The following is a 72089-nucleotide window of genomic DNA, read 5'->3' as shown; positions in this document are numbered from 1 at the left end:
AGAGTTCTTAAGTTGTTCTTGGCAGGTGGTAAATATGTATTTGCTTTGATTTGAGCAGTGGAAAAATGACAGGGAAAGGTTGCAATCTGTAGGATACCCTATAAAAGAAGGAGAGGAATTATCAGCATCTTCTCTTCTGTTTGAGTTTTGTTTCGAAAGTAAGTCTTATTGAATTCCTTGTGGGGGGAAAAAACCCAAAATCAGATAACCATCTATCTCCAAGGAAGGCAAGAGGCACAGACTGCAAAAGGATGAGAGTATCTCCCCAGTGTAGAAATAGAAAAGGGTTTAAGTCTTAGTCTTCTCCTTAATGATTCCTTCTGGGGTGACTAAATAGCTGAACATTCATGGAGCTGGTTCTTTGTGCTGACTGGAATGAATCCCATTTGCAGCACCTGACCTTCACAAAGAATTATGTAATGATCATAACTGCTTTCATTCCACATGGGGAAGGATGAATTAAGCAACACATATCCTGCTTTTAAGCCCAACAGCTATTCTGGGATCTGTCCTTAGTTTTGCTAAGATTGTTTCTGAATATTAATATCATAAAACTGTTTCTAAAATAGATAACTTATTTTTCATTCTTAGGAAGGACAGTCTATCATAACAAAGTACTTTGAAACTGTCTCCTGTGGGATTGGGTTAGTTCATGACATGGTGAAGTGTATGACAAGAGGAAATACTCCGTGCCTCAGTTCCATCCCTCTCAGCTTGATTCTTGTGCAAACCTACAAATACATCGGTGATTTCTGATTACCAGAAACATTTTTTTTATTGTATGTTATCATTTGCTTTTCTAAAAGACACTGCAGCATTCCTTGTCATAGCATTTATGTTTGTCTTTTAAGTAAATAGCTGTGAAAGGGAAGATGTAGATAACACGGAGGGCTGAGTGGTGACAGTGGAAATACAGGGCATTTCAGGGTTCTCAAAATGAAGAGTGAAGGCACCTCTGCCTAAGATAAATCTCACAGTAAGTGAATCATTTTATCCAGATCACCCCAGGTTACTTGTTTAAACAATGGCATTTACAATTAGAAATTGGGGATTTAAAAATAATCATATAATTCTATTATGTTTTCTTGGGAAAATCAGGGTCTCTTCTGAAACATTCATATAACAAGATCCGTATAATACTTTTTTTTCCCTGAAGTCTGAAAGTTTTGCTGTTTTTTTGTAGTATTCAACAAACTTGATAAAACAAGTGGACTTAAAACAGTCATCTCAAAACAAAAGTTTGTGCCCGTTTTCCTACTTTGTGTTTGAAAATGTATCCTTGATGTGTTCCTGGTTTATGTTTCTGTTAAGCTGGGCGATTGCCACGAGGTGGCAGGAACAGCCACAAGTTCAGCGGGATGCTTGGAAATACACTTGTGTTCATTCCGTAGAAGGAAGGAGCACAGAAGTGATCAATTCAGGGTGTTCCACAATGAAGTAAGAGGGTGCATGTGCTGGACAGTTTCACCAGAAGGGTCATCACATTTATCACACGGTCTGAAGCTACTTTCACTGTTTCCAGGTAACCTCTTGAAGTATTTTCAGTCTATTTACAGCACTTATTTATTCAATACACAGTCAGAATTTCATTTCAGATAGTTTATTAAATCACAGGTCAATTTTACCACCTCCACATCTTTTAAACTATGTTAATATCAACACTTATATGAAATTGGTCAGTAATTCAGCAGCTTACATATAAGAAAGCAGAGGGTAGAAACAGCTTTTACAAAATACTTTCAGTAGCAGATAACTGAATCATAGAATGGTTTGGGTTGGAAGGGAACTTATCATCACCATCCTGTCATGGGCAGGGACACCTTCCACTAGTTATTGTTGCTTTTTAAAATACACATTGCACGTTTCAGTGACAATAGGTGTCAGAAGATTTGTCCATTTTACAGATGAGAGAACAAACTGAGAGTTGTTAAATAGTGGGACAAAGCAAAAGGTAGAATTTCTGTTAGTAGGCGCCTCCCAAAATAGATGAGTTTTGCCATACAGGTTACACCACACCAGTACAGCTGTGGAGATACAGACCCATATTAGTGGTGAGATTGAGTTTCTCTGCTGTGCAATTTGTATGGATGGGGCTGTGGGGTAATTTCACATCACTCTCTAGCCTAAAGCATCATTTAGCCCCACAGTGCAGAGGTGTGCTTAAGAAAACCCTCCACTACAGTTTTCCCTGGTACCTGTACCTGCTGTGCAGGAAGAGAGACTCCTCTACATCAACAATTCCTGTGGCACAATCAGAGCAGATCTGCAAAGTTAAATGAGTGGTGCTGGTGACCCAATATCGAAGTCAACAGGTTTGAAGGGAAGGAGGATTATTTAAGACTAGCTCTAATGTAGTCACATGGCCTGGATGTCTGCTAGCATTTGAGATAGTTTCATTCCAAAGAATTTGTGTGCCGCAGAATAGCAGTGCTGACCAAAGCAGGTGTCTTGGGGTGATATCGTAGGGAGATTCACTTCCTGTTCTAAACTAAAACTAATGTAAAAGCACCTCAGAGGGAAGTTTAGAGTTAGGCATTCCATGGGTAAATTCCCATTTTTTCAGCTTGGCAGGGCAGGAGTAGGGCTAATAGAGCAATAGAATGACCATACAGGAAAAGCACTACCATCTTCAGACTAGAACTGTAGTAATTTCAGTTTTTTGAATCTGTATAGTTCCATTTTGTATAGCAAATACTATATTTCTGAATATCTATAGATCCAAAAGTTTGGTTGTTTAGTAGGAGCTGAGAGATGGAAACAAAGCCTGTTAAATCTAGTTGTCTCTGAAGAGACAAACTGAACGATCTTACTGGTTTTTAACATGATTCCTTTCTATGGCTCATATCATTTAAATAAGTTCTGGCCCCAACCCTACAAGCTATATATGAAGAAAAAGCCACAGCCTCTTGCAGACTTTAATGAACTGTGGGTGTCTGTGTAGGTACACATTTTGGATTATGCAGATCTGACAGCACTTGAGAGTCTTAATGCATACTCCCTTAAAATCTTATTAAATCCATTTGTGAATTTTAGACATTCAAGTACAAATCAAATTTCCCACCCTCTCAAGAAAAGAATATTTTTTTGCTCAGGACACTGTCTATGCATCTGTGCACTGGACACATAGTGTGTAAGGAATGTAGTCTTACCTGGAATCTCTATGCACAGTTTTCATTTAGACATAAAAACATGCATCAAAAAAGAAAAAGGCTCTGGTATCTAAAGTTTTTCCATCTCATAGTGCAGGTCTATAATCTGTAAAAGGCCTTTCTGTTTAGGAGTGTTGAACATCTCCATTTCCTACTGTAGCAGGGGTCAGAATCTTTTATAAGCTGATGTCCATGGTTTAAGCTAGTCCAGTATTTGCTTTTTGTCAAAAGCCTTACAATGTTAGACTGCAATGTTAATCATTATATCCAGCTTGTTAAATATTTTACATCTTGTCTCTGTTTACAAACACAATGAATTCTCTAAAACTTTTTTCTGATTTTTTCATTGGCCGTTAGTGTGAAATCTGAAATCATCGTGCAAAAAATAATATCATGGAATGGTTTGTGTTAGAAGAGACCTTAAATATCGCAGAATCGTAGCATAGTTTGGGTTGGAAGGGACCTTTAGAGGTCAGCTAGTCCAACCCCCTTGCAATGAATAGGGACATCTTCATCTAGATCAGGTTGCTCAGAGGCCTGTCCATTATGACCTTGATTGTTTACAGGGGTAGGGCATCCACAACTTATCTGGGCAACCTGTTCCAGTGCCTCACCACCCTCATAGTAATTAGTTTCTTCTTTATATCTAATCTAAACTTTCTGTCTTTCAGTTTAAAGCTGTTAACCCTTGTTCTGTCACAACAAGCCCTGCTGAAAAGTTTGTCCTCCTCATTCTCATAGGCCGTGTTCAAGTACTGGAAGGCCACAATAAGGTTTCCCCAGTGCTTTCTCTTCTCCAAAGGGAATAACCTCAACTCTCCCAGCCTGTCTCCATAGCAGAGGTTCTCCATCCCTGTGATCATCTTTGTGGCCTCGTCTGGACTCACTCCAACAGTTCCACATCCTCCTTATGTTGAGGGTGCCAGAACTAAATGCAGGACTCCAGGTGGGGTCTGATGAGAGTGGATCAGATCCCTGAAGAGACCAAAGTCTGCTCTCCTAAAATCCAGGGTACTGAGTTTGCTGAGCACTCTCTTCACTGCTCTAAGAGGCTTGAATTCCACCATTTCTTGGTCACTGCGGCTCTGCTGCCCTTGAGCTTCACATTCCTCACCAGTCTCTCCTTGTTGGTGAGAATGAGGTCTGACACAGCACCTCTCCTTGTTGGCTCCTCTGTGACATGGAGAAGAAAGTTATTATCAATGAATTTCAGGAACCTTCTGGATTGCTTAAGCCCTGCTGGTTGTCCTTGCAATAAATATTTCAGTGCCTGAAGTCCTCCATGAGGACCAAGGTTTGTGAATGTGAAGCTGCTTCTGTCTGTAGAGTACCTTATGCCCTCACTCTTCCTGGTCAGGTGGCCTGTAGCAGACCCCCACTACAATGTCACCTGTCCCTGCCTTCCCTTTAATCCTGACCCTTGAGTTCTTGGCTGGCTCCTCATCTGAAGCTCCTGACTGAGCTCTGTGCACTCCAACTGGTCATTGGCATAGGGGGTGAGAGTCCCTCCTCACGTCCCCTGCCTGTCCTTCGTAAAGAGCCTGTATCCTTCCATTCCAGCGCTCCAGTCCCAGGAGCCATCCCACCATGTCTCCATGATGCTGACAAGATCACAGGCCTGCAGTTGTGTGTATATCTCTAACTCCTCCTGTTTATTCCCAGTCCTACGTGCATTTTCATACAAGCCTTTAAACTGAGCCCATGGTGAAGCAGATTTACTGGCTGGAGTGGCAGGAATTCCTTTGCGCTGCTTTTCAGCTGCTCTTCTGCTGACCTGTGATCCCTCTCCAACCTCTTGGCATCTCTTGTTGGCACTGGCATTGACTGATAGGAATGGAATGGATTGAGGTTCCCTTTTCCCAGCAGATCTCAGCAATGGTCATGGCAACATACACTTGCTTTTCATACTTCCAGCACAGCCTGCTCTTTTATATTAGCACATGAGATGTTCATATATGTGTGTGTGTGGACTTTAGCACTAGTTCTCTTTTTAATGAACAATCAAATCCTACCTTCAGATAGGCAGAGGAAGTGTGCTGTGTACTTAGATATCTGCATACGTATTTTCATCCACTTAGAGGTTAGTTTATAAGTAGATTTTAAGTTAAAATATCTTAAAACTGATTGGTTGGTTGGTTGGTTGGTTGTTTTTTCTGGTAAATTTTAGCTATTTATACAGAATAAAGCAAAAAATGTTTCTCCACTATGGTCTTTCAGACAATATACTGGATAAATATGATATACTACAGCAATTTTAATTACTGTGGGGTGCTGATCTATCCTTGGAATTGAAATACAGGATTTTGTCATCACATGTATTAAAGGGAAAAAGGCTGAAAATCACACCAGCCCTGGGAGAAAATTTTGTCCTTATTGAAGTCCATGGCAAAACTCCCACTGAATTCATTGGGGCAAGGATTTCACTCCATATATTTAAACAATAAGAAAAGTATTACATGTGTTACTAATACTGCATGGATAGTAAAAAGCAGACAGATTTTCCATGTCTATCTGGCTCTTCATTGTTTGTGCTGCAGATTGGTTTTGATTCTCAAGTCCCCAGAGCAAAAAAGTTTTCACTTTGGGTATCTGCTTGCACAGATAGACTTACAGAAGGGCATCCATGTGCCTGTCAGCATTTCATTGAAATTTTCAGCTGTGAATTTGTTTGTAGGATCAACACTCCAAAGAAGCTAGTGCCACAGTTGAAAGATAGAATGTATTCAGTAGCATGATTTTTCTTTGGAAACTCACTCCCTCTTGACCCAGGGCTTGGCCACATCCAAAAGATTATGTAAGTTGCATCTCCTGAGCCAGGCTTTGTGCTAAGCTCTTTTCCCGGCATTCAGTCTACTCTTAAGTTTTCCCTTCCCTGTCATGTAAAGTAGTGTTTCTGGGCAGGTGGAGATTTCTGCTTCAAATACTTTACTTTTCTTTGCATTCTAAGCCATGTAAAACACATTCAGACCTTGTACACAAGTTTCTGTTATCAGCTCAACTGCCTCAGTGCAAAACCAATTCCCCTTATGTTCTACATAGATATGTTGCAAGGATTGCCTAAAACAGGCAGAACAAATATGGTTCCAAATATTACCCCATGGATTTCCATATAAATTCTTATAAGAATACTTTTATATATATATGTGTATATATATATATATATATTTCTTTATACAGTAACAGGGAATGTTCTAAATAAGAAGCCGTAAGGAATTACTGGGTGTTGTTAATGAAGTGTTCCACTTGTAGGTTAAGAACAGATTCCAAGTACTGAGGCAGCCACTCATCTTCAAAATGAGTACAATTCCAAGGTAAAGTTATGCACAGCTCATGTACAACCCCTGTGTGCACAAAATTCCCACACACTGCTGAACATATCTATCAGCTGGAAATACTTCATGTGCTGAGACCAGTATTTAATATGCTCAATATGGTCTTGAGTAGTAAATGATGATGTGCTAAGATTGCTACTGTGGTATCTATAGCATATGGAGGTAAATATGAGCTCAGTAAAAGAAACCTCATCTAAAAACTACATCTATACTCTATAGAGCTTTTTCATTCTTCCTCTATGAAGAAAATACAGTACTGATAATGAATGCTTCTGAAATTAAAGGCATGGCATGGAAAGGAACCTCCTGATCTATCAAATCCAGTCTGTTCCTTTCACCAGCTGTCTTACACATGACTCAGTTCTTACTTGACAGGCTCCCTATGAAATTTGTTTGGTTTGAAGGGGTTTTTTTTTCTTCTGCTGTTTTTCTTGAAATGTTCAGATACAAATGGTTTTTTGGTTTGAAATAAAATATCTTTACTCTGCTTGAGAGTTGCGTGTATGGAACAATTAAATTCTACTTTGTTTAAAACACAGCAAACAAAGTCAAATTAAATTTATCGAAGTCAAATTAAATTTTATCATTTCAATTATTTATTAATTAAAGGAAATTCACACTTTATATTACAAAACCTACCATTACACCATTACAAAACCTACCTCCATCAGAGAGAAAATATAATAATATTTATAATTTTCATATACCTTTTCTGTCTGGATTTTAGGTGAGGTTTGTGAGAAGGAAGTTATCCTCTCCTATGTTTGATTGCAATATATCATCAGCTTTATTAAGAGTTTCCAGGTAATAGAAGCTACATTGTATTGTCCTCTTGATCAATGTATTAGTAAATTAGCACGCAAATTAATAGTACTTAATCTGTGTAGGAAAAGCAGGTCTGTGTTTATTACAAGTGGAGATTTTCAGGTCTAACTACTTCAAATTATTGTTGACACCTGCTGTGTCATCTTCTGTTTCTGAGAATGGATAGAGTAGTGCAATGCTCTTATGCATACTTTAAGAACACAGATTACAAATATTTTATATTAAATGAGAATCTTATTCATATGTACATCTTAATCAGTACAATAATACTGATAATTATAAATAATGCTGTTGTGAAACTCTAAAAACCTGCCTTCACTTCCGCTGGAAATGGTACATAGTGATTTTTCTACATATTTCATCGGACAAACTACATTGTTACTTCCCTAATGTAAAAGGAGGGTTATTGAAAGTAGGAATTACTCATTCTCCTTGCCATTTTCTTTGTTCCATGGGATAATGGAACTGGAAAAGGTAGGAGGAGCTTGAGGGTTGCATTCATTCAAATGGTCATAGCAGTTCATGGAAGTGAATCGTTTTCTTTCATGTGGTCTGTGTCAGGGTGATCTTTCAGCTGAACAGGTCAGTGTGGTCTGAAATTGAGCAGTATCTGTTGATCTGAGCCCTGCAGTGTTTGCTTTACCTAATTCTTATCATTCTCCATGTGTGTCCATCTCTGCCCTCCTCCACGGAAAGAACTGCACAATGTGCAAAACCCCCAAAGGTGTTATCAGGAATCTTTCATAAAAAAATAGTTAAGTCCTATAAGGCAGAAAAATAAGTAATTGACAAAATACAGCATTATCGAATAACTATATGTCACTAGGAGCACATATCCAGCAAAATAAAAATCAGAATATAAATATATATTGAATATAAGAAAGTTTATAAGCACAGTAGCTTTGAGCTGGCTGCCATGGGTAAACAGGAAAGACGTGATTGCACAGTCTTCACTATGGATTGTGCTGCTGCATGGGACTCCTTACACACATGCTTCAGTTCCTCCTCTACTCTGACATCATCTTCTAGTAATGTATTTTGTGCTTCCTTAGACCATTCTCCCCCGCAGTCACACCTTCAGTTGCAGTGTCAACAGACACAGAGAAAAGCTGCTATGAATTCTCAAAATATAGCTAAACTGAAAGTCAAGCTATGTACCAGTTCCTTTCAGTATTCAAAAAAAATGTGAGAAAAGAAAAAAAAAAAAAATGGAACCAGGTTGTTTCAGTGAGAAATATTCTTCTGAAGATGTATGTTTTTCTTAACAGTCTTGGCACTTTGGGGACTTCCCCACCCCCCAGAAAAAAAAAAAAAAAAAAAAAAAAACACATAACAAAACAAAACATAAATTGGACCAATTTGGGAGCAAGTAATATATTAAATTAATTAATGTATTAAATCTGAAAATCAAACACAAGTATAAAAATAATTTTTCTTTAAAATCTAGAAACTTTCCAGGAACTTCAACAGACTGGAGATATTTTGTGCTAAATAAAATAAAAATATCTGTAGTAGGATTTTTGTTCCAGCTTTAATTTTCAATTAATAGTAATTAATAGCTATGAACTTCTGAGACTCTTTCAGAACTCTGTCCTGATCTGGCTTTGTCCTTGGCTTTGATGCTTAGAGTGAGACACAGAAATTTTTGGGCCGAAATGACCATAATGTAGGTAATACACTCATAGGGGTTTTGAAGCCACATAAAACTTCACATCTTAATGGGTTTTGAGGTTGCACAGACTTTCCAGATTTTGCCCTTAAGCAAATAAGTCCTGACTATTTTGCACTTTACATGCCCACCTGTCTTTATGATATCTTTTTTCAGTTCTTGTTAAGCAGACTAATGTTTGGTCTCTTTACCGGTGCCACATCAAACTCAACATTTATTTATCGAATTATTTGCCTTAAAATAAGAACGTTCACATAGATGCCATTGAAATCACAGAGCTGGAGACAGCCTAGTTCTGATAAATTTATTTTCAATCTCACTTAGTTGCTCAATAAGGAGTAGCTCAGCACTGTGATACCAATGCTTCTCTTAAGTTCATCTCACAAGGCTTCCACCTTCATGAACTGAGCTGAAATTGTGTTTCGAAACCTTTATTTCCTCCTAAATAGAAAAAAAATCCTATAGAACTAAAATCAAGTGATACTTAGCACCATGTAAAGCAGTGCCTGTTTCTATCAAACTAAAATAATTTTGGGATGAGCAGATCCAATTTCTATGTCTTTGTTTCCAGATACTTCAGAATTCAGGAAGACTTGATAATGGGCATCTCTTAAGTGTGCCTGCTCTAGGAAAGTCTTACTGTATAAAAAATTCATAGCTGCTTGTGAAGTACATATCTATTTGATCATTTTATTCTTCCCTCATAGGAGATGGTACTGATCTATGCCACTTAAGTGTGTTTGCCCAGATGGACTGAGGCCATATTTCAAGAGTATTCAAAAAACCAGTAAAACAGTGGCTTGAGAAAAGGGTCCTTGCAAACAAATGAATGGTAAAGATGTATTGGTAATTTTCAAGGGAAAAAAAAAACCAAACTTTTGCAGGCAAGCTTCACCAACAGGACTACACAAAATAGACTAAAGAGTAATGGTGCTAATCCATGTGACTTCTGACATCAAGCTTTCCTTGGAGTCAATAAAATAAGTCACAGTCATGGTAATTGCAGGAAGTAAATCACTGAAGATAAGCAGTATAACTGATCCAGTGGTAAAGCAGAACAAATGAAGATAGCTCAATCTGCAAAACAGCACCTTAAAACTTGGGAGACTGTCCCTTGAATGTGGTAAACACACTGTAACCATTTGCTAAGTCATACTAGAAATTGCGCATATCTAGAAATTTAAAATCCTGGATTTGTCTTGAAGATAGCTGTGCTGCTAATGATTGTACATTACTACCACTCAATGCTGTTAATTGCATTCATTACCTTCCTGTGCCTTTTTAACCACTAACTTACATTTTTCTTTTCTGATCCAGGCGTATAGATACTGGTTTTTATCATTACTTTAATTTGATGATATTTTTTTGCTTTGCTTACACAGAGTGCTGGTCCATGTCTGCTAAAGAATTTCAATTAATTACAATACAATATTTATCTTTTGTCACAATTGGGTATTATGGAGCTAAAAACATATATGTTACCCTAAAAAATTTACACATCGATATCATGACCCTGACCTTATATATGTGGGCACTCTTTGTTCACACAATTTATTCTACAAGTACTAGATTTCTTGGTCTGTATTAATTCCAGGACTGATGAAAATAACTAAATTTAATCACATCAGGTCTAGGGAAGTTATTATTCCTTTTTACGGAGCATTCTTCAAACTAAATCTGAGATATGCTGTCCAGTCCTGAGGCTCTGAAGGAGAAGAGAGGAACTGACAAACTGAAGAGAGTCTGGAGGAAAGTTGATAACAGGGTTGGGACTGTGGAGTATGTGACATGTGATGTGGGACAGCTGCGTTTGTCCAGCCTTAGAAAAAGAGAACTCTAGAGTAGTCATGTTGCTGCCTCCAACTACCTTGGATCCATCTTTGAGAAAGTGGAGCTGCACATTCCCGAGGGGTGAACAGTGGAAGACTGAGAAAGTGCAACAAGGGAAATTCCACTTGCATGCAGAAAAGAAAGTTCATTGGGAGCATGATCATATGGAAGCCCAGGTTTCTCAGAGAGATTGTGAAATCTCCATCCTTAGAGATTATTCAAAAGTCATCTGGATATGGCCCTAAGGAACCTGATCTGACTTTGAATTCAGCTGCGTTTTGAGACCGGATGGCATCCTGAGTTCTCTGCCAGCCTAATTTCCTGTGCAGTTCTATGATCAAGCCAGTAAAGGGGATCAACCTTTCAATGATTACCCCCCATAATTTATGAACTTTCCTGTACAAAGTTTGGATTAGAGTATTGTTTCTACCACAAATGAAGACAAAAGATATATAATATAGCCTTAATTTTTAAACTAATTTACTTTCTATGTAAGAAAATAGGAAAACTAAAGATTCAGCTGCATAAATAGCACAGAATCCCTCAAATTTTAAAGGATATGTAAGGTAATGGCACAAATTTACATAACGTTTAATCTAAGTTGATATCAAATATAAGAAGGACATGTATTTTGGGTGGTCCAGATTCAAAAGATGCAGCTTTTGAAAACATTCTTCAGCTGTGTCAATTGGATGCTTTTAAATCCCTATAATGCTGCAGAAATATCTCTGTATTCTGAAACCATTTTTAAAACATTTCCTGCCAGAACACAGGGATACAGTTCAGACTTGAAAATACCTTTTAACCTTAATTAGCAGTAACTCCAATATTGCTAACAGCATTGTCATTCATGTTGGTGCTTTTTAACCAAAATATCCAGTGTAGCATATTTATAGTGTATCTACTAAAATCCTAAATCCTTCAGGGATTAAATGCTCTTAACTGCCAGGTCTATGTAGTCATGATAAGTAACTGACTGCGATAGGAATGGATTCTGGAAGAGAAGATAATTTTCTTTTGGCCTTTTCCAGTTGGCTGACCTTTTGGAAGAGCGTAGCCAAGGTGTTGTTACTCTCTTTTTATTTCCTTCCCACCTGAGATGAAAGGAATGAACATGCACTGAACCTACCTGTGTGTAATGCCAAGAAATTGTCACTGGGAAAGAAACAAGACTGAAATCCAGTTAGGCCTGTCATGGTCTTACACATCAGCATGTGTCTGAGCCATAAAACAGGACTGGGCAGAGCCACCACTGTGTCACCAGCTGTCACAAGAAATTAAAGGGAATTTGTTCTTTGGAAGTAGAAAGACTTGAGCACCAGTTTGTATAGAGTATGGTGGTCTTGCAGTTAATTACCAGCCATCACAGTAGCAGCTCTGACAACTGAGAAATGGGCACCAAAATAATGAGATTTTAATAAATTTGTACTGTTTCCTGGTGACACTAAGACCATTATCTGGGAGTGGAACATGAGTTCTTTTCTGTACTTAGTCAGGAGTACATTTAAACACCTGACATATACCTGATACCTGTTGATGACTGTGTACTTGCTCACTTGTTTATCTCACTTTTCTGGCTAGAGTTTATCATTCCCACTGGGATTTCCCCCCCAACCCCCTTCTTAGTTTTATCATCCAGTGGAGAATGAGGTGAGATAAGTACTTGTGATGTCTGTTTCATAGTAGACAACGGAACTGTCCTGGATATAATGGTTCAGATCCAGTTTTATTGGAAACACTCCCAGAACTATCTCCTGGTACTTCCTCTCTTATATGGATGTGGAGGTGCTCAGGCAGGGTAGGCTCAGGTATGCTGCAAGTGCTGCATAGTAGGTTTTTAGCCGAAAATAACTTTGACAGATAGCTTTGTGGTTTTTCTCAGCTGCAAGGCCTGTGAAGTATTTGTGCAGGGAGCGTGAGCCTTATCAGTAGTGCTGACTCTACTGCCGTTTATCAGTATTGCGCATGTAGGTTAAAACTGTTGTCCATGAGTGAACGAACTCAAGCCTGAAACCAGTGACTGCCTGTACCTCCTGTTTACCCCAGTCCTTATCAGAGAAGTTATAAAGAAGCTGTTATACCTGAACTCATTCAGATTATAAAGAAGCAGCAAGAAATACCACTTACCTTTAATTGCTAAGATGCCAGATACCTGGACTTTGCACATAGCAAATCTCTTTTGGCTGCAACCTTTGCACGGCTCAATAAATATGTCTGCTGCATGGCACTGAGCTCATGGAGTTAGTGACAGAAAAACAAATAAATTACTTGAAGTTAATCATGTAAAATTAGCAGAAGGAAACACTCCTCTACAGCAAATGTATGCTCTAATTTGTTGAATAAAGAAATTACTTTAAAAAAGGAAAACAGTCTTTGTCTTTCATTACTGTTAATAGCAGCTTTATATAGCAATGTTTGAATTTTACTCAGACATGAAAATAAGATATAAATAAACAAAAAAGTAGCTTTGGCTAGAAAAAAAATTTAATACGTGCCAATGTAATGCCAGATGCACACTGATACACCTTTTGGAAAATTAAGACCAGATAAGTAATTCAAATTTTATTGTATTTGTTTCCACCTGAACTTTTTTTTAAATGTTTTTTTCTGGGAAGAGCAAAGAAAATTCATGTGATATTTCAATAAATGTCACCTTTGCATTTTTCAATCAAGTAAACAGACCTATTGTTACAGTTTTAATAGTTGGAATTTTAAAGAGACTTGCTCCTGGAAGAGAATTCCTTAAAAGCATCCAGGCAGCATAGTACAAGTGACATAAATGGGATTGCTTGAAGTAGCAGCATAAGTGAAAAACATAAACTGGTATTTCCATTAGGTGCCTTTATGTATCACAAGATTCTTAAATGCTTTTGTAAACTGGCTGTAGCCATTATTCTCGTTTCTTTGTGTTTAATTGTTTTAGATTAGAAAACCAATGCAAGCTATTAGCAAATCACTATTTTTAAAAAAATAATAATCCAGTTGTAAATTTCAGAAATAAAATCCAGGTGTCAATTTCATTAATTCCCAGTGTTCAAACTTACCTGGTTATTTTTAACATTCATGTTTTACAGGGAGATCATGAAGAATACTGTTGATGGAAGTGCTCTGGATTAGCCCAAAGCCAGAATTTCATCAATTTACTTTCAAAGGGCAAGGAAAAAACACCTTTGGGTACATGATATTGAATGCAGTTAGGATTTTAAGCAACTGAGCTCATTAGAGCATAAAAAGAGCTCTATTAGAGCTATAAATCTTATCTGGACACTTACAGTTTTGTGGGTGCTTGTTATTTTAGTGAAAAACCTAATTTAGTGCCAAAATGTTTTATGTTCCCTGAAGCATCACTGTCTTGGCTTCTCAGTGCTGCTGTCTCCCTTCAGGCTGTTTATGATTTACAAACAAGGCATTTCAGCCTCAGCTCCTCAGGGAGGTCAGTTCAACCAGTGGTCTCTCGGCACCTCTAACACACATGGACAGCATTTATTTCAGTGCAAAGTACAGCAGTCACAGACAGTTTCATCCAAGAGTACAGCTGGAGGAAGCATCAGACTTGTGTATAACAGTCTAGAGAGTTAAACCAACTGTCCAGGAAATGGAAGTTAGGATTTCCAGACTCTCCTCAGTCCATACATGTTCTATTTGACTTTGCTTAGCTTCCAGGTGACTGCTCAGCCCCTTATCTGATAGGCAAAGATGTAATGCAAACCAGTTACCACTCCTCTTACTCAATAATTTAGAAAATTAATTTGAAGAACATTTTATTTTTACTTTTATTCAGCTATTAGGTCTGTGTTGCATAGCCCAGCATTGCATGCTGTGTCAAGATTCCTACCTATATAAGGAGTCCTGGGCAAGCAAAGAATACAAGGCTGAGATTTGTTTCTTACAAAGGTAGCATTGACAAAAGAAGGCTAACACCATCTTTTCAATTTCTGGGGAGATGGCAATAATAGTGATAATATACTGATGCCTTGAATTAACCCTAGCTTAAAACATCACTTTCTGATAAGTGATTCTTAATCTTACTTGTTCTTTAGTGGAAGAGACACTGTAGCCCTTTTACTTTCCCAATTACACAAAATAAAAGCAAAGAAATTAAAAAGAAGCAACCAAAAGAAATAGGAAAAAAAAGGAAAAACAAAACTGCCATACCACAAATAGCTAAAGATCCCCAGTGACAGCTGGTGGTCTTTCGGGGTAAAGGGAGACACAAGACACTCCTTTTGGTTATTATTCTGCCTGTCTCTATTATGAGGAAGAGACAGGGGAGTGAGAAGTGGGTTGTGATGCAGGTAGGTACTTTAAAAAGAAGTAAATCACTTCAGATGATCTGAAGATGCAACTACATTCACTTTTTAATCTGGAGCAGTACGTGCTCCTAAAGAAAATCCCCCCTTTATTCTGCTTTGGTTCACATCACAGAGCTGTATTGCAGTGCACAAACTGTATTCCTTTGAAATGAGATTAAAGCAGGAGTGCACCTTAAGATCTCCAGTCCTTTCACTGTCTGTGGGACCAGATCAAAACCAGTCTGAAGTCTACAAAACATGCCTGCTATGGCTACTGGGTCCTCAACATGGGGAGGTCTGCTCCATATGTTCACTCCTTTGGATATGCAGCACTTGCAGGTGAAGGAGTAGAATGATAAATGCTCAGGAAGAAAGTACATCTTTCTAATGTCTATAGGTGAATCTCGAAAGATTAGCCAGATCAGTGCCCAAGAGCAGGAGGCTGAATAAGAACAGTGAATCTCGCAGGGTTTTTCCTCATTTGTGTTAGGCACTGTATAAGCCTGCACCTCCTTATTGTCAATGTGTGGCAGAGCAAAGCTTTAGTTCCAAAAGAGTACCATTTGTAAGATTAATATGAAATTCTTTGTTTCTTCACCATTTGTTGTGCCCTCACATAATTGTTTTTCCTGGCAGGAATGTGTTGACTATTTGTTACTGCTTATGCAGCTTTTAGGAGGAGTAGATGTAAAGTTCAGATAGATCACAAGGATTGTAATCAAATTGTGGTCCACTTCAGAAATCCATGACCAAAATACTGTATTTATTAAAATAAAACCACTAAATATTAGTGTTCATATTCTAGCTCAGATAAAAGCTCAATATATTTTGGCTTCAGAAGTTATTTCATGTCTGCTAAGCTGATCTAGCTGTTGGCATACATATGCTTAACCCTATGGAGATGTGAACTTAGCCTGACACTGAGTTGCATTTACTGCAAGCTGGGAGTGAGCACATGGAGAATTACTCTGGTAAGTTGGCTTTTCAACTAAACCTTCATTCTATTCCTAGTGGATAAGCATTCAGTCATATGAAAAAACCCTACAGCCATGTACCTTACATATTATTTCTTTTCTTTGAGGTAATAGGGATTTATATGCTTTATGATTCACTATAGAGCAGTGGGAATGGTTCATGACCTAAACTATATTAAGCTGCAAACTCCAAGATTTAGAACCATGAAAACTAGTTCTGCAATTTATGTTTAACAGACAATACTTCCTTACACCTCTTTGTAGATGGAATGGTGTGGCACTCACTGGCACTCAGAGAAACAAATGGTTAATGATGAGGATAGCAAAATAAGCTTTGTAGAAACAGTGGCCACCAAATAAATGTTTAACTAAAATAAATTTGCCCTAGATTTCTTTGGCAAAATAACGTGGACACTGAAAAACACACAGAAGTTTTTCCAGCACTTTTCATTCCCTTTTCATGGAAAACAATGGTTTAAAATTAAAAAAAGAGGCTCTGGTCTCAATACACTTTGCTTTCTATTAGTATTTGTTCATGAGAAATTATTCTTAAATCTGTAGAGGGTTTTCTAGGAAGAGTCTTCTGTCTTTAGAAAGTATTTAAAACCTCATTAAAAAACATGGTGAATCTCAGTTTAAAGATTGATTTGCTTTGGCTTTTTGGGTGGGGGTTTTTTGTTTCAGTTTGATTTTGAATTTTTGCTTTTATAATGCATCTTTAACTATAAATATTTGTGGCTTCTGCATAGTGTTGTAAGGGAGCAGAAATGCAAGCCCACCGCTGGGACGGTCCATGGCAACATGGCACATAACTGCTTTTAGCCAGAGGATTCTAGGAGAGCTGTAATCTCAATAGACCCTGACTGTAACTTTGGGCCAAAGACTTTGTATTTCAGTAGCCTTTACCTACTGTCACCTGTTTGGTTGGAGAGCCTCAATCTGAGCATGTTCTGTGCCAGCCCTTGTCCAAGTCAGAGATCTATGAGTGTGCTGATAACACAAAGACAGAGCAACTGGGATTTTTTGGCTTAATCTCTTCCCTTAGCAGATTTTTTTAATGGATTAGTAATGAAATCTTACAGGCCTGAAAGGTTCTTGAAGGCCCTTCCTAAGGCAAGCTCTACTGCTCTCTGTGAACAAAAACTGAAGGATGAAATCCTGGCTCTCTTGTAGTTGATGGCAAAACTCCCATTGACTTCAATGGGGATAGGATTTCTTCCAAAGTGCACAGAGTATTCCCAAGTCAAAATGTAAGCACACCGGCTTATTAATAAATGCACAATAACACAGCAAGCCAAAGGCAGTATAAATACTTACACAGAGTGTGACTCGGTTTAAATGCCAATAACAGACTTACTTTTGGAATCTGTGAAGGATCCAGATGCCACAGCTAAGATCTCTCACGTTCAAACATCTGGATTCACTGATTGCTATTCAAAAGGAAATAATTAATAAAGAAAAAGTGGCAGAGTGGTGCTATATATCTAATGGCACAGGACTTTATAGTGATTATGAGCTATTTTCTAATGTTTAAGTAAGTGAGAGCTGGATTCTTTTTCTACAGTCCTTATTCTACCTTTTTCCAAGAGAACGTGAAAAATAACAACTGGAGTTAACAGAGTACAAATGAAAATGTCAGGAAGTTTTAAAATTGCAGTTTAAAAATATGAGGCAACATGAGCATTTTGATTAATACGTTTTCCATTGTGTAGCTATCTCTACAAATTATTTGGCATTTATGTCTATGTTTGGGTTAGAGATGAGTATCCCACTATTTACTTCTTTCTGCAAAAAAAACCCCAAATCATACATGTTCTGGAGACAACTTTCCTGTATGGAGTTAACTGAGACTTAGTGCAGTGGTCTGATCATTTTCTCTCTGCTTCAAAGGAACACATCTGCAAATTACCTTGATGCAAATGAGAAAATTGTCTTATACAAGTGTTGAATTTGTATGTTAATTCTCAATGTCTCTTATCAAAGAGGAGTCTTGAAATCATTCTTCCTGCCTGTAAGGGCCACAGAAAACATATTTCGTGCCTTAGAGAGAGAGAGGGAGAGGAAGAAGACTTTTACATAAGCTGGTTTTTCTGGATTTTTTTAATCCTGTCTTTAGAGGACTGGTGACCCTAACCAGGGGCTGCAGCAAGAATCTTTAACAGTGGTCTGATAAGAGTGAGAAGTAATCACCTTTAGTCTAATCATTTCCACTGCCATCCTATAATGAAAGCATTTGCAAGTCAGGGAGCTACTCAATAAAACAATTTTCTTTGCACTCATTGCCATGTGATTTTTAGTTTAGAAAAACTATTTTTACCAGCTTGTACAAACATATGAAATGTATCATACTTAGACTGCACTTGAAATTCCTACGTGTTCTTGTGAGACAGAGCTTCAAGCAGTGCTCATTTTTATACTGCACATATCAAACACGAGAAAATGCTGACTTCCTCTCATTTGTAATTAATGTTGAGTGGGGAGCATCACACATGAACTCTATAGTTGTTTACAGTGAATTTTATATTTAGTTTCTTCTTTTTAAATGCCTTTGTTATCTGTTAGGTTAACAAGTTTATGCTGAGTGTCTTTACTTTGATCTTTTTTCATTTTATCCCGTGTACTTTGCTCCTTGACCTCTTCCTCAGACTGAGCTCAGCTTGGCATGTATCTGTGTAGCAATGGCTGCAGGGCATGGAGGTGATCTTGAACTCAGTAATTGTGGTTCTGTTCTCAGGCAGAGCCAGCGCAGGGCAGAGCTCAGAGCACCTTTGGTGCCAGTCAGTCACCCAACTTCTAAGGCGGGCTTTGCTGCTTTGTTGTCATGACTGATAACAATCTAAAATTGCCCCTCCCTCTATTTTACTCTTAAAAGCCAGAATTGATACTTGGATTGTAGCAAGACACTAGGAAATTAAAATCTTAGCAGATTTACTGATGCAGAAGTAATTGATGCTGTGTATTTCTTTAATGTCTGTAATTGCAGAAATACATTGAGCTAAATTGAATGCAGATTCAAAAACAAAGTATTTTTGATGACACTGCTTGCTTTCTCAGAGAAATTCCATGGAAGCAGCTGCTGCTCTGTCCAAGAAGCAATTGTTCTAAGCCTGTGCCTCTCTCCAGGGTTTCACATGAATTCCCAGTCAACACTTGACACACATTTCAGATGCAATGAGTATGTCAGGAGTAAGCAAATAACATTTAAGCAATTTTAGATACTTGAGAAATTTTCACGGTTGTGGCTAAGAACTCTGAAAACTATCTTACTCCACAGTTTTTCAAATACATTAGTGAACAAAAAACATTTCACTAGTGCCTTTTTAAATGCACCCCAAAAATGAATGAAAGGTACCACTGGACATCAGTAAGTCATTTTTAAAAATCTTTTTGTTTGGGTTTGGTTTTTTTTTTTAATTTTTAAAATACTTTCAAAAAGTTAGGCTCCCAAGTCTGTATTTAGTAGTGGAAACTGATTTTCATTCAGTCAACTTTTTAACCAATTTTTAAAATTTAATGGAGTCTACTTGATTTTGAAAAAAGTCTCTGTGGTGCTTATTTTAATTGGTTAACAATGCCCTCATATTTAGTGCACTTAGCAGCCTCATTTTAATTATTGTCATTTTTCAAAATCCTTTCTATCATTAACTTTTATGAGTTTACCTATATCTCTATCAAATATATAACTTAAGAATGTCTGTCTTTCAGCTATTTTCACAACATAATGAGTTTTTCACAGTTGAATTTATTCCTCTGCTAGTGAAGCACAATATACAAGTTTTCCCCCCACATCACCTGAATATCATTCCTTGTTTGATATAAGCAGCCAGCTATATGCCAATGGAAAATAAATCTTTACAATATTAATAGGAATTGTCATGAATAATGACAGCATAATAGCATAATAAACACACACACACACACACACACAACCCTAAAAATGTGAGAATAGTCACTACTTTCTACCAGTAAAGTGCCAACATTCATTTACAACATTTAGTGCTTTATTAAGTTGTTTGCAGGGCCATCACATTTCCCAAATTATACCAGAAAGACAAATTAAAGTTCAGAGATTTTTGTGAATTCTGCTGTCATTGAACAATTCATTGAAGTGCCTTCTATTCCTTGTAATTCTTTTCTTCCCACAAAATGGTGTAAATTGTCACATATATTCTAATAAGCAGCAATCTAGAAAGTTGGTTTTCTCAATAAAATTTCTTAATAAAAATAACCACTGAAGGGAAAAAAAATTATGAGCATTCTGGGAGAAAAGCCAGGAAAGGGCAAAATGGGATGTAGCAAGGTGACTGACAGTAGAGGTGGTTAACCCTCCTGCTGAAGGGAGCTGGGATAATCCATGGGAATGAATCTCCTTAAATCTTGCCCACCACTTGCTCCAGATCTTATTAAATAGTTCAGAAGATATTTTTAACATTATTCCTCTACATTAATTAATAATATGAAATGTTTAATAAATGCAGTGTCTTATGCAGGCATAGTTTTTGGGAGCAGGCTGACTGACTTGGGTTTATCAGATAGTTTAGAAGAATAACATTGTCACATTAAACTAGATACCTCATTGAAAACTGCTGTTTTCTACCAATTCCAGTCATTGTAGTAGAACACGTCTGTTATAATATTGTTTTGCATTATAAAAGCATTTCTTTTTGCTGGAGGTGCAATGAAGCCAGTTTCTGTGGTCAAGGCAAAATTTGACTAAAGATTTTAAGGGAAAGAATTTCTCAGAGAAAAAAACATATCCAGTTGTAGAGCAGTTGCTCTGACAGAAGTCTCAGATTTATTGCTATGATTGCATGGATTTTTTCTATATAAATGGTAGCCCTATGTACATCATTAATTGCAGAAATTATGAAATCTATATGCAAAAGGGGAATAGCACTTAGGCACCCCTTCCATTGATTAATGGTTCTTGGTGCATTTGAAAATCTTTCTTCTTGTCTTCCTCTGTCTTTAGGAATGCCTCTGCATTCCCTGACATAATTATGCATCTAATAATGAAACATGAAAAGTGCAATGGACCAGAGTATTTTAATGTCATAGGACTTTAATACTGTGTGTTTTTCTGCATAGTTGTCAGCTATAGACACAATTTTATTTTAGAAACATTCATTAAATCTTTGATATAGGTGGTTAGTAGGATTATTTTCTTTTTGTTTTTCTAAAAACCCATTAGCGTTTGAGGAAAAATACCATCTGATGTTGCAATGAGTGGCTTCACCTTTCAGGGTAATGTTTAACCTTAGGTGTAAATGTATGCAAACAAAAAGTTTTTCTGTAAGAACTCTGTATCTTTGGTCTAAGAAGCAGAGAATGCATATTTTCATCATTCTCATAATTATTTCTGCTTAGCTAAGTTCTGCAGCATTTCTGAAGCAAAAAAGATGGAAAGGATTATGAAAATCCTTAGGATCATAGGACTACCTCCTATCACAAGCAACTGTTTTATGATGCTGGTCATAAATGTTTTAAACTAGGCTCTAAAAATATTTAGGTTTGGTTCCTTAAATGCCACTGTTTTTCTGCAAAGGCTCATAGACTAATGCATAATTTCCAGTCTTCAGCCTTGATGTACCATTGTCTGCTTTATTTTGTGCCTGTAACAACACCATCCTTAAGCTCATATGGCTCTTCTCTCTTTCGGTGGGTTTACAGGGATCAGTAATCACCCTCTCAGACTTTTCTAGATAGAAGTGTCAGGCTGCTTTCTCTCTTCTTGAAAAAAGACTTTTTGCTTCCATGTTGGATAGTCCTTCCATTCCCATCTAGTCTGAATTCATGTTTGCTGAATATAAAGAACAAGAAGTGCTTAGATTGTTCTACATGAAATCCCAGCAGTACCAGTGAAAATAAACAGTAATTACTGTTATATTCTAGTGTGTAATAGTACCACCAGTACAATACTTTCAGTTCCTCCTATCTGTTCCTAAATGAATGAACTTTCCCTTTGTACTACAGAAATTGATGTTATTCCTAGTATTTGAATTCTTAAGATAATTTAGTTCCCTTCTGGGTCACTTTCTGATCTTCTCCATGTTGACTATAGCCTAGATCCACATAGAGGTATGATAGGATCCAGTCTAATTTTTAGGTTTGCTCTTTGTGCTGGGTTGCTCCCCATCTCTGATGGCAGTGTCATTGTGAAGTACCTCTCTTTATCACTAGAAAGCGTCACAGCAATTCTGCTACTGAGTGCCACAAACTTTGATAGAGAATTGAGTTTGATGCCAATTCAATTTTCAAACCAAGATTAACAGTATCTTTCTGTCAACTACTTTCTTCTTACACTTCCTTTGCTTTGTTTTTTTCTTGCAGCATTCATACATTTCCTCTGGAGTTTTGACAGGTCTCCCTCAACCTTCCAAGATATAAAATTTTGCTACTTCTTTTCTTAGTCATTGTTACTATTCTGTTTATTTTAAGTGTTTTCTGACATGCTGATTTATTCAGTTAGGCTGGGAGTTCTTCATTTCAAGTTTTGTCCACTTGTTTAATATGGAAATTTTGAAAAAGAAGTTACATTCTTCTTCCATGTGCTGCAGATCAGTCTCTTAATCTGACTTTTTTCCCCTGAAAATGTTCTCTTTTCATAAATGCTTATTTTTGGCTGAACATTTCTCTGATTTATTAATCAATAATCTACCTGTTTTCCTTCTCTTGTAAAGTCTTCATTCTTCTCCTTTGAAATTAAAAGTCTATTAAATTGCACTAGGAGAATCACTGGAAATAACACTTTCTTGACTGTTTTCCCTAAACTAAACTAAATAGACCTGCTTTAGTATGAAACCAGCAGAATAATTTCTTTCCACTTCCTCACCTAAAAATTAATAGAAAGTTTTCCAGGTTTTCTCAGATTTGTATCTCATATCCTTACTTTTGTCTAGCATTGCACACTTTTGTTCACTGCCCACACTTTGGGGACAAAATATGATGACTTTGATGGCTAATTGAATAATTCTAGGTAAGGTGCTTCCCAGGTTTTTAGATCTGACCTCTCTTGGATTTTAGAGGAATCCCAGCATTTTTCCTCTCTGCTTTTCTTTGGTCCTGAGGTCATGGCATTCCACTGCAGGTCTCTGTGTATTATCTTCATGTCTCCTTGGACTCTACTCTTCCAGGCTACACCTACTCTAGGAAACTAAACAGAACTATGGCAATTGAGCCTTACTTTTTCTCACAGTTAAATAGCAGAGTCAATAGCAGGGTTTAGTGAACAGCCACCATTTCAGACTTCTCTCCAGTCAGGAATCATTCCCAGCACACATTTTGCATGTGAGCACCTCATGTCAATAAGAGGGTTTAACTTGATGGACATGGACTGTGCTATGACCCTTCGACTCTGACCCGGAAAATTATCCTTGGCCCGTTTTATGTGTGAGCCCTTTTTAAGTACAAACAAACCCAATTGTTCTCATCACCCTTTTCCCCTGGAAAAAGTTTAATTTCTGTTCTTTGCCAGACATTTTCTGTTTGTGTCTTTCATATTCTCCACTACAGCAAATCTGTTGGTCAAAGAAGTCTTTCTGTAGCAAGGGGTGTCTGAATTTCTCTTCATGAAAGTTCCTAACTATCTGCATTTCTGGGCATCTTTAGGAGTGTGAATATTTGAGCATCACATTCACTCTCCTAAATTCTCTGTTCCATCCCTATTTGAACACCATCTTTCCACTCCTCAGACATTTTTTCCCCTTATATTCTACTTTTTCAAATACGTACTTTCATCCAGGTAGTCATCCAAAGATAATACACATTCTAGCTTTCTGGACCTTCTCTCTCCTAGCCATCATCACCTTCTCTCTGTGGACCCTAACTTTAATGAAATAGGGGGGAAATCCCATCCAAAGTAACCTGTTTGTAGACTATTTGACTGCTGACCATTTGGTCTTTCAATCTAATCCTACTTCTGTGCTTTGACTGAGTTGGATGTCTATCAGCAGTGATTAAAGGCTGAAAATTTCCAGCACTAATTGGGCTAAGAACTGGTAAGCCCATGTGTAACTTCACTTCAGAATAATTTTTTACCAAAGTGTAAAGTCATGGGAAAATTTCAAACACTTCCCCAACATAAATCTCAGGTAGCTGAAATTCAACATTAGGCTTGATATTAATCCCATGAAACTGAATAATAAAAATGCTAACTGGAAATTCTAAGCACAACTTCCATTTCAAAGACTTGGAGATGTTTTACATTCTCATATATACCTCTTTAAAACTCTACTATCTGTCAACAAGTAACTTCATTCTACCCTCCACATCCTCTCTTAATCTACATTCTACAATTTTGGGTGCATCAAGAATTATTCCACATAAGGTAGAAAAAAGAGATGTCTATCTATGTAAGCCTGTTGAGAGAAAATTCTCTGTGAGAGCATACTTGAATCTTTTATTTTCCAGCCCCACTAGAATCAGGCCTTATGAATTAGTATTTAGACTGAAAGATGAATTTTTATAGAATATAAAGTTGAGTTACAGAAACAGCTACATTCTTTCCCTACCAATGTCAGGTGATTCAGAGAGATATGCTGGTAACTATCAAGAGGAGCTATAGAATTATCTTGCTCTGAAGGGAAATTCTTAGTTCACATGTTTAAGCATGACAATTTGGACCATTTCAAAACTATTATCTGTAATGTAGGTGTCTGCAGGAAAACTAAATGTCTATATTTGCATTATACTCTGTGGAGATTGAAATATTTAATCAGATGAGTGCCTAGTGCTATCTGAATTTCCTTGTGTTCCTCAGGTAATGGCAGCTATTTTGTCAACAAGTGGTTGGTAACCTTTTGATGTGGCAGCTGGAAACAAGACAAGATCCTCTAGAATATGAAATTACTTAAGATGTTCAAGTTTGCAAATACATAAATTGTATCCTTTCTGTATTCTTGTATTGTTGTATCTGACTGCTTCAGTATCTGCGTTCAGATCACCAGCTCAGTCAAGGAAAGAAGTCTTCTTTTATGTCTTTATAAAACACTACTTCACAGTCCAACCAGAATAGGACTTCCAGGAGATAAACAAAACCAGAGGGTACATAAATAAATATATTTAAACCAGAGATCTAAAAACCTACCTGTGGGTCATATTTATTCTTTGGCTTTGTTCAGTTAGATTAGGTTTTGCATTCAGATATATTGCCAACTCTCAAGTTCACTGAATGCAAGATTAACTAGGCCTGTGCATCTAGTATAATTTCATCCATGGTAGATTGTCTTATTTGAGCATCAATTGCTAGCTGAGATGGCTGCAAATCTCCTGTAAAATCCATATATTATTTCCAGCCACAAGTGTCCTAGATATCCAAGGAATTAAAAATACATTTGGCTGGCACTGTATCAGGAATGGATTTCACACACAGGCACCTTCTAAATGTCTTCTAGTAGTGCAAGAAGAGTAGACCCTCCGTTCTTTTCAGCCATTTCTAATTGGTTTGTGTGCCTTTATCTTAGCTCTTCTTATCTCCTCTTCAAAGCACACAATTAGAGCCTCTTCAGTCTCTCTCAGATAAGAGATGGTGTGGCTCTGAGCTGTGTTTCTCTGATCCTTCTTAGCTTCCACTACAGGTTCACTGAACTGGAACCACGGGAACTGAATAATAGCCCTGTTTGCTTCTATTATTTTTATTGTTGCTTTTGAGGACATATCATTGCTAGCATTACCACAGTACTGATAAAATATTTTAACACTGTTCTCCATTCTCTTCCTTCATTATGTTACCTCTTTGCTTTTTTGCCCACCTCTCCACATTGACCCCAATCCTGATTTGCTCACAACTATGTGCACGTTCTCTGCCCACCAAATCCTTACTGTTACAGTGGAATTCATCTTACCTGAATTTAATATCCAAACCCTGTAGGCCTGAAGTCTACACTAGACTAGGAAACAAGGCAAAAATGTTGCACCATGAGCTTAGGAAATGGGCAGAGGGATATTTCAGGAAGCCCCACAGCAAAGCACTCTGAGGTTATGCATGGTTTAATGCCACAAAAGTGGGCAATTTAAGGAGCTGAAGTAGTGTATGATAAGAATCTGCTAGGTTGTCCTAGGAGAGGAATTCCAGAGAGGATAATGGATTACAAGGGCTTAGTGAACAGGAAAATGAGGAGACTTCAGCAGTATAGCACTAAAGCAAGACTTAGCAAAATGCTAACCATGAGGAAGAAGTAAAGATAACAATGAGATAGTGTGGGATATGGGTGATGTGCTGAGGAAGAAGAAATGAAAGAACAACATTAGAAAATAAAATTCTTTAGGTGCAATTGTGGCAAAGAAAAATTAAACAGAGATACTGGATACAAGGGGAAAGATGGCAAAAGGTCAAGGAATAGAAAGCAAAATGTGGAGCACTCAACAGAGAAATAGCTGCTGAGAACATCAAATGACAACAAAAAGGCAGCTTCATAATAGAGCCAAGTCCTCATATCAGGACAGGATAGATTACCATAACTTCATCACAGTCAACCAATTCATTTTGCAGATAAAGTGACTCTTAGTGTTACATGTCTCTCCTTTTTCATTAAAATATGCCATAATTGGCATCCTGATATGTTGGAAGTGTATGCCAATTCACAAATCTTCATTCTTGCCAACTAAATAAATAGTTAGATGTTTTATTTACTTTGATTAAGCATGTTTGCAAAGAACTTTAAAAAAAATTAACTTCTGAGAGTTTTTTTTCTGTTACTAAATAACATCTGAACTAAATACTATTTGAACAACAGGATGTTCCCTTTTTTTTTTTCCTGAGCCCCAGCTGCTATTGAAAGATTAACCGTAACCTATTTTCACAGTTTATACCTTATCTTAGTGTTAAATGAGGTTTGGTTTCGAGTGATCAGTGTAATGAATCACTACATTGTTGATAGCAGAGACAGTTGGACAGTCATGCACAAACATAAAACAAAATGCTCTATCTTCACTGAACTCTTTAAATAAAGGAGTTTTAGCTTAAGTGGCAACTGTCTGCAACTCATTATTGTCCAGAGAGGCATGTTTTCCAGAGATGTCATGGACTGATTTTCAAACCCTCAGACCGCAAAACAGAAGCTCTATAAAGAAGGAATTCTGTGCCCAGTGTGAGACTATAACCACATAATTTGATACTTAAAATTGGAATTCTGTTACAATGTCAGTCTAGCCCCTGGGACATCATCAAATGTGTAGGCAGGGCCAGCAAAGGGTAGCATGCTTATTTCCAGCACCATTCTTTCTGGCTGTGTGCTGGAGTTTTAAAACGTAACAGATTTTACTAAGAAAAATGTAGTAATATTGGAAATAAGTTTTGACCAAAACTTCAGATTTGGAACCCCCTTGATTTTGTCAGAAGTCTGTATTAATCAATGCATGGAAGTGTGTCTCTATAGACAAGTGAGTAAATAGCCATTCCACATGTAAGATATTTACAGTAGAGCTCGCATTTGCTGTGTGAAATAATAGAGAAAACTTAGTATTCTGAATAAATACACCTCTCTCATGCTGACTTATATTCCATCAAGGTTATAATTCACCAAAACTGAACTTCATTTGCAAACCTGTAAATCTTACTAATACAGATTTTAGGAGACACATTTCCTTCTTTGGCAATACAATAACAACAAAAAAAAGTCTCATCCTAGTTAGAAGAGTGATTTTTTTTTTTTTTTTAATCCAAACTGATAGTATCAGACTCATAGAAACAGAGAATCAAAGAAGTAAAACATAATGAAATAAATAAAAATTCATGAAGTACAGCAAATGCTTTACTTACAAAAATACATTAAAATACATTGAAAAAGCTTTAAATTTGACCTCATAATTTAGATTACTTGTTCCTGTGATAGGGAAGTTTGTAGTATTTTTATGTACCACAATATTGTCCCATATATTGTCCGATATAAGTAAGGATACAAGTATTTAATGCAATTATTATAATAACGTGGCATTAATATATGTTAAAAGATATTTAAAATATTAATTTCATTCCTGTTAGTTGTATGTTAATCTAGGCTCGTATATTGAGTTTAGAAAGGAACTCAGAGGATAAAAAGTCCTTTCTTCTCAGATGCCTTTTAAAAATGAAGAATTTTGCATATCATCAGTAGAATTGTGCTGTTAAATCAGCAAAATACTCAGGTGTATGGGTAAGCTGAAGACATTTGGATGATACAATCCATGTTTAGAGATAAAAGGCAGAGGTTTTCCTCAAATCTCTGTGACTCTTGGTCTGTCCTAGAATTTAAAATCACAACCACTACAGTAATGTTTCTAATTTTGAAAACATTTTTACCCAGGGAAGGGAATTGAACCCACTGCTCATTAAGGTTACATTTCCAAAGGTGACCAGAAAGTGAAAAACCTTTGATGTTGGTACCAATAAGATGAAGAATATGTCCCCCTTCTTTCTAACTTTTCAGAGCCTTAAGCCCAACAGGTGCAGTTCATCATCCAGTAATGAGAATTATAACCTGGTCAATATAGAGTTTAAAGTTCAGTCCCCACCTGACAGTCATATCTACTGTCATCACTCTTGTGGCTTCATGTCTTTCGTTTTCGTTTCTGGTAACATCATGCAAAAGCACTGACTCATGGCTTTTCTGCCTTGTATGGTATCTGCACCTTAGTAAAGGGGAAATTATGTGTAGGTATCTCTTTCTCCTCCTCAGATGAGACACTGGGTTAACCTATTTCCTTAACTGTCATGTGTGAGTTCAGTCCATGAGACTTCATTGTGGCCTTCAAGCACCTGGTGTGTCACAGGGGGCATCTTCTGCAGTATTAATTATCTAACATTAGGAGAAAGCTGGTGGTAAGGGCTTCCTGTGCTCTGTAAAGAAAGTTAGTCCAATTGTGGTTTTATTCCCTATTACTAATATGAAGATGGATTTTTTTTTCCCTGTCCAAGGAGAACAGTGCCCTAAAAAGACTCAGGACTTATCTAGTAAAAGTCTATATAATATTCTGTAGAAATCTGTGTTGCACAATATCCATCAGTTAAAACTGATGGATCAAATTGATGGATCAGCTCAGAGAGAGTGAAAGAAACCTGTCAGACTCTTTGACTTTGAATGATTATTGAACAGTTCTCAAAAGCAGAAAGAAAAATTAACTGCTCAGAGTGGTGGAAAAAATGAGCCTCCCAAAACAACTGGAAAATATTTAAACATTACTCCTCAGTGTATTTGTGAGCAGCAGAAGCCAGCAAAAAGAAAAACATCAAGGCACTATTACTATAAATGATAATTCTTACATTCAGAGCTTCCATTTAATTGAAGTGCAGCAGGCTCGGTATTTTACTAGAGTGTGCTTCTTTGAGGAACACGGTATTCTGTAGAAAATTGACATGTGGCAGATAAATATTTGAAAAGAAATAACAATAATAATTTTCAAAAAACCCCAGAACCTAAAGAAAGAAACTATTTCTGTTTTGGTGAATTCAACCTGTGAGTCTGGAAAACAAATTGAGTCTCTGAGAATTGGCCAGATGAGGAGATGAGGAAAAGGATCACAGAAAGCACAGTGGTGGTGTGAAGTAATTTTGGGAAAGCAGTTAGAATTTTGCAGGCAGGGATGGCATCCTGTGTACATGAAAGCCTATGGAGACAGCATGAGCTCCAGCAGTATGAAAATGATGGAGGATTGAAACCATGGGAGAGACGAATGAAAAGGTGCACAGAGTTGCAAGTTGGAATTCTCCAAAACCATGGCTCACTGACCCACTTATGTCATGAGTACAATATTTTGGCAAGGCAGGCAATACTAAAACATTACAACCCGGACAGAAAGGATGACAAAATGCCACTGGTTCAATGGAACTTACTAGAACAGCAGCATGTAATTTTACTACAGGAAATCCCCAGATTGTCCTTGTGAGAGTAAATGGGTTATTTCTTAGTCTTACCTTTTTTGCAGATGCACTGAACATCTGTACCAGACACAGTATTATTAATACTAAAAGAGACTATACATGATTAGTCTTCCAGTGGTGAGATTAAAAGCAAGCATTTGAATGGAAATATGGACAAATAAGAAAGAAACGGGGAAAAAATGCTGGTTTAGAAATACATCAAGCACTTCATGATGTCACCTTGTTGATGAGAGAGAATAAATTACAGGTGTGCAACGTCTTTGTAGGAATCTCTTGGCAAAATTCAAAACTGAATTTAGAGATCCCACCTACCACAGTTTTGAAAAGTAAATTTATTTGCCTAATGACAAAACAAAATGAAGGAACTGAGGAGGTTTAATACTTTGAAAGGAGAGTATGAATAAAATGTTCAAAGGATTCAGTACATTTTCTTGTTAGTGCTAAGAGAAGTCAGACCCTTTGCCCAAGAATATGCTCAAAAGAACTAAATAAATATGTAAAGAGGAAACATTTTCCACTACCTACAAGGAGAGAAATTCTGGAGGAGATGGCTTATGGCAAATATTTTTCTACTCTTGATGCCTCAGCAGGCTTCTGGCAGCAGTTCTTAGACAAACAGAGGGTATGTTTATGCACCTCCAACACCTCCTTTGGGAGACACAGTTTCCCCCAATTGCCACTGGGTTATAGTTAACACCATAGGTGTTTCACCAGAAAATACAACCATTTTTCTCTGATGAGGGACATGCTAAGACCTAAACAGATGACACTGTGAGCTGGGAAACAGCAGAAGACTGAGACCAATGTTTCCTAAATAACAGAAGTGCTGGGCCTTGACCTGAATGAGATAAAAATAAATTTGAACACCATGTAGTGGGTATATTTCTTAGAAGAGAAAAGAAGAAGGAAGAAAAAGGAGAGAAAAGAAGGAAGGAGGGAAAAAAGAAAAAGAGAAGAGAGAGGGACAGAAGCAAAGACAAAAGGATTCCTTAGAATATAAGTAGGAAGGAATAGAAGTCATTTAGTACCAACCATAAGGCTTCTAAAAACTGTATATTTTGTTTTCTTGCAAAAGTCATTGAATGAAAATGAGATGCAAAACTTAATAAAGTGTTTCAATGAGTTGAAGAAGTCTTATCCTAAGAGTATGCAACAACCTCTCCTAACAGTACTGTCAAAGCATCTGACCAATCTCCAGTGAGAGACAAAAAAGTTCTCGGTATCACCAAGCAGATGAAAAGACTATGTTCTATGATATATCATGTATATAATAAATACATATACGTAATATATATTATATATTATATATTATATATTATATATTATATATTATATATTATATATTATATATTATATATTATATATTATATATATATATATAATATATATAAACTATAGAAGATATAATTAAAGGTTAATGGATTTTCTTTAATTATATTAATGTTAAGAAAACCATTGTTGGCATTGCCAAAACAGGCACGACAAAAGTAGCTTCTTTACTGAAAGACACAAGTGTAGGAAGGAGTGAATTCAGTTTCAGATGAGTGATTTGATGCAGATTTCTTTGTGCAGTTGCAGAAAAAGCTGAAGTCTGAAGACAGAGTTTCATAAAATAAGTTGTTCTTTTTAGAAACAAATCTAGATTCGGAATGTCAGGAGAACTACAACTAAGAGTTTTCAAAAATAAAGTGTTAATGTACAATGTAGTTTAGAAACAACATTTAAACCCAAATCAGTTTAATAGGCTCAGTTAAAGTTTGAGTGTTAGATGGGCTTTTTGTTTAACTGTATACATTTAATAATTCCACAATTGCTAAGGCTTCCACACCACATCAGAGATTTTGCACATCCATAATATACACACACAAATTGTCTCTCTGTATAAAATTAATTCAGCATATCAGAAGTGTTGTCCTAGTTCCTACATTTCATGAGACCATTGATTTAGTCCATACACAGGATGTCTGATGGATGCTCAGAGCAATGGGTTTTGTGGCACTGCACCAGCTACTAAGAAGAAAATTAACTCTCTGCCAGCCAAAACCAGGACACTAGGTAATGCAGCAGTATAAACCTGTCACAGTGCACTCATGTTACCTGCATGCTTATGCGCTGAGTCATAACTTTTGTAATCTTTTTGTAGCCATGCAGCATTATATTAGTACAGTCAGGTTCAACTTCAGCCCGAATAACCACCTGAAGGCAGTGAGGAGATGCAGGCAAAATAGGGAAATAGCTAACTCTGAGTGCTGGGCACTCCAGAGCTCTATTTATCTGCAGTGCTACAGTGAACAAGTAAATAGATTTTAAGAAATAGTCAAAACCTTTATGTTTGAATCAAATGCTATCTTTGTGCAGTCTCTTTGGTACAATCATACTATAAGGTAAAATTATTTTTACGTTATTAAAGCACATATTGGGGCAGCTGTGGACACAAAAGTAAACAAAAAATGGTTGCTTTTTGGAAGTGAAAAATAAAAATCTGTTATTGATTTATTGTATCTGTGTTTGGTAGAAGCCAAGGACAGAAACCAAAATGGTAAAATCAAAGAAATTCTTTTTTCTGGTGCCTCCAACACTGATGAATCCACAAAAGGAATTTCTGCAACAAATGTCTATGAAATGGTATACTTTTGTTAATGTCATCAGACAAAATCCTGATTACAAGACAGATGCCTCCCTTATTGGAAAATAAACGCCATCATACATCAGTGGTTACCATTTGGCTGAGCTCCATCTGATGTTAGGAGTTACATGATCTCAGTGCACCCTGGGAAATGTAATCCATCTATTAAGTCCAAGAGAGAAAGGGTAGGAAGAAATATGAGACTTTAAAGATAACTACCATGATGTATGGTAAAATACTAACATTGCAGGGTTATAGAAATTACTGCTTAGCTAAGCCAAAATTTGATTTTTGATTCAACAAGCTAAGGAAAAATATTTAAATATGTGAATGTCAAAACATTTCCATTTGATCAGATATATGAAAATTAAATTTACTGAACAAAATGTTCTTAAATATTTCCACAGTCAATTTTTTCACTGCAGTTAGCTTTGATAAATATGAATAGAGAAAGAATTCAAACTACTAGAATTTCTCATGACATAAGCCCTGTCTTTTTTGCCAATATACATAACCCTTAAAAGGGGGTTTTGTTTGCATTTTCGTCAAGTTTATCTTCTTCATTGGTTTATCTTCTTCATTCAGATAAAATTTATCATCTTGTTTTCATATTTTTGCTGTTATTAGCAAACAAAAAATTGAATCTAAAAATAAGGAAACAAAAGAATTGTACCGAGCTTACTTCCAACATAGGCATGACCTGGTTTACCTGAATATTGCAAGTCAAAGTAAAATATTTTTTAAAAGGCATATGGCGAATTTTGTTCCAAAGGAAAAAAAAACTTTCAATCTCCTGCCAGTAGTTGCACAATATTCTCATTTTTTCAAGTACTTATATTCTTGAGCCTCTCAACGTCTATACTAAAGTATGATGCAGTGATAATTTCTTCCATCTCTAACTTATGCATTGTAATCATTTTTATGTAGATGTGGTACATTTATTTGAATACATTATTAGAGTCTGTAGCTGGGGAATTTTGCCCTTAAAACTCTGCTTAAGGAAAAGACCAGTGAACTGGAAGAGTGACTTATCTCCTGCTCAGTCTTCTGCCTTCAGATAAGCCTGGGGGCAGCATGCCAGTGTTTGAGGGACCGTATCCTACCACAGGCCTTTGATCTGCCGTCTCAGTGGAGTTAGGGCGTAGAGATCCGCTTTTGTGGCAGCGAAGACACAACAGTTGTTGATGCATTAGAAACAGTGGATGCACCTGAGAATGATCACATAGGAATTAGAGCTTGTCCCCTCAGGACCAGAAGCACAAGTCAGGCGCATCTACACCAATGCACACAGCATGGATAACAACCAGGAGAAGCTGGAAGCTGTTGTGCAGCCGGGAATCCATGATATAGTGGCCATCATGGGAACATGTTGGGATGACTTCAGTTGCTAGACCTCCATAATGGAGGGTTCTAAACTCTTCAGAAGGGGAAGCAAGGAAGGAAAGGCATTTAGATAGCCCTGTGTTTTAGGAGTGTTTGGATTCATCAGGAAATCATGGAGTTCACAAAAGATAGTTTTCGATTCTCAGAGGAGGAAGGATGGGGAGCTAGCAGGAATGCTCACTGAGCCACTGTCAATCATTTATGAGCAGTCCTGGCTAACTGGAGAATCCCCAGTTTACTGGAGGTTAGCTTGATGATCTTAGAGGTTTTTTCCAACCTAAATGTTTCTGTGACTATCAGTAACCAAAGCAGGGCATGGTGTGGAGCACAGTGAGGATCTGGGACTCTCACCTTTGGACCTTTGGCAATTTGCTCTGAGCTTTCTAAACTGTTTGACTCAGCTGCTTGCTACAGACTATATAAATGGAGGTCCAAGTCAGAAGGCTCACTCTCCCTCTGGGGCAGCAGGGAAGACTTGAAGAGGAAAGAAAAAAGAGGAAAAGAAAGAGCAGCAAGAGGGATCGGGGCACACCATGGGCCCTGTGCAGCTCTTGCTGCTCTCCCTGCTGCTCAGCAGTGGTGTTCTCACACGTAAGTACTCTCTTTTATGTCAGTGCTCTGTGCTGCTTTATTTATGAGCCCATTAAAACAAAAATATTTTAAAAAATTGAAAGGACAATGGCTTATAGAATTAGAAAGGTTCAGTGTGGCAAAGATATCATCTCTTCCCTTCATAGGAATGGGCAGTCAAAGGAGGATCCCAGTGTAGAAAAGTCATGGATGTTGCCTGCTGGCTTTTGAACAGATTTAATTTATTTTGCAATTTGTAAGGCATCCACTGTTTTTCTGTAGCATTGTCCTCTTAAATCCTCATGGAGCTACTGTAGCTTGGAGATACCATGCAGACTTAGCCCAGCTGTTGCTAACCTATTTTCCAGCAAATGTGAAAAGAGAGAGCAGTAAAGCAAATTATATTTGGCAGGCTATTTGAAATACAATATTTTGTATTGAAGGGACACACTCATTGGTAAAAGGGGTAGGCCAGTAGAGGGTTTTTTTCCTAAGATCAGAAAAGACAACTGAGAGCAATATGATGCTATGGATTGTGAGCTATCCTTGCTTCCCAAGAAGTGGCTTTTTCGAATACAGCACTGTAGTGTTAATTAAAGCTTCAGGGGGCTTAAAGAGAAAAGCAATTCCAGAGCTAATTATGCAGATCTGGTTTTATATTCAGATCTAATTCATCATAAATTCATCTTTGTTAAACTAATATTCTCTTGCTGACTGACATTACACAAATTTATTGCTAGACAAATATGGTTATTTATAATATTATTAATTTTATTTTAAGAGCAATAGTAGTATTTCTGATGCTATTGTTACTATGACTAATGTTACAGTCTATTTCTATAGAGTGGTCTACTTAGAATTTCCAGAATGAAAACTTGGAAAGTGTGCAGAGAACATTGTGAAAATGCTGGTCTTCATGTGTGATATCCCAAAGAATGACATAGCATCCAATAAATGCAAAAAAATTACTAGATTATGTTTAATTTAATTATATTATATTTTATTTTATTTTAATACAGTCATATGGAACATATCTAAGACTGATTGGAGCAAATGATTCTTTTTAACTTGAATAGGCTTCCAACCAGCATTCTTTTCCTCCAAAGAATGAGCTCTCAATATTCAGAAAAAATTTATTGGCAGAGAATTTTAGTATTAACCTTCAAAGTTATCTTTTTTAAATATACAAAAACCAAAGTATAGCCATTTGTCCATTTTGCAGTATTTTTGTGTGGTCAAATAGACTAAAATTAAAAAGTAAAATGTGTTATATGGTACATATCATCTGTCTACCTCTAAATTTTGTGCCCATCATTTACAAACTATTTTGCATAATATTAAAAAAAAAATCAGCTTTTAAAAATACTGATCCTTCTCAGCTTAAGTCAAACTAATTTAATTCAGTGATTAAAGATCCTATTCTGAGGTTTTAGTTCTATATCAAGGCAACTGCTTGTACCTCCCTTTAGATTTGGCTCTGTCCTGTCAATCTTAATGGTAGCTTTGTTACTTATATCTATGGCCAAACTATATCAGAAGTTTGTATGAATTAAAAAGGTCTTATGTAGCATTGTAATGTAGTATTAGCAAATGTAGTATTTGCAATTATGTATTCATAGCCCTTGTTTTACAAACTTATTTTGTAAACTGCTTTTCCAGCTTTTAATGCTTGTTTGTTTGGGTTTTTTACAGAAGAAGAATCACCTGAAAGTGGAAATCCAGGATGTTCAAGTAAGTATTTTCTTGCATTTCCTTTCATTATCTTATGCCACTATTTTAATGAATAAATCATTCAAAGCCTGGCTTTTCTTCTGAAATAACTTAAATGAAAGTGATGGTAATATTCTAAAGTCCTTGCCATTTATTTTAAGTATTCAATTATTCATTAGGCTTGGTTCAAATAACTTTAAGACTTTCCAAAGGATGGACAAGCTGAGGTTGAGTTTCTTAAAGTTCCCATTAAGAAACTGTTTTCCATTGGGTTTGTGGGTTTGTGTTTTTTCATTTATTTATTTCTTAATTGTCAAATTCCTTAATCTAGTAATCTCTGGTTATCAAATGTGAAGCTTTAACTGTGAGGTTATGTACACTGCACTTCAGTGTGGACTGAATCTCAACATTTTATTTACCCTTCACAGCTGCCGCTAAGCCCACAGAATTGCACTTAGATATCTAATTAAATACCTGTAGAATAAATCATCAACTCTGTCAGCAAGGACAGCAATTTCTTTAAACAAGCCAAGAGTCAGGAAGTGCTGACTTTATGCACTATCTTTATAATGAACTCTGACTGGCCCTGACTGCTCGGTTAGATACATAATGTTCCACCACAGGGTCAAAGTACTAAATGAGTTTGTTCTTTGTCTTCAGGCTTTTTTTTCTCCTTTGTTGGGTGCTTTAGCACCATCTCCAGGCAGTTTGGTTTACTTCAGATGACTGAAACACCTCAAAAACTGCTGGGCTTCATTGCCAATTTCTTGTTTATTTTCTGATACAATAAATTATTTCTTATTTGTATTTCTAAGCTTATCATTTCTCTATTTCTTTTTCATTGATTTCTGTTTGAAAACAGGATATGAAGCCATAATTTTCACTTTAGCAATGTAGATACTGGTGTTGCAAATTTTTCTGAGTACAGCTATAGATCAGGGTAGCCAAAAGTGACAGGGTTAGGAGCTGATTTTAGGGCTAAATAGATAATTTAATTAAGTTTTCAAATGTTTGTAAGATGCTGATTACTGTATGACAGCTAGTATTTATTAAAATAATTTTGTTTAGCAATTACATGAAAATAATCTCAGCTAAACCACTATTAAAGTATGTAAAGCTTGTAAAAGTGATAGTGCTGAGAGGAAATAAGAGATTTATAGTACTATTCTGTTGTCTTTCCTGTGTATTAAATGGTGTGACATAATGGAAAAGGTTAACATTGCCATTGGCCTCTGACAAAGATTTTATAAAAGAAGAGTAATCTACATTCATGCAGGCATAAGCAGGCAAAGTCATACAGATTTGATGGTGGGCATTTGGGTTTACAGGGGGATTACCGATCTTTGTTTTTTCTATAAAAGTAGATCAGGACTCCAATATGGTCAGGTAGTTACAAATAACTACAGAGGAGCAATTTAGGAAATTGCTTTTCATTCAGGATCACAACAGAATCACAGTTCCAGTGAGTTGCTCAGTCTAAACCAAAGGAATAGTAATTTCTGGTTCAGATTGATCTAGACTGCTCCAACACAGGCACTTCAAGTGCTTGATCGGCATCTTTAGCTTAAAACAATGCCTGCAGTTTTAGTGGGAGTGGATTGTGATTGAAGATGTTGTTTGGCTTATGTTACTCATTCCAGACACCAAAGGAATATCTTATATCTCTGTATTTGACATTATTTTTTTCTTTATATTTCTATTACCACATTCATTCCTGCTTGCAGGGTTTAAAATTACAGATGATTGGCTCTGAGGGCAACAGGGAGAGGTTAAATACAGGTGAAAGTCATTTTTTTGAGGAAGCCTATTAGGTTTTGGGGCTTCTTTTGATAGAAAGAGAAACACCTCTGGAAATACTCCCTCCTGCAGTAGTCTTAGGCATAGTTTAGTGCTTTTCCCTTGTTCTGGATGCTTTTCATGTAAATGAACTTATGTCCCTTTAAAAAAATTTTCTGATCTAAGCAGTGAATTAGAGTAAATCATATTTCAGAGACTCTGGGGCAGAAAGATCCTCCATAAATTCAGGTGAAATGATATTGAGGAATGGTAGTTTTGGTGTTCTGCCTCTTTCTGTGATGTTTTGCTTTCAGTCTCCATCATGCGATTGGTAAAGCATCTCCTTGTATTTGCATTATGACTGAAAAATCTGAGCTGAAAGGAATCTTTTTATTACCAATTTGAAAATTAAAATTTGATAGGGTCAATTTAGAAGCCATAGGGTAATTTTTAAAACAGTTTCACACTTTTAATTTGTCTCGTTTTTCTCATTTGCTTGTTGGGCATGATTTGAAGGACAGGTGAGGTCACACTGTCAGATCCCATTTGAGCAGTGCACCCCAAAAATTATGCTGGCCCCACAAGTTTTGTCTTATGCTTCAGAAGGTATCCAGCTGACATGAAGGCATCACTTCTCCATCTGAAAGATATTCTGTAAAAGGAAATAGTGGAATCATGGGTCTTCATGCTTCTTCTTTGTGGCATTCATTTTAGTTACACAACACTAAGCATGTACTGTAAGATTACACATGTATATCCTACCCAGGTCATAAAACCACTCTCATTTTCCCAATTGCAGAGGATGCAACCAGATTTAAACTGCTCAGAAAATATGTTTATTCATATGAAGCAGAGACATCAAGTGGGATCACAGGAACATCAGATTCTCGGAGCGGTTCAAAGATCACATGCAAGGTAGGCAAAGAGGAGTAAATACACCCAGCTGGGGACTGTGTACTTTACAACATGGGAGCTGGCAGCTGGGGAGCATCCTTCAGTGTTTTTCCTAACAAGATCATCCTTTTGAAGGGCAGATATTGAGAATCATGAAGACCTCTCTGTTCTACACAGGGGGCACTGAGAATGGCAGAAGTCCTTCGTCCCTCTGTGCCAGTGCCAATCTGGTGTAACTTTACATGAGAAAGGGGCAAGACCTGGTACTTCAGTTTTCCTTCACTCCCAGGCTCAGTCTACCAATGTCCACTAAACAATTCTAGAAGTTCAATTAAAATAATTCATTAGTGCCATAAAGACAACATGAGAGCCTGATGATGGTATCTCAAGACAGAACCAGGGCTGTAGTAGTAAAAGGTCCCATAGGCCATTTAACTACCCAACGTCACCTTATCTTGCCCAAAACTTTCTTATCATGGTGTTGGTTTTGAGGGGCTTTTTCCCTGCAATGGAGTAACTGGGAAAAATATTTTTTATTTATTTAGCACATATTATTCTGATAGAGTCTAAACATTGATCAGTGTAATGACTCAAGTTTTCATACCGTTCTAATACTTGAAATTCTCAGAAACTAAGTTGCTCATTTACCATGTTACTCCATGCCATTAGCCAAGCAAGTACTTGCCCTCATATCTTCTTTGTGGAGTTACCTTAAGCTATTTAGAGCACTTTGGAGTATTTCCCAACAGCTGGTAGCAAGGTGATCCTGACACTTTACAAAACCCAAGGAATTTTCTAAGCAGTAACTGGGTGATCCTGGAAATGTGATAATGCAAAAAGAAAAACATGTAATATTTGTGTTTTCAGGTCGAACTGGAGGTACCCCAGCTATGCCGCTTCATCCTGAGGACAATGCATTGCTCCCTGAGGGAGACATTTGGTGTTGACACCGAGGGAAGGGCTATTCTGAAAAAGTCCAAGAACTCTGAGGAGTTTGCAAATGCCATGTCCAAGTAAGCAATATCAATTATCATCAGTACTTGTGACCTTAACATGGAACAGGCTGCAGTGTCAACAGTCCACCTTAATTATGTTTTCCTAGGCATGGAACACATTTCATGATAACATGGTAGATTTATAAGCTGGTTCCACAACAAAACTCTCCCTGATACACTTTAGGGTTAACATAGTTCCCAACTGCCAGTAGGAAAGGGTTTTTTACATACAGCATTTTCACCTGGAATGGCATCTTCATTTCTGTCATCTACATCAGGAAGTTGTTGGGTAGTGCCCCAAAAGATTATTGCAAGTGTAATTATTGTTCCTTCTTGTAAGCACATTCTCAAATGGCTGCATGCAGCTGGTTTAAGATCATTTTCCTTTGCTAACAGACTGTGCAACAGAAAGGCATTTGAGACTGAAGTCCAGATTTCCACTCCCAATCTCTAATGGCCTGTGTAGCTAATCTTTTCCTTACTTATCTGCTTTTGAAACTAATTTCTTCTACTCCCTCGACCCAGCTAGTCTCTAGTGCTTTGCAGTGCATATTTCAGTCATGCACCTTCATGCTTCTTTCAGTGCCTCAGTAGTCATCTTGTCTCACGAGCCATAGATCTCAAACCACCTTGAGACAGTGTTAAAATATGTTTTACAGGAAACAATTGAGGTTTTATTTAAAGACTCCAACTAGTAGAGAATCCTTCCTATCATTTTGTAGCCTGTTGCAGTAGTTAATAATTGCCTCATTCTAAAAATTTACTTATCTCCTCTCCGAATTTATGCAATTCCAAATTTTGGCCATTGCTCTTGGTAGTTGCTTGACCTTAGATGATGTAATCTGGTGAAATCAAAATGTCCTTGGTTAGAATTTTGCTGCATTACTCGTAATACTTTCTGTGAGTAACAGCAGTGAATAGTAAATAATGACAGACCAAGATAAACATGATGTTTTATCTATAGCCCAGCAGGTTATTGATAACATGTTCTTCAATGTATGGCTTTAATATGATTTCATACTAATGTTGTTTTCCTGGGGGACAGGAATGAGCTAAAATTCAGCATTCAGGATGGAACAAAAGTCAAGCTGTATCCAGAGAAGGATGAGCCTCTGAATGTACTGAATCTCAAGAGAGGTATCATCTCAGCTCTCCTTGTGCCAACAGAAACAGTGGAAAACATAAAAGCAATTCCAATGGTAGGTCTTTTGAAAGCATTCACTTTATTGTGTTAACCAATGGAAAAAGCTCACCTAGATAGAGTTATTCCTGAACATCATTTTCAAAAGGCCTGGACATTCAGATCAGAAAGGGTGCCTTTCAACTAGATCAGAAAATGTCTGACAACATGAGCACAGATGCTGACTTCTTTTCTCTTTCCAGGATACTGTATACGGAAAGTGTGACAGTGAAGTTGAATTCAAATCCAGAAAAGGAAATGTTGCAGAAGATATTTCAATTACCAGATACCTGAAAGGCTGTGACAACTTCAGTCCCATCAGAGATCATGTCAGCCCTATTGCCATTGTAAAAGGACTAGTAAGTATGCCAGTAAAAATTATATAATGTAACATTCACACCAGCACTTAAAATGATAAACACCTACTATCATGACTAAGTTTTATATTTGTTTTCTGAAAACTTAGTTTTTCTGCACCCTTCCATTAGATCAGACTGTGGTATTGTTGGCCATCAGTAGAGAAAAACAGATGCAGAACAAGCATGTAATTACCTTCTTTCACGTTCTTCTCTTTTTCGAAGGAGAGCTTTTCATATATGGAGTTAGTACTGTTAATTATTTGATAACCTATCAGAGCATAGCCAAATTTTTAGTTTTGTGGGTCAAAATTTTCAAAAGTCCAATTTTATCTAAAACATGGAGTCCACCAAAACTCTAAAGTGTATGTGATGTCCAGGAGGAGAGGGCTCTAATGCCCTGAAGTAAGTGGTTTGACTAACTGTTCAGTCTACCTGTTAATCCACAATGATCAGATGCAATTGCTTACAGGAATATTGTCAGATTTCTTTCTGATATGATGGAATCTGTGCTTTTGGGTGTTTTAACTAAAAACCAAAAATATTATTTCATATAATGCTGAAAACACATTTTATAATTTCTGCCACTTCTACAGTTTGTTGTAGAAGTCTTTAAAATTTGTGTCATGAGACTGAAATTAAAGAGAGCATCAGTTGTTAACAGAGGACTGAGCTACTCCAAAAATTACAAATTGGTTTTATGAAGGAGCCTTTGTTGTAGGCAGCAGGGGATCAATCATGAAGTAACTACTAACCCAAACACCTCAATATGGCCTGGGGGAACATTTCAGTGGGATTTTTGCCTGAGAAGAGACTTAAGTCTAAAGATTGTTACTGGCACAATTTTGTCTTTGTGTAAGAATGATTCCAGTTATACACCTTCGTTTCCAATATATAACTGTTAATCTTACAGTAAAACTGTGTCAGCCTTTCAAACTATCATTGTTTCCTATTCTACTCAGACTGCCAAATTGTTTATTTTATAGAACAACCCATTATCTACCCTCCTGAAGAGCACTCAGTTCTGTCATTACAATATTGATGCAAAGAAAAGGCACATAAGAGATGCTGTCTGCAGTGAAAAACACCTGTTTCTGCCTTCCTCATACAAGTAGGTTGTTCACTATTTATCATTACCCTTTATTTACAAATATCCATTTTAAATGGTGATGTATCACATTCTGTCCTGACTTCATCCCTAGATATACATTTTGGTTTTAAGAAGGCAGGAGGCATGTCAAGACCTCCCAAAAACATTTGGACTCAACTAAAGCACTGTTTTATTTCTTTCTTTCTTTCCTAGGAATCGCTATGGTGTGATGACAGAGGTCAACCAGACCCTGAGGCTTGAAGATACCCCAAAGATCACTAACAAAAATTTTGATGGAGGTATAGCTGCAGTTCTCAATATTATAAATACAGAGACGAAATATAACTACAGGGACATTTTTTTAGTGAATTTTTTTATAATGAATTAACTAAAGATGAGGGGACAAAATAAATCCATAATTTTAAATGAAATTTTATCAATTTAGTAAGGAAAAACTTTGAGTATAAAATGGGAAAACCTGAGAAATTTAAAAACACCACTAATTTAAAATAATCTTTGTGTTTCTATTTTAATTTTAGAATTCTTCTTTATAATTAAAAAGGTATAATTTGCATGAAGAGTCATTTAGTCTTACTGGAAATTAGTTTAATGAACCCTTTTCAGCTACCCATAATTTCTTATGCATCTTTTAGCTTCAGTGCCAAAAGTAAATAATCCATTATTACTATATATTTTGTTCCGAAATGTGCTTTTCTGACCTGCAGTTGTTAATCCCAGTCATAACATATTTCTTATAGCATGTATTTATTAAAAGTTGAAAAAGCAAACTATGCTAATACAAGAGGTGTTAAGGAATAATTGTCATGAAAATGTAAAAGAATGTATGCAAATATTCAACTTTTAGGACAATTATATTAAATTCCACGCCATTATTTTTGTAAACTGTTCAGCTATTAAACTTCTACAGTTATCATATAAAATAATGTACAGGCTTTGTATTTATTCAGAATGTATGACAGAAGATAAAAGTTGACATAACTCCCTGATAAAGACATAAAGAATGCAATTTTTCCAATTTCTAGATGCACTGGAAGAGAAGGGACTTGCACTGGAAAGTACAGATGCCAAACTCCCCAGGCAGGGTGATGCTGTTCTGAAAATCCTGCAGGAACTGCAGAAACTTACAGCCTCCCAGGAGAACCAGCAGAGAGCAAGACTCTTTTACAGATTTGTTTCTGGGCTGAGAAGTTTGCATAACAGCACTCTTGGCCCTCTTGTACCAAAGATGATGGAAACCTCAAGGTATGTTACAGCAGTTCACAGTGCAAGAACACCACACATCAATGCCATGGCAAAACCATGCTATAGCTGATGATTTGCTGCAATTATTATAAATTAGAGGTGTATTAGATGTAAAGAGTGGCTTTCAGAAAGATAAGTATTATGAGAACTATACAGAGAGGAAAATAAGGGAGGGAGTGTAAAATCAACTGTGTGTGCCTGACACGATCCTTTGGACGCCTTATTATAGCCAAATATCTTTCATGCAGTTTTGCTCAAGGACAATGGCTTTAATTCCGAACTCCCAAGTGTGACTTACAGCAATGAACACAGTTTTGAGTGTGACTTTGGGAGACATGGAAGAGTGCTATTGTTTGGTCTGACCCTGCCCTCCATTCCACACCCTTACTCTTTTGTCCAAGCTGGACTGGAGCCAGTTTACATATTCTTTATGTCCTCCATCTGTAAAGGGACTAGAGACTTAGTCTGGGTCAATAAAGTAGATTATAATACTTAAAGTTGTGGAAAAGTCTGTTTTGAAGGAAAAAAATGTATGTCCATGTAATGATGATATTGTTAATACTTACTTGTTGTTCTTATTTAATTGTGTTATTACTATAACTTGTAAAACTAAGAAGCTTCTTTTTGGTAAGCAGTTTCATAATTTGCTTCCAGTCACACATAAGCTTGCATCATTTATATTAAAACACCTTAATAAACCTGTCAAATGTTTATTTCAAATGGTCAACATACAGCAATAACTACAGGGAATTAATTAATAAAAGTCATCTCTTCGCCTTTCAGCTCTGTCACCATCCAGGCCCTGGCCCAGTGTGGGACTCCAGAGTGTTACAGTGCAATCCTTCAAATCCTGAGAACTGGAAACGTCAATCCACTTGTGGCAGATCTGGTCACATATACCCTGGGACTGTTGCCTTCTCCAACTCCACAAAGAATAAGGGAAATTCTTAACATGGCCCAGTATCAGCCAAGCAGAGCTTCATTTTATGGCTTAAGTCATTCTGTTACTAAGTAAGTAATGATAGCATGCAATTGTACAAAATAACTTCAAAGAAGCATTACAAAGTGTAATGTCAAAGAAGTGCTTAGAGTATCCCCTAAGAGTGTTCATTTTTAGGGGATATTTTTATTCTCATTAATTTTGCTTTAGGAATAAAATATAGACATTTCCCATTTTCCTCTTCTGTTTCCAATGTGTTTATTTATTTCTTTAGGTTCTACAATGAGAAGAAGATTGTGACAGAGGAAATAGCAGATGTTGCAGACTTCATGGTATCCCTGCTTGGCACTGATTGTTCTGGGGAAGATGAACTGACATACCTCACACTTCGGGTATTTTGATTTCCTCCTTTCCTTATGCAGGCTATTATTATATTACTGTATTATATTATATTAATTGTATTATCACATATATTACTCTGCTTCTCTTGGTGGAGAAGAAGTGTTTATCATCTTTCTGTGTTTTCATCACTGACAGGCTATTGGAAACATGGGTGCAGTAATGGAGAAAGCTAAACCCAGTGTGAAATCTTCTCTCAAGACATGTATCAGAAATGAAGCTGCATCACTTTCAGTTCAGAAAGCAGCCATCCAGGCATTCAGGAAAATGACAATTGCTGAGGAGGTAAATTGATCACAAGAACCAGGATAAACTGTTCTCAGGTCACCTTGACTCTTCATAGGAGTTATTGAATATGCAAAGCTATTCCCATTATTCTAACTCTGCTATCTCCCTTTTAGCTGTCTCCAACTTTTTCAGAGCCCCTTTAGTAAATTTCCATACATGTATCTGAGAAGCCTCCTGGCTCAGTGGGTGTTGTTCTTTTGAGTTAGTTTCTTTGCATAGATAGTCTCAGTTTAAATGGGAAGTTTGGATCTGTTCCTTTTAGTGTCTGAAATGGAGTTCTGCTTATTTAAAGGTGGTGTTAACCAATTAATTACCCCAGACTCAAATGTGTTTAACTAAGGAAGAAATTGTTAACAGTACTGGGTAGATGTATGTTTACAATGCAGTGACATTACAGCATCCCTTACAGAATGGGTGTCATTATACAGAGCATTTCTGCTCAGTATGGTGAGATAGTTTCAATATCAACAGATTTCTTCTCTAAAATATATGCTTTTGTTTCCAGACAAGGCTTAAAAAGTCTGGGAGACTGGAAACACCTGAAATTCATAACCTCAGTTTCAGTTTAATAAATCTGAATTTTTAAATTATTCATTAGTTTTAAACTATGTTTTTAATTTTCCTGCAGCAGTAGATTTTGAACACCTTCTTTTCCTAGATTGAATGATTTTTTTTTTTTTTCACATTTTGCAAATTTATCTGCATTTATGTTTCCCAACAATGGAAAATCAGAACTCTAAAGTAAAAATGTAATCTGTATGTATAAAATAAGAAAATAAAGGGTAAAAAAAAAAAAGGGGGAAAAAAAGAGGGATAAAATAAATAAAAAGAAGTTATAAGAAAATAAAGGATAAGAGAGACTATTTACAAGATCATTTAGTGACAGGGTAAGGGGGAATGGCTTCAAACTGGGAGAGCAGGTTTAGATTAGACATTAGGAAGAAATTTTTTACGTGAGGGTGGTGAGGCTCTGGCACAGGTTTCCCAGAGAAGCTGTGGAGGCCCCATCTCTGGAAGTGTTCAAGGCCATGTTAGAGGGGGCTTTGAGCAGCCTGGTCTAATGAAAGGTGTCCCTGCCCATGGCAGAGGAATTGAAACTAGATGGTCTTTAAGGTCCCTTCCAACCCAAATTATTCTATGATCCTCTGATTCTATGAAAATCAGTTTTAATAAAGCCATTACTTCTATGATGTTTTCTAGCAAAAGAAAATTTAGCAAAATAACTTCGAAGAAGCTGTTGTGATAGGTTGTAGCAATAAGGTACAAAAATAAGTATGCAGTCGCTAAAGACTTGGGCTCATTGATTCTTATGGTTCCCTTCCAATTCAGAATATTCTGTGATTCTGTGATTATTTCACCCTATATATTCCCAAAAGGGTTTAGCAATATCATCCATGAGCCAGTTCATCAATGCAAACCTTTCTCTATTTATATAGGACCGTTCAGCTCTTCTCAAAGCATTCCAAGAATTGGATGCACCCACAGACAAACGTCTAGCATCCTATCTCCTTGTGATGAAAAATCCCTCCCCAAGTGATCTCGCAAAGATTTTGAGAGTCCTCACAAAGGAGAAGAACAAGCAAGTGAAAAACTTTGTTGCCTCACACATTGCCAACATCCTGGACTCTGAAGAGCTGGGCATTGAAGAGTAAGTGAAATTTAGGTGTTTATTGGTCTCATTGTAAGAACAAAGTTTTGACCACAGTTGCAGTAGTAGTTATCTAGCAGTGGAGTTTTTGATTGTTTTTCTTGCTTATTTGAACAAGAACATCAGCTGAGTAAACTGGCTTTGTCAGAGCAGTGCCAGATTATAGTCTTTCCCTTAAGTCTTATGTTTACTGTTAATTATGTGCAGAGAGCTATCCATTTGCAATCAGCACGGCTGTATGAATGTCTGCAAGAGGCATAAAAAAATCCCTTAACTAAGACTAAATGAGTGTTTGGAATATATACTAATCATATTTTAATTGCTATCCTCTTCCCTAGTCTAAAAAGCCGAGTTGAAGAAGCTCTGAAAGGAAATCAGCTTCCAACAGCCAAAGATTTCAGAAAATTCTCACAAAATTATCAGATTTCAAAAAGAGTTTCTGTACCTGGAATTGACCCCATCTCTGCCAAAGTAGAAGGAAATGTGGTATTTGACCCAAACAGCTATATTCCTAGAGAAACCATGCTGAAAACCACCCTGCATGCCTATGGATTTCACCCAAGCGATGTCTTTGAGGTACAACAATTATCAAAAACACTTGCTAGTGTTCAGCTGCTTTCTTTCTCATTTCTGTTTTCTTATAGCAACTTTCTGTGAATAATGTACTGTTTTTACAAGCCTTGGGAGAAATATAAAGATCATTGTGACTACAAGAGAACTTTGATTTGGTCTCAATGGGCTTTAGAGCAACCCATCCATTATGTGACGTCACTTGCTGCTGACTGGATGGACGACCCTGTTGAAGTTACTAAAGGGCTCAGGGTAAAATGAACCCATCTGTAACAAATTGACTTTGTGCTAATGAATCGTTACTGGCCCACTGAAGTACTCATAGTAGATTTTAAGTGAGATACAACCTATGCATAGGTTTTTTGTTGAACCTCACCACAAAGATAAAATTAATTTAAAAAATGGAGTGTTCTGTATGTTCTCTTAAGAGTCATGGGCTTCTAGGATACACTTTTAAGTGCATTGTTTGCTCCCCAGAAAGTCTGTTTGTTGTAAAGTTCCAAAGAAAAGGGGAACTGTCTCAGTTATGCATTGTCCTTTCTGTTCATTTCAGCTTGGCTTGGATGGAAAGGGGTTTGAACCAACACTGGAAGCGTTGTTTGGAGAGAAGGGATTTTTCCCAGACACTGCAAGCAAGGCCTTGTACTGGGTTGATGGCAAAGTGCCAGAGCATGTTTCCAAGGCACTTTTTGACTATTTTGGTTACTCACAAGATGGCAAGCAGGATCAGGTACAGCTTGAGAACATTCTCTGTGCAGAATAGCGTTCCCATTTTTACACAGTAGTTACAGCACTTACTGTTTTATTCAATACGTTCCTTCTCTTCTGGTGAGATAAACAGAAATCTGTAATGAGACATGTTTTCTTAATTGTGTTTGGAGGGGTCTTTGTCCAGAGAGAAGTCTGTAAGTGCATGTGCAGAATAGATGACATTCACTAAGTACCTGTTCTAGATATATGATCTTGCATATTTCTTATAAATCTGTTTTATTGCTGTCTGACTGAATTTTCAGGATATCGTGAAAGGAATAATACTTAACCTTGAAAAACTGATAAAAGAATTGGGCAGCAAAGAAGCTCCTGAAGGAAGAGCATATCTGAGAATCCTGGGCGAAGAACTTGGGTACATGAAACTCAATGATTTTAAACTGCTGGGAAGCTTGATTTTAAAGAGTGTTAAAACTCTTCAGACTGTTCCTGAAATGGTACGTTTCTGATGCACCAATATGCATTATCAATATTTTTTTGTCTGCCAGATTTTTTCTTAAGATTTAGGTAGTATTTAACTATTATGTAAAAATATTTGATACCATCATGAAAATAAAATTATTTAAAATAAAATATCCAGGCTTAGGTTGAAGGACTCTGAGAAATCCATGAAGACTCCACAATAACCAAGTGGAGTCCTCCTGGAGGATTGGTGAGGGTAAAGAAAAAGGGAAAGTTCAGATCATATTGTATTATTGAGATATCTACTGGAACAATGCCCAAAATCTTAGTACTGGTTCTTAAGTTATACTACTAAATTTCTAATTATGAAAATATATGTTAATATTAAAAATTTCATCCTTGTCATGTTAAAAAGAAAAGAAGATGTAGTACATTTTAGAAATTTTTGGTAATACTCTCCTTTCATTGAAGTAAAAAAATTCTTTGCCATTGACTTTGGGGAAGCCAGAATGTTATGTGATGTCTAAACTAATTCACTTTTGCATGTGTATGTTAAGGTTTAGCATGATAAAGGTTTAGGTTGACACACAACCTGTGTGTATCAAAGCTGGTAAAAATATCTGGTATTCATTTAAAGTCCAGATTTTGCTAAGCAGTCTTAAGTACATTTTTTGAAGCAAGGAATCTATAGAAATAATAGTCTCTACTCCATATGAAATTAAATTTTGAATTCTAGGGTTGCAGTCATTCCATTTTTAAAGTACAAAATGTGCATATTCCAAAGTGTGGATTTTTTTGTATTCATTTCCTTGTTTGATTCACAGATTGCACAAGCCATTGCAAAAGGCATTGACAGGGATCTATTTGTTCACTACATATTCATGGACAATGAGTTTGAGCTTCCAACTGGAGCAGGTTTGCAACTGAAGTTTGCCTTTTCTGGAATAGCAACACCTGGGGCCAGAGTAGTTGCAAAGCTTCATCAAAAAAGCGTAAGTCCCAATAGTTGTCTATATTTTTTTTCCTCCCAATAATCTACATTTTCATTTATGGCTAAAACTGTAACACCAGAAATATTTTAAAGGTTGCAAAATGTTCTTGATATTAAAAAACCCCCAAGTCATTATTCGAAGTCTTTGGTTAATTTGTGGATGACATTTAGATTAGATTAAGAAGCAATGCACATAAATTATGAATGAGATAGAATTTATGAATTAAAAGTATTTCAATCACTCTTTAAAAAATAACCCTTTTAATCTGTTTCTTTCTCTCTCCCTGCACTCAAACTACAACAGTAGAAAAGCTGCAGTATGTGAATTTGCTGTTCAAGCCAAAAAATTAACAGAACATTTTGTTGTGGCCAATTCAAAGTGAAAAAATTTGACTAGCAGTTAAAAGAAATATTGAAAATTGAGTCAAGTAAAATATTTTTTCACCTGAAAGGAAACATTTTAAAATTGTAACATTGAAAAAGCATGTGACCCAAAATTACTTATCTACTTAAAATTTAAAAAACTAAATATTTCTCGTCCTTTACAGTTCTAATAACTATCTTGCACTAATCTAGTCAATATTTCATAAAAATTTCTTAGTAGTTTCAGTTCATCTAAACTTTTAATTTTTTTACCATATATAAGATTTAAATAAAAATAAGAAATAAGTCCTCAAATTTAGGACTTGTTGCCCTTTAGTAACCTTTGGAATCTTTTCCAAATTTGTATTTTGTCCCTTCTTTCTTGATGGCCAAAGCAAAAGCTTGAAAATAAGCTGATTTATGTTTAGAGAAATTCAAATCTTGGATCTATTTCTTTTTTGTCAGTTTGCTCACTGTTTTTGAAAATAGCTAGTATTTTTCTTACAATGGAAAACTGACTCTTGTCTTCAGAATTAAAAATACATGCAAGTAGCTCCATGTATAAAATTTTTCTAAAGCATGAGTATTTTTACATTAAAATAGGTAGGGATCCTTGGCATTATCATCTTGCTGAATTTGTTATATTACAGTTACCACTTATATGGGCTCTTTGATTATGTGATTTGGGAACAAGATTTTTTGAATAGCAAAATCAATTCTATAAAACTTACCTCTGTATTATCAGGAGTATTATGGTTTTTTTGTAAAACCAGCAAGATATATTGGGCAAACAAATACCCTATTTTTTTTTTTTTTAATAAATTTTTTTTTTATTAAATAGGTGCAAGCAGATCTCATTGCTAAACCTTCAGTAGCAGTTGAGTTTGTGACACACCTGGGTATAAACATGCCTGATTTTGCTGGAAGTGGTGTGGAGATGAATTCTAATATATTCCATGAATCTGGAATTGAAGCACATGTTAGTGTAAAAGCTGGACAACTGAAATTCAGCATTCCTGCTCCAAAGAGTCCAGTAAAGCTCCTCAGTATCAGGTAATGAGAACTTTCAAGGCTATGCTCTTCCTTCTCTTCTCGGTTTTTATTGTGGTGGAGTTGAAAGGCTAGGGCAGGCGCAGAAAAATTTTCAGTTCAGAAAAATCCCAGACATTCTAAAACTGGGATAACTTCTTTTGTGAGACAAGCAAATATGCCAGAATAGTGAGGACTCAGATTCACAGCTTACAGATTATTTGTTGCTATTTTTGAAATTTTATACAAGACTATTACCATTTCCATTCATTTGTTTTCTTTCACATAAAATTATTATAATAGCAATATTTTAAATTTAATTTAAATGAACTACTTACATTAATTTTAGAGAGAGCAAATGGCTCAATACATTAAATTATAATTATCAATAATATTACCTACATCATTTAACACCAGATGTTATTTCAGTTAGCCCCTACATTGATAAGCAAGTTTTATTCGGAAATAACCTTGTTAATAGGACAATGTCTGAACACCTGTCCTGGGAATAAATGACTGACTTTTCTGTTCCAGCAATACACTGCATTTGGTGTCTCCAGCCAAAACTGAAGAGATTCCACCTCTGATAGACAGCCAAGTAACCTCAACTTCTTGCAAGCCTTTTATTCCTGGTCTAAATTTCTGCACCAAGTTATTATACGCTAATTCCACTGACACAGAGGCAGCTCCATATTTTCCCTTGACTGGAGAATCCAGGTAAGTCATGTCAACTTAAACTATGTTTATTTTGTGCTACCTACCTTCCCTCTTAGTCTCCAGTAGTCTCTTACATAAAGAGTACATTTAAAAATCTTTCAAAATAGGCTGGCAACAGCAGGTCAGACAGAGAGCTGGTGAGAACGGTATGATTTCTTCTCTATGTGGTCATGGACAAAAAAGTTATTCACAAGACATTTGTTTACTCCTTCTGTAGATTTGACGTTGAATTAGTGTCCACTGGCAAAGTAAAGGAGTACTTTGCAAGTGCAAACTACGAGCTGCAGAGAGAGGGAAATGACCAGATAGACACCTTAAAGTTTGCTGTCCAGGCAGAAGGTAAGAGTCAAAAAAACCTGTGTGGTTTTGCTTGGTTTTGAACTGTGGCATTTACCAGAAAAGAGATTTTTAGTAATAAATCTTAATATCATTCTTTACAGTATTAGGTAGAATACCGTTTTCACACCCAAAACCACCAACACTTTAACTACATTTCCTTTCATGTATGCAATCCCAGTGCAAGATTTTCATGATGAGAGGCTGATTTTGTATTTTGCATGATTTTAGTAACAGTGTGATGTTAGTGCATGGAAGCAAGGATGAGGAGATGTTCATGGGTTCTATATAAGCAAGAGAAAAATACGTTTCTGATGAAATATGGAATGAAAGCACTCAAACCATCTGTGGGATAATTTAAAAACCAAAAGTATTGATGGATTGGTGGATCAGTCCATGGTGTGTTTAGAAGATGAGAAGAAAAGAGATGACTCAGCTGCTAATCAGACTCATCAAAAGTTATGTTAGATCTTTAGCATGATAGAATTACCAGCTGATCCTTTTTTATTCTCCTTGAAGAAAAGTCCAAACAGATTCCATAGTTGTGAATAACCAAAGTACGTTATATTTTCTAGGTGTAAACCAGCATGAGGCCACATTGACCTTCAGGTACAACAGAGGCAAAAAGATTTTGACCAGTGATGTCCACATTCCAGATGTTGACGTTGACTTTGGTACAAACTTGAGAATTACTGATGAATCAATTTCTGGGAAGAAAGCATACACCTTTGTCTTAGACTTCAACAACAAGAAGACTCCTGAAGTTACTCTTACTGGCCAGATAAGGTAGCTCAGGAACACATTTAGAATTTAACAGCTACCATTGAGTAAGATAGCTAAAGATTTTATTGGGTGTAAAAATGTGGGGAAATTTTATCTCATTTTGGAGAAATTTCTTAAATACAGAGACAGATAAACTTGCCATTGAAACCCCATTTAAAAAACTTTAAAGTATTTTATTTGAAATACATCAAATATATACATATAATACATTGTTTGATCTTTTCTACCATATGTATATATATAATTTGTATTACAAGTTCCTTGAGGTAGTTCTTCCATGTTTGCACACATGACTACAAGAATGCATTGTACTACTGTTATTGCAGGTGTGATAATCCAAGGATATAAACAAAGCAAGGTTTGTTCAGAGAGGTATTATCTTTTACTGGATATGCTTGTCTCTAAAAAAAGTTATTACATCTCTCCATGAAGAAATCTAATGGCACTCAGTAAGAAACAAAACCAAAAATAACTGAGAGCTTCCTGTAAAAATTCCCACGCTTCACGATGAGAATATTTCCGGGAACATCTACAGGGGAGCTAACAAAAATGTTCAGCCTGCCAGGGTTTCTAAAATTGTCTGCCTCACAAGCCCGTAGTGAAATGAGCTGATCACATTCTTTAATAAACCTCAATCTTCCACGGAATTCTGTGATCTTGATGGTTCCCCGGGGAGTCTTTGTCTTTGCTGTTCATGTAGAATTGCCTCTGATATCAGTGGGAGCTTTGGACAGATGTCAGGGACCTCAATTCCCTTTCATTTTCACTAACATAATATTAGACGTTTGCTTGAGTCAACAAAGTTACAGATATAAAATAAATGTGAATAAAAGAAAATGAAGCCCAGTGGCATCATATATTTTGTCAAGTGTTTTGTTTCTATGTGATTCATGGCCACAGTCTATATCCTGAGTAGAGAATTCAGCTTGAGTAAGGCATTCAGAATTTGGTTCAGTTACAGCTTTACCAGGACAGGTACATATTTCCATCCTTTTCACTCTTATGAAATTAACACAGACTCATAATTGTACCTACAACTACTCATTGTTTATCTGCACAGTAGCATTATAATAGTCTACTACAGACTTTCCAACGTAACTATCAGAAGCTGAAAATATTCATTGAATTAGAGCAGTGTTTACAAGTTTGATTCAATCTAATTTTTTATAACACCTATTATGCCTTTGGTATAGATTTAAATGCTGAAATTGCTCCTGAAAAAGTACAGTTAAATATTTTTATTCACATTTATTTTTCTTTCACAGGTATGCTGGAGTGGAAGAGGCAATGTTAAGAGGCACCATTTCTTTTCCTCGCCTGCAAACCGAACTTAGAAGTGAAGCATTGGTTAATTACTCACCAAACAAAGCATACCTTCAGATCAGCTCAGCTGCAACAATTCATGGAAACTCAATTTCAAAAAGAGTTCTTCTCAGATATGGTAGGGGCAAAAACATGGTCCACATACACAACCTATAAATTTAAGCATCTTTTTACATTAGTTTATAGTATATCTCAAAATAAAAATATTACTAATTTTATCCTTTTCTTTTAAATTCATGATTTTTAGATGCTGAGAAAGTTGAGCTAGAGTGGAATTCAGGTGCCAGTGCTGCTGTGAAAAAACTGTCTTCTGCTTTCCCAGCTGACTTTTCAGACTACCCAAAAACCCTAGAGAAGCATGCCAACGAACTGCTGGATCGGAAAGTGGCTCATACGGATATGACACTGCGACATATCGTGTCACAATTTATTGTGGTATGGTTTTCCACCTTCAGTAGATATTACAGCTCCACCACATAGCCCTGAGGAATTCTTGCCTCCCCCATGGAAGCCAAAATAAGAACTACTTGAAAAATCTCTCATCAGATTGAATAAGCTGTGTGTTTTCAACTTTGATAGAACCAGTCACTTTAGCAGATACCTGGAGTTCAGTATTTGGCTAGTCCAAATAACTTTCAGATAACTTCACTGGGAAGTCCTAAAACTTGTTATTTACTTTTTAAAACTTTTCTCCTCACTGCAGGCAACCAACACCTGGCTGCAAAAAACATCAAAAGATGTCCCCTATGCCCAGACTCTGCAAGACAAACTAAGTGCACTGCAGGAACTTAACATTCAGAAACTCAACCTGCCTGTTATCACCATTCCTGAAGAACTTTTCCTGAAAAGGTAGGGAGTGAAATTGGGATAGCAATACAGGAAACTGAAAATAGATATTTGTTCATATTTTTGTGTTATTTTATTTTACTTTGGTTTTATAAAACAGCGTGGAATTGATGTAGACATTAGCATAAAATTGGAATCATAAGAAAGAACTTTAAGGTCAGAGAAATGAAATTATACAGAGGAATTCATGCATGTATTTAATACAGATTTGTCTTCATGCAGTATGTGAATAGATCCCAAATATTATATTATACAGTGCACTGAATAAAAATACAGCATTCAACAGTCTTTAAGCCACAGAACTACTGAAGCCATGTTTCCCATAGATTTTTATCCTACATCCCTGCAGGCACTTCAGCCATAACCCTTACAGCTCTACATTCTCCTGTGCAGCCCTGTGGGAAAATTCTTCCCATTCCCCTACACATACTGGTTAAGCTCCACCAGTAGAGCAACCTGACCTCTTCCCATGCCTGACTTGCTCAGAGGGAAGTTGTACACATATGGACTGGATGCTTGTACTAGTTTGGTCCCATCTCTTCTACCTAAAAGAGAGTTTCACAGGACTTGCATGGATGTAATTACCCTTCTGTCAAATTTCATAGAAATGAAATGCTGAAATGAATGTAAAGGACAACACAGGCTGGTGTAAGACTGAATTCCAAAAACAAATGGAGAACAGTCTTGAATTTTATATCTCTTAGATCTGTTTTTCCATGTAATATCTTTCATTGTACTAATATGATATTGTATGTTAATGACACGTATCTCTTGCTGCTATTTTGTTCCTGAGCTAAGTATAAACAAGGAAGAAACTCTTTTTTCTCCTAGCTTGTTTTCATCTGTGCTAATAATAATAATAGGATTTTTTTACTGTTCTTTTATGTTGCTTTTTAAATCTTTTGATGAAAAGGAACAAATTTCAGAAGTTTTTGCTTATTTTTCATCTTAGGATATAGCTCTAAGTGTAAAAATTGAAGATTTTGCAATATGAAAGACCAGTTAGGCAAACAAGAAAAGTATCTTTGCCAGCTTATTGTTCATTCACAAAATAGGGCCAAGTTTCCTTCTTTTTTGCCTTTTTGTAATTATACTTTTTCAGCCAATGATCCATTTTCCAGTCCTAGCTCCTGGTCACATGCTTAAATTTTTATTTCCTTTTATTCAGAATAAAAAAAAGCTGAATATTTGGATTAAACTTTTGAAATGCTTGTAATAAGAGAGATAGATAAATTCTTAATAATTTAGAATCTTACCATGTCTAATTGTAATATGATTTCATGCATTTCTATAAGAATACCTCACTTTTTAAAAAAACATAAATGCCTTTTTCTGGTATTCAGCATCCTGCAAGTATGTCAGTGTTTTTGGAGGATTTATTTTTTACTTGACCTCTAAGTCTCTCTGTTTATGAAATGAGAGGAAAAAACATTGAGAGAATTCCCTGATACCAAAAGTATTTTCAGTAAATTCTGATGAATGAATGCTTAAAAATGTTGATATTAATATCTGATCATTGCATTTCTCTCTAAAACTGAAGTCAGGACATTGATAATAGGCATGTAAGCTCGCTCAGTATCATGGGCAGAGTAGGAAATCATTGAAATTCCTGTATATACTTTATGAAGTTACAGTTTCTAACAGTGTTATCTTTATTTTCCAGTGAAGGCCAGGTCAGATACAACTTAAATAAAAACAGTTTTGTAATTGACATTCCATTGCCATTTGGGGGAAGATCATCCGATGAGATATGGGTGCCGCAGACTGTTAAAACACCTCCTCTGGTAATGGAGTCCATGGGAATAAGTGTGCCATCTCAGGAATACAGAATCCCAAGATTTACTGTTCCAAAATCCTATCCTTTCCGGGTGCCTTTGCTGGGCAAGTTAGAGGTCTCTGCTAATGTGTACAGCAACTATTACAACTGGACAGCCGCGTACACTGTGACTAACAGCACCACAGAGAGAGCAACCAGTGTAAAAGCTACCTACAACACAAATGCAGATTCAGTTTTTGAGCTACTTTCCTACAGTGTGAAGGGTAAGAATGTTTGCTAATACTACAATGTTTGTTTGCAAACCTACTTTTATATTTTATTTCCCTTGTATCGAGTACAGTACATTTATTTGCCTGCGCTCATTTAAGGACAGGTGTTGCACAATCTCAAATCATTTTCTGTTTGTTTTTAAAGATATGTGTCTGTTTATTCAGTCACTGAAGGTGAAGTCATTCAGTAAAGAATTCTAGAGTCCATATTTTCCTGGATATTACTTACTGAAGAAAATGTCCTTCAAAACTGAAGGCACAATTCTACAAACACTTGTGTAGCTGATAAATCAAGTGTAGGTGTATGTGTAGGTATGCCCACGATTTATTTCTCAGTCTATTTATAAGTGTATATATATAATTGCCTTATCATTTATCTGAGTCCATATGTTGCCATAAGTGGTATTTTTAAGTTAGTTCCCCTAAAACTGCAGTTTGAGTTCTCAAACTACAAAAAGACAAACTGACTTCATTTTCTTCTAAACTCCTCACTGTGACTGAGGCATGATAAAGAAAACACTAAAATCCAGGAATGTTAGATATGGGCTATTGTTGAGTCCATCTTCTTAATTTAAGTTTAAATAATGACATAACTTTGTATCATTTCACATTATTATATTTAGTTGTGTAGAGAAAAAATTTATTTGTAATTCAAAACTTTAGCTTCAAATATCAAAATAGTAGCCATTTTTACCGAAATATTTAGTATTTACCAAAACACTTAGGCCTTTAAAACAAAATGGTACAACAGTAATTGCAATTCAAAGTAGCATAGAAGTTCAGTGGTATCAGACAAGTTCTTAAAAAGGTACAGAGGCACTTACCTTTTGTCTTCTTTTTCCTATTTCAGGTTCTGGAGAAGCATCATATAACAGAAATGGATTCATCTGTGAATATGAAAATCACCTGGAGCACAGAGTCTTAACATCAGTTTTTAAGCTGTCTGGCAGAAAGAGTTCCAAACCTATTCCAGTTACAAACTACACCTTATCACTTACAGCATCAAGTCCTCAGCTTTCATTTTCCGGTGATATTTTTTCTGAAAAAATAAACAATGTGAATACCAATAACATCAAAATGGAAGGGCAGCTGGAAGTGGCTTCTGTGTTTGCAAGAAGCATTTACACTCTGTCTACCACATACAACGAAAGGAGACGGGTTTTAGAAGGAAAATCAAATCTGAAACTGGATTCTTCTTACCTTCAGGCTACCAATCAGATATCTGGCAGATACAGTGATGGTTCATTTTCCATTACTTCAGTTTCTGATGTACAAAATGGACTATTAAAGAACACAGCTTCACTGAAGTGTGAAAACAGCCAGCTGAAAATGTCATCTGTAACCAACGGGAGCTATCGACATACTGCAGGTGTCAATAAGCTTGAAATAATTTTGTCAAAGAAGATGGCAGCACTTCGATCAGAGTACCAAGCCACTTACAAGCAAATCCAGTATTTTGCCTTGTTTGCAGGTTCTCTCAATTCCCAGGATCTTGTTTTCAACACTGATATCTCCCTGACTGATCAGAAGAATCGAGCTGCACATAAGTCATCACTCAATGTCAATCGGTATGGTCTAGCCAGCAGTGCAACCACCAACGTGCAGTTGAGTCCCTTGGCAATGCAGAGCGAAATGAATGCCAAGCTTGACACTGCTGGAGGCTCCATGTCACTGTCCTCTTCTGGGCGCTATGGGAAAAACAATGCAAAGTTCAATGTAGGTGGAAGAGTGAGCCTAACAGAAATAACACTGGGAAGTGAATATCAGAGTACGGTTCTGGGTATGGACAACAAACATGTTTTAAACTTCAGAGTTAATAGAGAAGGACTCAAGTTCTCAAATAATTTGCAAGGATCATTCAAAGATATTAAGTTGGAGTATACAAATGATTTGAATATTCCAGGCTTAGCCTTAACGTTTGCTTCAAAATTAGACAACAGCTTCAGCTTTGACAAGTTCCACAAACATGTTTTTGACCTTCAATTGGAGCCTAGCTCACTAACAGCTAAACTGAGCAATAATTTTAAATACGCTAAAACAGAAGTTTCCAACAAAGCAGAACTCCTTCTCGAGCCTCTGAATATGAACTTGGGTGGCAATGTCAGAGGAGCCTACGGAGAAGATGAAATAAGACACACCTACACCCTCACATGTGCTGGTCTAACTGCAGACTTGAAAACAGACACCGTGGCAAATGTTCAAGGCGCAGCAGTGAGTCACAGAACTCATCTGGATGTGGCGGGACTTTCTTCCTCAGTTACCATGAACACAAACTGTGATTCCAAATCTCTCCGTTTCAGCAATGCTGTGCATTCTACTATGTCCCCATTTGTCATCACTGCTGACGTACACACCAATGCTAATGGAAAGCTGGTCGCTGTGGGTGAACACACAGGAGACCTGTACAGCAAATTCTTGTTTAAAGCAGAGCCTCTTGCTTTCACTATCTCCCATGATTACCGAGGCTCTACCAGCCATAGCTTGAAGTCTAGAGGAAGGTACACTACGCTGCTTGACAACAAAGTTCATATGCTTTTTACTCCATCAGAGCAGTCAAGTGCTTGGAAATTGAAAAGTCAGCTAAACAATAATGTATATTCACAAGATTTCAGTGCTTTCAATAATGCAGAAAAGATCGGTGTGGAACTTAATGGAAGAGCTTTAGCAGATCTCTCTGTAATGGACACATCAGTCATACTACCATTAACATCTCAAGAAGTTAACTTAATTGATGTATTGGGTCTCAGGGACAGCATATCGGAGCCTCAAGAATTCAGCATCTCTGGCTTTGTGAAGTATGACAAAAATAAAGATACTCAAGTTATTAGCCTGCCCTTCTTGGAAAATTTGCCAGTTTACTTTGAAAAACTCAGAGGCACCATTCTATCCACACTGCAGGCCATACAAAGTTACCTGAAGAGCATAGACATAGAACAACACATGAAAAAATACAAGGCAACTTTGGACAAACTGCCACAGGACATTGGCGATTACATGGACAAATTAGATATCAAAGGCAAAGTTAGCAGCATGAAAAATAATTTTGTTGCTTTCACAAAGGACTACAGAATAACATCTGATGATCTCCAAATTATGCTGGAGAAAGCCATGGACAATCTTCAAGAAATACTGTCTCAGCTGCAGATCTATCTGATAGAAATTGAGCAATACATCAAAGACTGTTATGAGCAGTATGACATTAAAGCACTTATTGCACAACTTCTTGATCAAATAGTTGAAACAATGACAGCTCTAGAAAACAAATATCAGGTAAGAACAACTGTAATCAACATCATTGAAAAATTGTGGGGTTTTTTCCGACAATATGATCTTAACAAAATCGGAAGCAGCACTTTGGCTTGGATTAAAAATGTAGATGATGAGTACGGGATTACAGCTAGGATACAGGAAAACCTAGAACAACTCAAGATTCAGATTCAGAATATTGATGTCAGAAGCATTGCAGAAAATTTGAAACGACAGATTAAAGCGTTTGATGCTAAAGAATGTTTAGAAAAATTTAAGCGATCTTTGCCAATCGAAAAAATTAATGAAATTCTTGAACAAATCAAAGACTTTATTCTAAATTGGATAGAGGAATATGAAGTATCTGAGAAGATCAGCGCTTTCCGTGGTCATATGCGCAAACTGATTGTAAAATATGAAATTGATAAGCAGATATATTTTTTAATTGACAGAATGATAGAACTGCTTAACAAGTACAGAATAAAAGAAACTGTCCAGAAACTGACTATCTACTTGCAAAATATCGATGGGAAGTCATGCTTTGATAAAGTTGTTGCTTTTGTTGATGATGCTGTCAAGAAAGTGCAAACTTTTGATTATGAAAAGATGATAAAGGAAGTCAACAAGTTCCTTGATATGGTTATTAAAAAGCTCAAGGCTTTTGATTATAACCAATTTGTCGATGACACAAATAACAAAATTCGAGAAGTGACACAGAAAATAAATGAGGAACTCAGAAATCTAGAACTTCCACAGAAAGCAGAAGCACTGAAACAGTATATAAGAGATTTTAGATCTGCGATTTCAAAATACATGGAACAACTAAAGGACACGAAGCTTGCTGCAATAATTAACTGGCTCAGGGAGCTCATTGACTCAACAACATTTGCTAATCTCAAAGCCAAAGTAAATGAACATCTGGAAGACCTGCAAGAGAGAATTTCTGAAATGGATATTTCCCAGGAATTCCAGTGGTGTCTTCAGAAGATAAGCCAATTCTACAATTCAGTTGTCGTATACATTTCTGACCAATGGATCACAACTTTAAAAAAAATCACTGCGTTGGCTGAAGAGTATGATCTAAAAAATTGGGCTGAAAATATAAAAAAGTTTGTTGAAACTGGATTTAAAGTCCCTGAAATCAAGATGGTTATAGTCACCATACCTGCCTTTGAGGTTAGCCTCCGAAGTCTTCGGGAAGCAACATTTCGAACACCAGAATTCATTGTCCCACTGACTGATCTCCATGTCCCCTCCTATGAGATCAATATTAGGACACTAAAGGACATGAAAATCCCAATGAAATTTACTACCCCAGAATTTAAAATTCTAAATACCTTTCAAGTACCTTCCTTTGCAATTGACTTGATTGAGATTAAGCTTATGATTGTGAGAACAATAGACAAATTCATGTCTACTGAGTTTCAGTTACCATCTATCGATGTCTATTTGAAAGATCTGAAGATGAGAGATATGCCTTTTTCTGACATTTCTTTCCCAGAAATACAAATGCCTCAGTTTCAAATACCAGAATTATTGATTCCAAAGCTAAATCTAAATGAACTCCAGATTCCTAACATAAAGATACCAGAGTTCCAGCTCCCACGTATCCCACATGCTGTGACTGTCCCTACATTTGGTAAATTATCTGGTGCTTTCAGAGTCACCTCTCCATTCTTCACACTGTCTACACAAGCTGAGCTTCATAATACTACAACATCTGCAAACAGTCCAGAATTTGTGACCTCCATTTCAGCTCAAACGACATCCAAATTAGACTTCCTAGTTTTTAGTGTGATTGCAGATTCACGTCTCCTGGCCCCTGACATGAAGCAGCTGAACTTTAAAAATGCCATGAAAGTCAACCATAGGTTCCTTAAAGTTGATCACACCAATGAAGTGGTATTTTTAGGGACCTCAGTAGAAGGTGAAGCTGAAACTAGAGCAAACTTACATACAAAGAAAAATTCAATAGAACTACAGAATAATTTAATGGTCAAACTGCAAAGAAAAATTTGGATGCAGAGTGGAATGGCATATTCCCACAGACTGAATATTCCACAAGCTGATTTCTCCAGCCAAGCTGATCTGGTCAATAACATGACAACAGAGATAGAAGCAGGATACATATCATTTACCTCTGCTGGTAAAGGAAACTGGAAATGGGCTTCACCTAATTTCTCCGATGAAGGCACTCATGATTCACATGCCACTTTCAAGGTTGAGGGCCCCAGTATTACATTTTCTGCCAGCAACAGAATAAATGATAAATACCTGAAAGTCAACCAAGCTATGAGATATGAATGTCATTCCTTAATGTCTGCAGCACTTCAGATTCAGTCTGAAATTGAGTCACAGCGTGTGGGACGTAGCCTTCTGAACGTGAAAGGCACAGGAGAGCTTCTAGGAATGGAAGTAGAATTAACAGGCTCTCATAATGCTCGGCTCCATGGACGGATTACTGGAACTGTAAATAATGAGCTTTCCTTCTTGGCAAACCCCTCTGAAATTCGTCTTTCAACAAACAATGATGGAAATGTGAAAATCAGTTTCCCAATGAAACTGACTGGCAAAATTGACTTTCTGAATAACTATGGGTTTGCCCTCAGTTCTTCTGTTCAGCAGGTCAACTGGCAAGCTACTGGCAGATTCAATCAGTACAGATATTCCCATAATATGTCTGCTGGCAACAATGATGACAGAATTGAAGCTCATATCGAAATGAATGGAGATGCCAACCTGGACTTCCTAAATATTCCTCTAACCATTCCTCAGATTCAGATTCCCTACGTTGGAATCAAAACTCCTCAGCTGAAAGATTATTCACTGTGGGAACAGGTAGGCCTGAAGGAATTATTGAAGACAACAAGACAATCCTTTGATTTAAATTTGAATGCTCAGTATGAGAAAAACAAAGACATGCATGTAATCCCACTTCCTTTAGCAAAAGTGCATGAAGTACTTAATAAAAACATCCTTTTGTTCAACAAACACTTTGAGAAAGGAAGAAATGCAGCTTTAGATTTTCTCACAAAGTCATATAATGAAGCCAAAACAAAATTTGACAAATACAAAATACAAACATCACTGAACAAACTACCACGGACCCTCAGGATTCCAGGATACACCATTCCAATTGTGAATATTGAAGTCTCTCCTTTCACTGCTGAGATGCCAGCCTTTGGTTTCACTCTTCCGAAAGAAATAAGCACAAGAGGATTCACAGTCCCAATTATTGGCTTTTCAGTTCCATCTTACACAGTAGTCGTACCTTCTGTTGAGCTTCCAGTCCTTCATATCCCTCAGGACCTACGCACGCTAAAGCTTCCCAGATTCAGAATCAACAGCTCAGCAAACCATGTCTTAGTTCCTGCCATGGGTAACATTACTTATGACTTCTCATTTAAATCCAGTGTGATCACTTTAACTGCAAATGCTGGGCTGTTCAATCAGTCGGATATTGTTGGACATCTCAGTGTCTCATCCTCTTCTGTCATTGAAACTCTGCGATTTAAGCTGGATGGTTCAACAAGTTTGACAAGAAAAAGGGGGTTGAAGCTGGCCACAGCATTGTCCCTGAGTAACAACAAATATCTAGGAGGAAACCATGATAGCACTATCACTCTCTTAAAGAGGATCATGGAAGCTTCAGTGGCAACAAATATAGAGGTTGATACACCAGTTTTAAAAATTAATTTCAGCCAAGAACTTTCTGGAAATACAAAATCTAAACCCACTCTTTCCTCAGGAATAAAATTAATGTATGATTTTAATACTCCCAAATATGGTACAAATGCTAAGGGAGAAATTGCTCACAAATTTGCTTTAGAGAGCCTTACATATTACATATCAGTAGAATCTTCTACAACTGGGGATATTGATGGAGTATTTTACACTGGAAATGCATTTTCTGGAAGTTTAGACCATGAGGCGAATGCCTATCTAAATGCTAATGGAGCTCGGTCATCCCTCAAGTTTGAGGCCCACTCTAAAGCAGATGGACTCTGGATCATTGAAATCAAAGACTTACTTGCAGTTGAAGCATCTACCCGTCGTATTTATGCTGTCTGGGAGCACAATGGGAAGAACTATGCACGATGCACATCTCGTTTCACAACAACAGGGACTCAGAGATGCAAAGCAACCTTAGAGCTGGCTCCTTGGGATGTATCAGCAGATCTTCAGATTCAAGCCATTCAGCCAAATCCCTACCTGGGCATGGCATCAGTTAATGAGGTTGTTGTAGTGAAAATCAGTCCTGCAAACCAGAAAGCTAGCTGGAAGGGTGAAGGCCAAATTCACTCATTATCTCTCAGTCATGATATGCAGTTATCAAATGAAAAATCAAAGGCAAAATTTGTTATTTCTGGATCTTTGGAAGGATACATGGATTTCCTCAAAGACATCAAGTGTCCCATTTCTGAGAAGAGCTTATGGGATATCTGGAAGCTGGACGTCACTACCAGTGCTGACAGGAAACAGTACTTGAATGGTTCGGCATCCCTCGTGTACACAAAGAGTGAGGACGGTTACTTTTTCCCCATACCTGTGAATAAGCTGACCGATGGCTTCACTGTCACTATTCCTGAGTTACACCTAAAGGCCCCAAGCCCTGTTCTCAGCACTCCAGAGTTCAGCCTTCCTTTCACCACTCTCCAGGTCCCAGCATACACCATTGACATGCGCAACATAAAAATTCCACAGACGCTAAGCACAATGCCATTTGATGTCCATTTGCCCACACTGCCAAAACTAAGATTCCCCAAAGTGGATGTAGGAGCAAATTATATTACTTTAGAAGAATATAAAATGCCATTTTTTGAGGTGACAATACCTGAATACCAAATAACCATGTCTCAATTCACTTTACCAAAAAGTGTTTCATTTGGCAGTTTCTCTGTAGATCTTGATGAAGTAGCTAATAAAATTGCAGATTTTGAACTGCCTACAATTACCATTCCTGAACAGAAAATTGAGATCCCCCCTCTGAAAATATCCTTGCCTGCTGGAATTTACATCCCGTCATTTGGTGCCTTGACTGGATCTTTCAAAGTGTCTTCCCCTTTGTACAATGTCACCTGGAGAACAGACTTGACAAATAGGAAGGACTCTTTTGAACATTCCATTGACTCTACCTGCAGCTCAACATTGCAGTTCCTGGAATATGACCTGAATGGTAAGACATTAAAATTCCATATGCCATAATTTTAGGGGACACAAATTATTGTAGACTAGGCTTTTTCAGATCTTTTTTTCCCAGGCCTTTGCATATGAAGGTATTTCTGTCTATTTTCAGATCTTTTTTTCCCAGGCCTTTGCATATGAAGGTATTTCTGTCTATTTAGCATTGATATTAGAGAACACTTCTTTTATCAGCAATGGCACTTTTTCATAAATTACTATCAGAGTCTCAGTCAGTCACCCTGAAGGCTAATGACTATATATATGTGTCATATCCATGTTGAGATATAAATATGAATTTTAAAATGCTCCTGTCAAACAAATTTTTTCATATCTTTTTATTTGGGACATTATGGGCATTCAGTTTCTTGAAGCATAATTTGACATACCAGTGTAATACCCCAAAACTGGCCATCAAACGTACAACTGGCTATGTCTTTTATATTGTTTGTTGGTAATACACACATTTGAAATCTTTTTCACAGTTGTTTCAAACTATGAATATAAAGAAGGCGTGTTTGTTATGAAGACAACTGGCAGCTTTTCACATCGTGACATGAGTGCAAACTACAAGGAAAATCTGACTATTTCAGGATTTGGGTAAAGATTTGCTCTAATAATACAATTTATAATAGACATAATTGCAAGTGATGAGTTGTTGCTTTGATCTCTAATGCCCCAGGGTGCTTTGCAGTAATCGATAAGAACCTGTGTATCTACCCCACCTATTTTGACACACTATTGGCTGTGTCCTTTTCCTTCTCAAGGTAACTTTAAAGCTGTTCCCTCTCGGGGTTTCTAGAACGGCTTTTTCTCACCAGCCCCACATCAGAAAACCACTGAGACATAAACACAGTATTTTATAATCAGAGCAGTTCTAGATCTAACCATCAACATAGCTGGGTTTCTTCTCAGTGGATCCCCCTCTGCCACCACAAACCATTATAGAGTAATTTTTATTCACAAGTGCCCATGTCAGACTTGGCTGTCTTACTGCCTGTTTTGATCTGCAAGTGTTGTGTTGATACATCCAAGGGACAGAATCGGTGAAGGCAAGTACAAATGCAGATAAACAGTAGTGCCTGCACTTGTGTTGGTGGAAAAATTGCAGTCAGTTTGTGAAAATCTGTAGAAAGCTGACAATGGTACAGCTACAGGTTTTATTTTGCTACCCTAATTTAATGAAAATTCTCAACAAAGCTCAGTGTAGTTTTATCTTAAACAGGAAAATTGCAGTGACATGAAGTTTTGAATGTGTCAGGCTAAATTCTAAGAAATGTGGATAGTAAACCCTACATTTTATTTTCAAGATAAAGGCAGTGTTTACATACATACACATATATATATATATATATGAAAGTATAGGTGTTACTGTATTCAGACATACAGCATTGGGCTTGTGCTTTGTGCATCGATTCATAGCTGTGTATTTACTGTGGTTTCAGAGCCCTGGAGGACACTTTGTCACTAGATATCATCAGCCCAACTTTCACAGATGTTCATGTGCGTTACCAAGAGAATGAAAGGAAATCATCCGGCTCAATATCCTCACCCTCAGCCGGGACCCTTGCTTATGTCCTTGAAGGGGATGATAAAATTTTCATTGCCAGAGTTTATTACCAAACTCAGGTAAGTCTGATATGAGCAGTAAAAAGCAAAAATGCTTGATGTGGTCAGAGGAAAAGTTCTCTTTTAAATTTTGTGTGTACTTATGTTGAGATATAAATTAACTACCAAATAAAAACTATATTATCAGTAATTAAAGGTTTTATTTCCTACACTGGCCTTTCCAGTACTAAAAGTACTATGTGTGTAAAGAGGTGTTTTCAGCTCCTTCACACAGTTATTTTTTCCATCTCCTATGGTCAAGAAGGCACACCTACTGAAAGGGTAGAATGTACAAAGTCAGTTTTAGATAAGCTACCCATCAGGTTTAATAGATAGCCATAGCCCAGGGTTGCAGTAATTCTAAGTAGCCATCAGGCTACTTAGAATTACTACATAAATGACCATTATAGGAATAAGGCCGCCAGAAGAGGTTAGAGCATCTGTGAAGTGTCTTTTTTAATCCTTTAATATGTTACAATGCATGCTTTTATTATTGGCATACTACAATAATTTCAGAATTAAAATCTTACCTTCCAAAATTATATACTAATTTAGGGATCACAAGAAACTCATAATTCAATATTTACTATAAAAATGGAAAAACTATACATGGAAATATATTCTCATTTGAGGATTTATTAACTACTCTAACTGTCTAAACTGTCTCATTTATTTTAATGATTACAAAATTAAATCCTGTAATATTTTCATAGGAAGAAAATGCTTTTTGAATTCACTTTAATTGATTTCAGGAATGAGTAGAAGGCTCATTTTCCCAAGTAATTCACCTCCCTTATGAGACATGATAGGCATTTAATACAAAGGAAGGAAAAATCTTATTTGCAGTCAGATATTAAAGAAGACCAGACTAAGTTATGTTCTAGCCTTGCTCTTTGAAGAAGCTTGAAGTAGCTTGGTACGAGATAATTTCTTCCAAAATAACCTTTCAAGATGAGAGCAGACAGACAGCAAACAGACAGTGGACAAAAAATTGGAGAGTGCTTGTCTTAATCAATGACAACATTAAAGATGCAACAATGAGAATGTTGAAGTACGCTCATAAATAATATTGGAGTTTTCTTACCCTGTTTTGTATTTTCAGTCTGCTCCCCAGGAGGACATTGACATACTAAAAGGTGAGATATCCTTCAAGGAACCTGAGCAGATTCAAATGAAATTCAACTGGAATGAGGATGCTGCCAAAGACTTGCTGTTGGGTCTGAAAGAAAGAGTGCCTAAAATGACAGATGCAGTCTATAGGTATGTTAATCGGTACCATAAGGAGCACATGGGACTGGAAATTAGTGCTGCCACCTTAAAGATGAAGAATATAATGCAGAATAATGCTGAAAAAGCATACACTTTTGCTGCAAATAAAATAGATGAAATAGATGCTCAGCTTCGCACGGCTGCCAATGATGCCTCTGACAAATATCAGGAGCTGAAGTTCAAAGCTAAACGGCTTTATAGAAGAGCAGCAGATGAGGCTGAACAGTTTGACTATCAAAGAATAAAAGCAAAACTTTTGGATGTTTTAATTGACATAATAGAAGAGTACCACCAGAAAATAAAACACATAATTGACTCAGCCACTGAATTCCTGAAAACCACAAAATTCCAGGTCCCTGGGCTGTCTGAAAAGTACAGTGGTGCAGAAATATACATCATGACTACAGAGAAGGTAGCAAAAAGTGCTGATGTATGCCTTTCAAAACTTCAGGAGTACTTCGATGCCTTGATTGCAGCTATCAATGAGCTGGAAGTCAGACTTCCTGCTTCTGAAACAATTCTTAGAGGCCGTAATGTACTTGATCAAATTAAAGCAATGCTGAAAGATTTGCAGGAAAAAATCAGGCAGACATTTGCTACTCTTCAGGAAGCTGACTTTGCAGGAAGGCTGAAGCAACTGAAACAAGTAGTGCAACAACTTTTTCAGAAGGTAGAAGAAATGGTTAGAAGCTTGCAATCCAAAAATTTTGAAGACATTAAAGTCCAAACACAGCAGCTGTACAAAGATGCAATGGCTTCAGACTTTGCCCAGAAGCTGAGATCCTTGACAAAAGATGTTAAAAAATACGTTTCTCAGTTCAAAGACTTCAGCCAGAAGACGTTCCAGGACCTCTCAGAAAAGCTGCACCAGCTGCTCCTCTACGTAAAGTCATTGCGGGAGGAATATTTTGATCCAACTACACTTGGATTGTCAGTGAAATACTATGAGGTGGAAGACAAGGTACTGGAATGGCTGAAGGATGTCATAGATCTTCTCGTGGATTGGCACAATACGTTTGTTGGAGATCTTGCTGGCATCGTTACACGCCTGACAGACCAAGTAAGAGAATTAGTGGAAATCTACAGTCAGGAATATTATGATCTTATAACTGACTTTGAAGGAAAAGGAAAACAGAAGATCATGGAACTCTCTGCTGCTGCTCAGGAAAAAATCCGATATTGGTCTGCAGCTGCTAAGAGGAAAATTGATGAACATAACAAGCAACTCAAAGAAAAACTCCGGGAGATCTATGGGCAGCTTACTCAGTCCCAAGCAAAGCTAATCAGTGAAGCCAAAAGGTTAATTGATCTAACTATAGAAAATTACTCTGCTTTCCTGCAATATATCTCAGAGCTTCTTCGCTGGCTTGAGCAAATAACAGCTGAGAGCATAAAACCGTACGTAGCTGTTCGTCAAGGAGAGCTTAGAATACAGGTGCCCATGTGACTGGCAGTCCATTTACCACATGCCCCAAAAAAGCAGACAGGCACTCAGGAAGAAAGTGGAAATGACACACATAGTGATTCAGCAAGGCATTGGGAAAGGCTCCAGGAAATGGAAAGAAACGCAACTGATGAACAACTTGACACTGAGCAAGTGAGTCCTCAGAAGATTATGGAAAATATTCAGCAGCACATGAACACCTGAATGGACATGTAGAAGAGGGGAAGTAACAAGTTTCTACCAAAATGTATTTAAATATAACAGCAGTCAGCATACTGGAGCTTCAGGTAGATATGTTTGAATCTGAATTTGTAAATTAAAACTTAATAAACTACACTAGGTTATTTTAATAAGCTTAATAAGCCAATAAATGAGTTCTTTATTACATTTTTGTGTCATTCATTACAACTAGTTTTACTTGGAGCATAAGGCTTAATCCAACAATTTTCAAGGTCAATGGGAAGTCTTTTCTTTGATTTCACAGTATGTTGGATGAAGTCAATAATGTGCAATGCATATTGTAAATAGTCACAAAAGCTATGGAATACATAGAATAAACAGGTTTTAAGATAAAGGTCACATTCATAAGCCAGTTGAAGGAAGACTTGGAAACACATCTAATTCCCAGCATAAAAATACCTTCATAGATAAGTAAGGAAAAGGGCATGTATAAAAACATGAATTTTAAAAAAATGGTAAATTCTGAAAATGGCATAAAAATTGAAAATTAACATATAAACATAGGTAGAAATATGATTCCTGGAAAATTGCAGATAATAATACAAAGGTTTTCTTAATAAAAATTAATTTATGCCTGCATCAGTTTTCAGAAAACTATGCCAAGAATTTTAGATGGGTTTTCTTTCTACTGGCTAATTTATATTTCAGAAATACAGGGTTTTCTCACCTGTTTGCCCATGATATTTCTGGTTTCACTTTAAATTGTCTATCTTTTACTTAGTGTGAGTTTAGTCAAGTGTCAAAGTTTCATGGACATCACTGTGTATGATGGGAGTCAAAAAGTTTTCCCCTCCTAGGCTGAAACCTAACATTCATTTAAATTAATTTTCATTTAAAGATTAATTTAAAGTATGATGAAGAAGTCCCTCACAAAATAAGCCTATTTTTAAGTGGAATATATGTTGACCTGCAATGGTGTACTTTCAGCCGTTGGAATGCTATATAGACAGTCCTAGAGAAATGCATGCTCAGGCTGAAATAATGTTGCCTCTTTGAGAATAAACTTTTTGACAAAGAACATTAGAAAGTTTGTGCACATGTCTGTTTTGATACAATCAGTTCACTCTGTAATATGGCTGTTGCTTGTTCATTAATGGGAAAACAGAGAATCTGCTTTCGTTCCATGGTATGATGGAGTATATACATGAAGTGATGGAGCACCAAGACTTTGATATCCCTATTGATAGATAATATTATTACCTGAGTAGCTTTGCCAGTAATGATTCTTATCAGATAAGCTACTTTAACCCTGAAATCAGAATCTCACAAGCATGGTAGTATATACACACCTATCTAGTGTCAGCAAGTGGGTATCTCTTAGAAACTAAGGTAAATCCATCTTCTCTTCAGAGCTTTCAGCCATCACAATTACAGCAAAAATTTTCAGAATAAGAGATAGAATAGTCCTCTGTGAACTATAAAATAAGTTTTGATTCTGAATAAAACCAATCTGCATATGTCACCCTGCCCAGGGGAACGAAAGGTATAAAAATCCCTGTTTACATGTTCTATTGAGTATCCCAGTAAAAGAAGATGTCAGCGGCAGAGCCCTTTCACCTTCATTCACAAGGAAACTGAAGCCTATGGGTCATCTGATCTTTATTGGATGTAAGATTGCACCACTCATTTCCCTGAATTTCACAAATGTTTAAGCACAACCAGATTTCTCAGACACTGAATGATTGTGGCTTCCCTTCATCATGACAAATAGCCCTGTGAAACAAAGGACAGTAGCATAAATTATAATAGTTATGGGAGAAGAGAGATTTGAAGTTTTGTTTTCTTTTGTTTTCCCCCTCATGTCTATTTATTTCTGTCCATTATCCATCATTCTTGGAAGGATTATAAATGCTAAAAATGGATTTACTTATAAGGAATGGGTT

The 72089-nt window shown here is 36.7% G+C and overlaps 1 protein-coding gene across 1 annotated transcript; it reads left to right on the top strand.

Moving 5' to 3' along the window:
* The first annotated feature begins 34401 nt into the window (after positions 1 to 34401).
* Positions 34402 to 70353, top strand: APOB (apolipoprotein B). The gene is given in 31 exon segments (XM_069011675.1): positions 34402 to 34526; positions 36198 to 36236; positions 38791 to 38906; positions 39753 to 39898; positions 40926 to 41079; positions 41264 to 41419; positions 42403 to 42527; positions 42720 to 42805; positions 43550 to 43769; positions 44553 to 44780; positions 44984 to 45101; positions 45247 to 45393; positions 46833 to 47044; positions 47383 to 47620; positions 48168 to 48344; positions 48628 to 48819; positions 49609 to 49776; positions 50980 to 51191; positions 51702 to 51884; positions 52102 to 52223; positions 52796 to 53006; positions 54269 to 54444; positions 54574 to 54761; positions 55030 to 55175; positions 56836 to 57212; positions 58069 to 65640; positions 66131 to 66245; positions 67091 to 67274; positions 68356 to 69965; positions 69967 to 70091; positions 70094 to 70353. Coding segments are annotated over 31 exon segments (13878 nt in total). The 5' UTR covers positions 34402 to 34468; the 3' UTR covers positions 70171 to 70353.
* Positions 70354 to 72089: the final 1736 nt, after the last annotated feature.

The sequence above is a fragment of the Aphelocoma coerulescens genome, chromosome 3, assembly GCF_041296385.1.
Source record: "Aphelocoma coerulescens isolate FSJ_1873_10779 chromosome 3, UR_Acoe_1.0, whole genome shotgun sequence".
Taxonomy (NCBI): Eukaryota; Metazoa; Chordata; class Aves; order Passeriformes; family Corvidae; genus Aphelocoma; species Aphelocoma coerulescens.
This window is presented reverse-complemented; position numbering and strand designations above follow the sequence as displayed.